Here is a 72,089-nt window from a genome sequence, read left to right on the forward strand (position 1 = left end):
CATATTCCACATGATGTGCCAGATCTTTACCCACATACTATTTTTCAAACTAGGGAAAGAATGGAGGAGTTGAGTGATTATTGTTATCCTTGCATTTGGAAGACAAGGAAATAGCCATGCCAATCATCTTTCTCAATTCATTTCCCTGAAGGGAAAGACCCATTAGTATGGTTATCTTCTTTGGAGTACGGTAATTTTACAGAAAGTATTAATGATTAATGTCATTTGTTTAAATGTGTACCACATATTATCCCAGAAGATTCCATAGTACTATTCATCATAAAACTATATAATTCTTGTTTAATAAGAAACTATAAAAGACACTATTTTCTTTCCCATTAGATCCCCTAACATTTTAAACATTAACTTTAAAATTTAACATCTAATCATAATCAGTGCACTAGAATTAAGCAGGAAAAAAAGATACTTTGTTGTGTTCTCTGTCAGGATAATTATGAAATGTTAAACATTTTTTATTAATGGTTAAAGAAAAAAAATCATACTTAATAGAACCCAAAAGAAGTATTCATAAAACTGATAATTTTCATGATATAAATATACATTTTTACATGTATTAAAATTATATCAGTATGCATCACATGATTAATATACATTAAAGTGTATCTACTGATATCAATAACTATATCATCATTTAGTTAATAGACTAACTATATTCTTATTAGTTATATTGGAAGTGAGGAGGAAATTGAGTTCAACTGCTGGCTTCTTTAAAAAGACTGCATAGGTGATACTAGGAAGAAGCAGTCTCAACAGCTTAACCAAATTGACCCATATATGGTTATATTTATGCTATTTTCACAGCTAATTAATGAGAAGTTAATAATTGCCATTTGGTCACCATACGGCCAAACTAATTTCATCATTTCAAATGGCCAAAATAATGTTAATTTGTTAAAACCGGATGTATACATTTGATCAATAAAGCAATCAGCTGGATCTTACACTTCAAATTCAAGCAGGCAGTAGTGCTCATGTCTTGTAAGAAAAATACAATATTAAATCTAAATGATGTAAATGTTCTGCTAATTCTATCTGAGAGCACAGCATGGCTACGATCCATACTTGAGTGCGAAATTTGTTGTCTGGCTGCTCTGGGTAAATTAAGGTACATCCAAATAGAAGCATATGCTCAAAATATATAGAAGTCTACAAATATTCAAAATGCAATTTTCTGTAGTTTTAAAAATGAATGGGATTATCCATAAAGAGAACTACAAAGTAGCAGGAGATTTTGAACATCTATATATAGCCACCAAGTGAAGAGACATTTTTACCATGCTCCTCTCTTTAATCATGATTGTGTAAATCAGCACTGAAAACCATGTGGGCGATTAAGCTTAGAATCACACCCAAAACTTTCACAATCAATGCACATATATGGTATTTTGGCTACTTATATTTCTGAACATCCGTCAAAATCGCAAAGGGCCCAATTCAAAGTTGCCAGACCTAGCAAGTGGGCGTCAGATGGTCATGGGTTTCAAGGGAAGTTTTAAATAATAAATAATACTGATCATTTAAGGATTTCTGGCATTCAATAATAAGGTAAATAGTATTATATTTCTTTTTGTTCCAAATGGAATAGTATCTAAACAATATATTTCCTAGCAAGCGAAGTAAATAAATGGGCATATCTTGAAACAATGATTAAAAATATTACTTCCAGGGTGCCTGTGTGGCTCAGTGGGTTGGGCTGCTGCCTTCAGCTCAGGTCATGATCTCAGGGTCCTGGGATCGAGTCCTGCATCGGGCTCTCTGCTCAGCTGGGAGCCTGCTTCTCTCTCACTCTCTCTCTGCCTGCCTCCCTGTCTACCTGTGATCTCTTTCTCTCAAATAAATAAATAAAATCTTTTTTAAAAAATATTACTTCCAGATTTTTGCTTAATCACTGCTTCTTTTAAATAGAGATTTAGTTTAAGTATTTTCTTGTTCAATAATGAACATGTGCTAAGTGGCTTGATGTGGACATAGGGTGGAATTTGCAAAGGAGACACTGATTTGGAAAAAGAATCCTATATGAAATAGAAAGTCCAGTAACCTGGAAACCAAGAACCCTGGATTCTTACTCCTCTTTGCCTTCTATTTATTTATTTATTTATTTATTTATTTATTTATTATTTAGTGACTTTCAGTACATCACTTAACAGCTCCAAGTCCCCATCTTTAAAATGAGGAACTTGAACTAAATAATTAACAAAAACCTTTTTAGTAATAATATTTTGTGATTCTAGAATGGATAAAATACTCTCCACTCTTCAATGTTCACATCAAAGATCTTCTCTCTGCATTTTTTTCTCAAAAACTCCTTCCCTTCTTGCTCAGTCAGGATTATTTCATCATTTGTGTTCCTATAGTAGTTTGTTTCTAAATCTACCAGAGTATTTAGTAAATTATAGTGTAAATTTATGCATGTTTAGGATCTCTCTCTGTTAAACATATGAGCTCCTCAAGAGAAGACACTAATGGGTTTTTCATCCTTATTACTTAATATGGTGCTTGGTGTAGAGTATCAACTGAATAGATATTTACTACAGTAAATATAGTGAATAAGTATGTGAAACATTAACACAATTGCAAATAACTTTAGAAAAATAAAATAAAACCATATGCACACACATTATACCCTTTTTTTTTACACAAATTTTTAATATCCTGGGATAAGTATATGCCTCTAATACACAGGGGAAAAATTCATCCTATGATAAAAAAATTTTTTTAAAGATTTTATTTATCTATTTGACAGACAGAAATCACAAGTAGGCAGAGAGGCAGGCAGAGAGAGAGAGGAGAAAGCAGGCTCCCCACTGAGCAGAGAGCCCGATGCGGGGCTCGATCCCAGGACCCTGGAATCACGACCTGAGCCGAAGGCAGAGGCTTTAACCCACTGAGCCACCCAGGCACCCCAATGATAAAAATTTTTTAAAGATTTTATTTATTTATTTGACAGAGAGAGAGAGATCACAAGTAGGCAGAGAGGCAGGCAGAGAGAGAGAGGGGAGAAGAAGGCTCCCTGCTGAGCAGAGAGCCCGATGCAGGGCTCGATCCCAGGACCCTGGGATCATGACCTGAGCCCAAGGCAGAGGCTTAATCCACTGAGCCACCCAGGCACCCCTTTCCACTGATAAAATTTACTGCTTTTTTATTTATGCATCAATAATACTTTAAAAGATTTGTCCCTGACATTTTAATTAGATGAGAATTATTAAATTATTTTAGAAGTTAAAACTCATTATTAATTTAGACACTTTCTCCACAACGAAGTTTCTATCCATCTGTCTTCTTTGTAGATTTCGTCAAAACCTGACTGAGTTCAATTTCAAGACAAACTTGCTACTTTCTCATCACTTGCTATCAACCCCATTCTCTCAACTATGCTGTTTGGTCAGGATCCTTGCATTTCCTTCCCATTTTCTGATGGCATCCAGACCAGATGGTTCCTAAGTCCTATCATGAGACCCAGCCTCAGCTGGCCCCGTCTTCCCTCATGCAGATCCTTATAGATTTACTCCTTTTAACCAATTTTACTCTAGTATGGTCTTAAAATGACAATAATTTCCAATACTCCATAATGTGATTAAAGGCAATCCATGGTAGAGCAGGGACTTGAACTTAGGTCATACCTTTCTGACTTTATAGACTTCTTTTTCTGGTTGTTCTCTCAGCTGACCCATTTGATCTGTTTACAGCTGTCTTACATTATTGGCAACAAGTTCCTGTGAATAGTATTGCATGAGTTTACTCATTTGGTAACTGGCGACCTTTGGTTCAATATGAGAAACAGGAATCTGATATCTCTAAGATCCATGTAGGTGTAGTATCAAAAGCACTATGTCACTCATATGGCATAGTTGAAGATGTGAGATCAAAGAACAGCATTACTTGTTGGGTAAGATAATAAAATTTGAATATTTCCAAAGGACTTACTTGATGAATACAATTAGCAAATGGAACTATGCTTTTATTTACTAAATAAATATTTCATAAAACAGTTGCACAAGCCTTTCTTTGCATTAAGTGCTACTGAATGTTGGTCAAACATGCTGAATATTCAGCAATCGTAAGGCCTGTGATACAAAATGTTAATTTTGCTTGAAGTCATGTTTCCTTTAAAGTCCGTTCTTATTGATAAATACATTTGCTTTACTCACAAACTAGCCTGGATTCGTTTAATTTTTACTTTTTTTGAATGGCACTGATTTAAAGAGAATTTTGTAGGCTAAATTATGAAGTTCACATTGTATGGCTTATCTTTCTAGTCTCAACAAAATTTTCTAAACAGACATAATCTATAACCATATAGAGTCTGTGGGATTTAAAAAAAAAAAAGAACAGAAAATATGAATCTAATTTGAGCTTGGCTCAACATCTGAAATGAAATGTGGGAACACCAGAAGTATGTCGTTTAAGTTAGGACCTGAACTTTAGCTGAAAAGTGTTTTGGTTTCTGAGAAGGAAATATCAAAACTGCAAGTAAGCAGATGTAATTTAATCTAAACGATTTTAAACAGATAGTTCTTTAAAGAAATTAAGAATAAAAAAATTTTAAATAAAAAGAGACAGAATAGAAAAGATTACTAAGTAATCTTTCCAGAAATTTTACTTCTTCTGGAAGGAAAACACCCTCCTTTGTCTTTATTTCCACGCAGTTAATCATGACATTGCACAACTATTTATTAAGAAAAAATATACCTCCTGGCCTATGGCATATAATTTTCTAGACAAAATGGAATGTGGGCTATAGACCAATGCATTCATTTATTTCCTAAAATAGTAACATCCTAAAATCTCTACAATGAACTTCAGGTCATTGCCAAACAAGGGCCATGTTCAGAATAATTTGGTAGAGAAACTGCTTCAGTTCTTCTATCAGAAAATATATTAGGGTGTTAAATGCTTGGCATACAAATATTTAAAATAAGCAAATGCATATCTAGACTTGACCTTTAAGTAAATATTAATTTTTATTATGCAAAGAAACTCACTTAGGGTGTCTTCTTTTAATAATAAAATGCAGAAGCAAATTACATATAAAGGTATTTGAGCGTCCCTAAAATGATAAAGAATTGTGCAGCTCAACAAAGCTTCCATTTAAACAGGTCCAACACATTTCACGAGCTTGTGGAGTGATGTTTAGGATTTGGCTGCGAATGTGTTTCTACAAAGCCCTAGCTCACTTTTCCCAGCTTTTGTTTGTTTGTTTTTGTCTTTTTGTTTTTGTTTAGTGCATTTTCAAAGAGAGTTAATCAACATGAATCTGATTAATTTATCGTCCTCTCATCAGAATGCTATTTTGTAAAAGTTGGATCCTTGATATCCAGTTACTTATTCTGGATCTTTTTCTTTATATGTGAAAATGCATATTTTTCTAAGAGCAAATAGAAGCCAAATAAGGATACATGGGTTCGGAATGAGATTTTGTGGGTTCCAAAGGCATATAAATAAAAGACAGTTGTGGTCTGAAAGTCATTACCATTCCCCATTTTCATTACATCATGCACGGAGTAGTCTTTCCTATAACATTAATTTTAATGATACTTAAGCCTTTACCATGGGCCAGATACTGCTCTAAACACTTCATGCTATCTTACTGAATTTTCCTACCAAATCTGTGATGGAGTTACCATTACATGACCCTTCCACAGATCAGGAGGTGTTAAGGTCTTGCTCATGGCACATAGATCTTCAGTAGTAGAGCCATCTCCTGGAGTTGTGCTTCTAGTCATTTTGCTATACCACTGCTGGCTCAAGTTTGTAGATTAGACAGTGATGACCACATTTGCTTCTGCAGTGAAGGGGCTACGATGGGACGCTCATGGATTTTACTTAGCAATGTGAAGATGCTTGTCTGCCCTACGCCATACTCAAGAGTGGATAGTAATTCCAGGGAAAACAAGTAGCTTGGATTCAATAAATTCGGGACTCATGAATCCCTCGAGAGTTACCTTTCCTTCCCACTGACATCTTGCTCTGTGGGTGCCTGTTCTTAGCACAGACTTTACATTGCTTTCCATACTTTTGGATGTGTAGCAAATGTCTCGAGTTACCCCAAATTTTGCTCTTCTTGGAATCCAGACAATTTCAGGACTGTCCATGGACAGCACGATATGCAATGTGCATAATATTTAAGACCAGTGAATGAGTATTTGCCACCTGGGTGGTTTTGGTCGAATCATTCAACTTTGCTAAGCCAAAGTTTCTCATCTGTAAAATGGAGATAATCTTCTGTGAGGTAATGTGTTACAGAGAGGGAAGGACAGGTTGTTTCCCTTATGGCTTTAGAACAGGAAGAGCATAGGAATCCCAGAACCTCTTGGGAATCTCAAAGCTGAGCAACCTGGGAAACACTGAGAGATCATGCCCTTGGAGGAGACACTGGATTTTCTCATGGGGGCAGAGGCTGATGGTCATGGGGAAACTCCACCCTACAGGGGCATTGAGGCGATGGCGAAATGTGGAGGAAGGGAGGGGAGGAATTCAAGGACTAGTAAGGGCAGTGCCAAGAACACAAGAAGACTCTCCTCTGACTTTCCTAAAAATATCAAGATGAAATCTCAAGGAGAGCAAGCTGAGAATTTTACATTTTTGCAAACAAATAGACAGTAACCCTATTAATAACTACTTGGAGGCTAGTAAACTCAGGGTGCTCTTAGAACTATCTCAATACTTAGAGAAACCTCACAGTGATCAAGTTATCATCTTAGGTTCTATGATTTAGAGCTTTCCCCCCCCCCCCTGTTTATTTTATGTACCTCTGATCAAGTGTTAGGGAGCAAAGGTTCTCTAGTTCCTCCTCAACCTCTCACTCTCAGCTTCCCAACACTTGCATTTCCATATCATTTAGGTAGAGTTCTTTTGCTCTGTCTTTTTGCAACCTTATGGAGGTTTTTCCTCCATGGTAGAACATGTGTTCCAACATAAGCTTCTCTGACTCTATGCAAAATATCCCTGAAGGCAGTAAACATCTGCAAAGAAAAAAGGAATTAAAAAAAAATACATGGTGAGGTGAGGGTTGTATGGATGAATTCTATCTTATTTTTAGTAAGCTGAAATAGTTGAGATAAAATCTCGAGTGGGAGATACACAGAGGAGTGCTTATGTAATTTATATTTTTGGGTTTTCATACGTGAAAAAATAAAACAATAGAAAAAACTTTTGCAATGCATTAAACTTACACTGGGGGTGGGTGGGAACAGGACACAATTAGAAACAATTATCTCCTAAGGCTTTTTCTCTAAACTTTGAATAACATCATCGTATTATCAATTTTGATGATAATAAATTTCATAAGAAGAATAAAATTTTGGAAGAAGAGGAGAAGAAAGAAAAAGAATTGGAGGTTCCAATATAAGAAAGCTCTTTAGACAGTTGCATATTTTCCTCATTTTTTGAATGTTGTGGGAATTGTTTTCTAGGGTCTCTTATCAGTGAAGGAATTCAAATTTTGCCTTTTCTTTTTGGGATTTTATATTAGATCAGTGTGTATTTTCACTTTCCTTGCCGGGATTTTCAGACAGTGGAAAAAATGCCAACACCCTTTTCTTAACAGGAATTGCTCATGCCTAATCCATTTTTCCCCCATTCTTCTTGCATTTCTAACTGGGACACACCAGACCAGAATATGGTCCCCAACACATCAAGGAAATATAGTGGGAATGTCGGCTGGCCTGTATCATTTATTACTTCCTCTGCCTTAGTTTTCAGTTGTGCCTGCTCCTTTTCCCCTTTGTTGGCAAATAGATCAATTTGAGGTGTCTGCTTTCTTTCTCACGAGCATATGTAAGCATTTATTTATGGGTTTTCTCTTAATGCATTCCATATTAGAAAAGGCCAAGAGTACAACATTTCTTAAAAAATTCAAATTTCTTGAGAAACAAGGAGGTGGTGAAGAGGAGGGAGTGTTAACTTGGCAGACTGTGTTTAAAATATTTTGCACAAGGAGCCCCCTGAGGAGCTGTCCATTAAACTCCCACCATTTTGCTGTGAGAAGTGAATGTTTTTTCTGGCTCTAAATTTATGTGATTCCTAAATGTTCTCACAGGTTGAAATAAAAAATAAATAACCATTTGTATACTTGCCTATCCATGACTGAATTGTCTCTCAATTATAAAAAGAATTTGGTTTTTGCTTGAACTTCATCCTACTTTTTAAATTTTTCCTTATAGAAAGCATACTATATGGGTGAATTTTATCAAAATTCTAAGAACACTAAGAACCTCAGGCTTATGCCACAGTTTTTTTTTTTCCCCCCTTGTTTGCATTTTGCCTGATTTGGGAGTGCTATTCACAGTCTCTGTAAAGCAGTTTCGTCTTTGAAAAGCACAAAATAAATTCTGTTCACTGAGTGGGTAATTGTTCAAGGTCATCCATTCGTTGTCTTTGTCTTGATTGTTTGAATTAGTAGCTAATAATGGTACTGAAATGTGAATGAATTATTAGCAATGGGGCATATTTTGGGGAGTGTCAGGAAATATTACAGGGCAATTAATGTTACCCAATAGCAAAGCTGTGTTCCCAGCAGATGTCCTATAATTACTGTGTTTAAAGAGTGTAAGGCTTAAACTAAGATTATAGCTTTTATATTGTCTGCCTTTAGAAGTCATATTTGGAACTTTCTCAGTTTATTCTCCTGCCCTTTCTCTTTTGTTCTGATTCTGTCACTTACATTTTGATTTAAATATAGTCTTTTTATGAATTAAAATAAGTCTCAGCAGATGGTATGCAGTATAGATGTTTATAAATAGGAAATTGTTGCAGAAATATTTAAAATGTCTATTGATAAATAATTTATATTGATATTTACTTGTTACTCATTTCTTAATTTCTGTAATTCAAATGTTTTTACTTCTCAAATAGTTTCCAATCTGGTATATATGAAAGTGTTGCCCTAATTTACCCATCCACAGCAGAGTAGTAAAAAATCATTTCAAGAAATGTCGAGTTACATATAATCTGTGATGCTCCTAATTTTTAAAAGCAGCACTTACGGCACGTTTGATTTCTCTTTTCAGCACTGACCTGTCAAAGTTGGCTTGGTTTCCTTCAGTTTTCCGGAGAAGATTTTAAGATGAGGGGAGAGGAAAAATAAGATAAGTGGAGGGGGTGCCTGGGTGGCTCAGTGGGTTAAGCCTCTGCCTTTGGCTCAGGTCATGATCCCAGAGTCCTGGGATCAAGCCCCACATCTGGCTCTCTACTCAGCGGGGAGTCTGCTTCCTGCCCACCCCCCTTCTGCCTGCCTCTCCGCCTACTTGTGATTTCTGTCAAATAAATAAATAAAATCTTAAAAAAAAATAAGTGAAGAGAAAATTTTCTCTTCCCCTGTAATAACCATTTTTGATTTGCACATAGAACTTCTGGAAATAGCATGGCATGCGTTGGTCTTCTGTGTTATGACTGTACTTGACACAGCTAAGGTAGGGAAATGCTTTAAAAGCTTATTGCAACAGACGTTCAGTTTTCTCTTATTGACATGTGTTACATTAAAAGGCCAAGTGAACGATTTTGAAAAATATTCTTATTCAAACCTCAAAGTTGATTTATTTAGCTAACTGGTAAATTCAAATTGGAGAACAAAGACAATGAGTGGATAAGACAAAAAAAAAAAGTGACAAAATGTCACTATCCTTCCTGAACTATATATAGAAAGTTCAGCAGAGTTAAAAAGACAAAATAATAATAATTATAATAATAAAGTTAAGGTCAAAAAAATTAAACTTTAAAATCAAAAGATCTCCATTTTACAATTAGAAAGATCACTCACTCTTGTATCCCTCACTAGATCAAGAAAATTATCTCACCAATAAAAAGGCTGCTAGCAATATTGCCAATGAGACCTTACATTTTTATAATGTACTTAATTTTTCATTCTGATAAATTTTGGAAATTCTGTTTAGTGATAATTACTCAAATATAAATCTTATTAGAACTTTTGGAATAGTTTTACCAATAGTTTGAAGCCTTAAACAATTAATTGCTGCATCTTGACTTCTAACAAATGAAGAAGCACAAGAAAACTTTTATAGTTAGACCGCTGTGTACCTTTGAAAGATTCTTCACGAGTATTAACAGTGAATGGGCAGGTGCATTTTTGCACCTTTTCAAACTTCTGTGTATAGCCCGACAATTGTGGGGTACCTGCTCTGCTCGTGCACTGTGATAAACATTCACAGGAGGGCAAACTCTGAAAAAGACACAGCTTCTCCCCTCCAGGAAGGACGTGCTTCCTTGTAGATCAGTTTGGCATACGGTAGGTCAAAACAGAATGTTGCAAGTGCTGTCATGGAGGTTTAGTGCGTAGTGGCACGTGGAAGGAAAAAACAGGACTGTGTCTATTCCGCTGACTGGAGATTTCCCGAGGCTGCGGGATTTTCATGTCTAGGAAAATGGGAAATACGTAGACGGAAGAGGGAGAGTGCAAGGCGGGCACGTCAGGTCTGGAAATCAATATAGAAATTGATGGAAATGGGAAAGGACGGTCTAATCTAGAGTTGAGAAAATAATCATTCATAACTAGCATGGAGATTTAATACATCGATTGGTAAGAAATAAACGTGGGCAGTTTGGCTGGACTTAAGCTGGTTCTGGACTTACGGCGTGTCACACAGTGGAGTTTAATGTGGTCAGTCAGGAGTTGCTCTGGGCTCTTGAAGCAAAGGAGTGAATGACCAGATCTGTGATTAGGAGATAATTTTGGAAGTTCTGTGAAAGATGGGATTAAAGGGAAAGATGTTGAGAAATCAGCAGAAACCGTACTCAAACAGTTCGGTTGAGTGATGGAGTTGCAGAAACCAGCAATTGTGCACTTCAGCATTTCTTTGTATCTGTTCATGTTATCTTCTCAGATAGAAACCTTCTCCTTTTAGCCCCATTGCTTTCATTAAAAATTAAACAATAAGGACAACAAAAACCCTTTTCCAATTCTAAAAAAAAAAAAAAACTAGTATGTGTTTGAGTTTTAAAAAATCAATAACTCAGATTGTAACAAAAAGCTGTAGGCTTCAGAGGTTAAAATAAAAGGAAACACTGAAGTGTGATTTAAATAAAAATTGTGGTATAATTTTACTGAGGGGAGGGAGAGAGGAGAGGTGGGCATTTGGTTTCACCATGTGAAAGGCTGTTATATTCTAGCTCCCGCTATATGTGATCCGGCTTATCTCCCTTTAAGTTTTTTATTGTCTCCTTTTTATATTCAATATCCTCAAATTTCACAATAATGTACTTAAGTATTTTTAAATCTATTATGTTGGCTTTTCAGCACATATTTTCATTTGTTTATTCAAAGACTATTCATTGAGTCCTCTCAGCATGCTATGTACTATCTTAGATACGGGGAAAATTAGAGACCTGTATTCTTAAATTCTTGGAAAATCCACCCAATTATTTTCTGTGCTATTTTGCTTAAGATCTATGCCTGGGGTGGGGGGGCGGGGGCGGATAAAGAAATCCCCAGAGAGTGAATATAGAGTGGGATAAAGAAGAGTCTGAGGGCAATGCCAAGAGAAGGAAAGAGCATCTAACAGAGGCTAATAAGAAATGTCATATGGGTCAGATGAGACCCATTCATTCCCTCATTTAGTCACTCAACAAACCTCATTCTTCAGCACAGGGATTTTCCTATACCTGAATCCCCTAGTGAATGGAAGCCAGCAGTTTCCCCTTGTTCCTCCCTGAGCTGAGCACGGTGCTTGTGGTCATGGTATGTTCCCTTGTCCCGGCTCTATCTCAGACCCAGGGGTACTGGTTATCCCCTGTATCTGTTATTCCTATATTCTTTAGAACTCTTTTATTGCCTATTAACAAATCTCTCATTACTCCAATCCTCTGTTACAATTAAAATCTATTTATTTTAAACATTTCCTGTTTAAATCACTGCATGATTTCCCTCTCTTGATTAGATCCAATAAAAATCAAATTATAAACATGAATAAAATTATCCCCCCCAATTATATTAATGTGAGTTGCCTCAGGACATATTGTCATTATTTTGCTTATCTGCACATTCTAAGTTCTTATAATGAAAGTGAATTATGCTTGGGGTGAGAAAAATATTCAACATACTTTTCTTCATCCTAAAATAAAATGTTTTTACCCACCTATAGGCAGTCAATAATAATTTGCAATTACCTCCAATTTATTCAGTATGATTTAATGTAAGCTCTTTGTACCAGGTTCAAGTACTGCATGATACATTTAAAGATAAATAATCACCAGAAAATGTAGAGACTGGGTCCTGTTTTCAATACAGACTCATGATCCCAAAGTAATGTATTGATATATTAATGTTCAAGGGACACTGTAACAAATTATCTTCAGAATTAAAATAGACACAGAATTAGAAATGTTTGGGTTTCAGCTTTTCCATTATGTGGAATAAAACTAAAACTTTCTGGTCTAAAACTTCACTGGACTCCATGTCTAACATATTCCTAGGGAGGCAGCAGGGGAGTCTTAAGCCTTTGACCTCTACATTTGAACATTAGTAGGCATGTTATGAAAATCTAAAGTTGCACTCATCAGAAATAATCTAATTTTGGAAAGGACCCTTGTTTAAAAATTGATGATATTTATTTTTGTACCAGATCATAAGAACTCTGAACTGACAAAGTTCTTAATTCAACAGATTGCTTCAGAAGATAAGGTAGTTGGACTTCATGCTAGTTTAAGAGTGAGGGGACATACTGGGAAGCTAAATAGGTTCTTTTAAAGGTTGGTGCAGACCATAAAGTAGTTTTAAAAAATGGCCACTTTCTTCCTCTCAGAAAACACATTACTTTCACCTTTGACTTGACTCTAAATTAACTTGCCTTTGTAGCTTCCACATTAGTAAAATCCAGTATTGTTATGGTCTTTAAAGCCCCATCTGTTGGAAAAACTTAATGGATGCTATATTCTATATTTTCCATTGTGATTAAACTGAAAATTGGCTTATTTGCATTTGCATAGGCCACTATTTCTTAAAGGTAATTGTATCCCAATTATTAAAGGTGCCTCCCTAGTATTAGCAGTTAATCTGAACCTTGCCTGATTTAGCCTGGAATTTTTACCCTGGGAAGGAAAATTGGCAGATTTTCATCTCTGCCCTTCATGGCAGCTTTATGAATACAGCAAGAATGTGTTCTAGGGAATAAAGAGCAACGCTATCTTTTAAGAATTGAAAATTTCAGGCAAAATTTTTAAAACATGAAGAGAGCAAATGAATGCCCAAATCAATTTTGATACCATGTCACCGTGTCGTCTGGCCTATGACTTACGTAACCATGAAATGGGCAGCCAGGTAGACAACTCAATTTTTATATCACAAAGTGTCTCAGACATCCGTTGTTCTGGACAATACTGAAACTCAGATCTGAGGCACCATCGTAGAGAATTGGAAGGAATAGTTTTCTTTTTCTCCCTTGAATTTGATGAGTATTTTCAAATGTATGCCTTACTACAGAAATCACTAAGAATTTTCATGAGGACAGTTCTGAATTCTGGACTATCAACACGTTTGTTTTCTCTTTCGACCTTAATTTAATCATACTTTGTTGTCGGTCTGGTTTTCCTAAATGCAGGATCACAACATCTTGTCCTATCTGTTGTCATGATGGAAAAGATCATTTTACATAGGATTTTAGTTAGCTTCTAGTTTGCTTTGTCAAATTTAGAACCACTTGAACATTGTGGTTTCTAAATTTAGTCAAACCCTTTGAGCTTTAAGTTCCGTTTGGCACTGGCTGAAATTGAACTGCTGCTTTGAAAAAAATTCCCTTGGTGCTATCAGGATCTAGATGTGTGCGCAGCACAGACCTCCTCTTATTTAAAAAAAATACATTCACTTTTATTTGAAAGTTGGGAGCTCCAAGGGGATAAATAATAAAATATGAAACTTAAAAATGGGCCATATTTTAAAACAGTTCTCAAGAAGAATTGGGCCCTTGGGTCTAAGGCGTGGTATTCTTAAAAAAAAAAAAAAAAAAAAAAGGCACATTTTAGTTATTTTAAAATGTACTTTCTTTAACTTGGTTCCATGAGTGAAAGCAAAATCTGTCTACTAGGTCACCATTTGTTTGGTTTTACTAAAAAGAACTATGTTGAACTATTTTTTCTTGAACAATGAACTCCTCTCCATAGTATGAGATAATCAGGGTGTACATGTCTCAGTCAGATGGGTTTATTTTTCTCTTGTCATATTTTTGTTACAACTATGTGTAATGTTAATAAAAAAAAAATAACACTCACTTACATAGGAGGTATATCAGGCAAAGTCCCAAGCTGTTTACACACATTAATTCATTTAATATAACTTTTTTTTTTTTTTTTTTTAGAGAGAGAACATGTACATGAGCTGCGGGCTGGCAGAGAGGGGCAATGGGAGACAGAGAATCTTAAGCAGGCTCCATGCTCAGTGTGGAGCCAGATGCAGGGCTCGATCTCACGACCCTGAGATGATGATCTGCACTGAAATCAAGGGTCTAACGTTTAAACAAATGAGCCACCTAGGCACCCCTAATATAACCATCTTTCAAGATATACCCTTTTACCTGGAATTCACAAATCACAAGGCTGAGGCTGAGTGGTGAATTACTTTTCTAAATGCCATATAGCTAATAAGAGGTAGAACCAGAATCGGAACCAGAGCCATTTGTTTCCAAAGTCCATCCTACCAACCCCTGCTGTGCAATTAATGCATGTATCTCAGAGAGCGGGACTCAGTTTAAAAACCACAGTCCTGGGGGGATTTAAGACACGCCCCCCCACCCCCCGCAGTGTGTCCTCATCAAACAAATGAGTCTGTATTTACACAGCAAGGTTTGTTTTCCCAACTTGTGCACTCATTCTTAAGGCTCACTTGCTTATGTAAATCCCACCACACCTGACATTCTAACTGTAATTTAAAGAGTTGGCAAAACCCCTGCAAGTTCTCAAAGCAGACCTTGCTTGTCTCAGAAACTTTGCATGTTCTGTTCACCTGCTTGGTACTTCCCCGGGAACACGCACACACACACTTCACATGATTCCTTGCATTTTCTTTCTTCTTTTAAAATTCATGATTTTTCTTTAAAAAAAAAAAGATTTTATTTATTTTTTTGAAAGAAAGAGAGTGTGAGAGGCGAGCAGAAGGAGAAGACTCCCCGCTGAGCAGGGAGGCCGTGGGGCTCCGTTCCAGAACCCTGAGATCATGACCTGAGCCCAAGGCAGATGCTCAACCGAACCACCCAGGTGCCCCAATTTCTTTCATTTTCGGTCTCAGTATCCCTTCCCTTTCCTTGCTGGCTCAAGTTTGGACCGGGCATTTGAAATTTATGTCTCAGTCCTAACATTCTCTAGTGTATTTCCCTATATATAACTTGTTGTCGACTCCCAAAGGCTTCATACACAGTACATTTCAATAAACACTAGGGTTGCATAAATGAGTGAATAGAGGGAGGAATTGCTGGAGCAGAGAGAGTCACATTTCACTGTCCCTGAGATCCTAGTCTTTAAACACAAGCAGGGGTGAGAGGCTATTTTGTGGGCATACTCCTGAAGACAGATTAACTCCTCCTTAGGCTGAGAATAGCCAACAACTTGAGAAGTGGGATGGAGTAAGTTTTCTTTTTTTTTTTTTTTTTCCCTCTGTGTCTTCTGCCTATCTTACAAAAAAAAAAAAAAAAAAAAAAAAAGAAAGAAAGAAAGAAAGAAAGAAAAGAAAAGAAAAAAAAAAAAGTTCAGAGTGGTCCCCTGGAAAAAATAAGAGCATCAAACTGAAATGTCACTAAGATCCCTTCTGGAAACACTTTGAGATAAAAATCCCCACCACTTATGAGCATTTCATCAGCAGCAAATGAGACAGAACACTTAGCTATGTTTACGATTTCATGGCAGTATGAACCTTATATATAAAATTTCCTAAATCACATTTTTGTTTGTTACTTTAGCCTTAGTTTTTTAGTCTTATTTTTCTTTCATAAGGATGAGGGAGAGAAAAGAGATTTGCTAGCCCTTTGTCAAGACAACAGCCAGCCCTGCCTGGCAAGAGGTCGTCTCTTTAGCCTTTTTGATTTAATCTCCCTCTTGGCGTACTTACCAGAACTTTTTGAAGTGTAAGCCATAATGCTGGGTACTCAGTAAATGTTTGTTGAGCTGAGATGCGTGGACTATTTAAGCACTTAACTTTGATGACCTCGGAACATTGTTCTTGTAGTAACAACCTGAGTGAGAAGTGCATGAATTGTCCCCATTTTACACTGGATTATACATGACTTTCTAGGAAGTTAAAAAAAAAAAAATGGAGAAAATTGCAGGAGCAGTAATTTTTTGAGTATTAGAGATAAGAAGTATCAACAAAATGATGAACTCCTAGTTCATCCACTATTTAACTCTAAGTAGATGGGTTCTATCCTGTATCTTTAAGTTATTGTCACTGCCGTGTCATAAATTATAGTGACATACACTTTCTTTCTTATATTCCTCTGTAGCAGAGTAAGCAAAATCGCCCGTGTCACATTCTCTGTACGGTTTCCAATAGGCGGGACTTTGAAAAACGTAATAGCGATTTGAATGGGAAAAATAAACAAATCTGTAAAACTCTATCATCTTACATCTTTTTTTTTATATGCTCCAATACACAAATCCCTTTTACCCACAAAGATAGCTGACAGATAGAGTCACAACCCCAATTTAAGTGAAGAATGAAACTAAGAAGTTAGTGTAGGACTGCAGCCAGAAGGAAATCCAGAAAGTTGCCTACCTACCCTTCCAATGAGCTGAAATTTCCTTTCCCCTCCTCTTCCTTTTCCCTTTCTGAATCCTAATTTTCCTTTTTTAACCTGGAACATACTGATTTCACAATAGTGTTTATTATCAGGTCCTCTCTACCGGTTTTGTTTGTTCCTAAAAAATTAGGCTTTCACGGAAATTTGCTTTGATAAATAAACAGCAATTAGAATATCATCTCCCTAGGGGTGCCTGGGTGGCTCAGTCAGTTAAGCATCTGACTCTTAATTCTGGCCCAGGTCATGATCTCAGGGTCATGATCTTAGAGTTGTGAGATCAAGCCCCCGGTCCAGTCTGGTTCTGTGCTCAGTGGGGAGCCAGCTTTGAATTCTTTCTCTCTCCCTCTGCCCCTCCCCGCCTGTGCTCTCTCTAAAAATAAAAATCTCAAAAAATTTTTAAAAAGAACATCTTCTTCCTCAAGGTAGGTACTCAAAATTTGATGGGATAAATTAATGTGTTTTGCATCATGTAAATTAACCTTTTGGTTATACAGCTTGGAGTAAGAAGATTTTCAGAAGAGATTGTAAAGAGAGGGACCAAATTGGCAATCCATCCCAGCTCCAATCTCCTTCTCTGCCATCCTTTCTGGGTCATCTTTGTCTAAAATGTCAGAATTAGTCTCTGAATATGGCAAGAAGCAGCCCTAATCTCTACTTAGCAAAGATGAAAAAATGTAATGTCAGGATGTGATAAAACTATCCAAATTATATTAAATCTGAAAAGCAATGAGCAGAATAGACACAGAACTACTGAGTGTTTACCCAGGGAGAAGTGCAAAAGGGAATGCCTGGGGAAAATTTAGTTTCTTCCACTAAATTATCAATTTTACAGGGCTAGAGTCCTATCTGTTTGTTTGCCCCTATACCTAACTTCTAGTAAACACATAGTCTGACACATGGTACAGGCTCAAGAAACACTGACTGACTGAATGATATTTTATTCATTTTTCACTAGAGCTAAGAGCAAATATTACTTTTCTAGTCATAAAAATAAACAATAAAGATTGAAAAAACAACTATGCCACATGTCAGATTGTAGGGCCTCCATAAATCTTTGTTGAATGACTGAACCCAGGGACAGAGCATGAAATCATCCACACAAACTGGGAATCATGAATCACTGCTCTTCAGCAGTATGAAAACCACACATTTCATCAGAATAAAATTGAAAAGCTAACTTGGGCATGCACAGGTAATCTGTGATCCTGCCCTTCCCGTTATTTTATGGACTTACCCTGGTACTTAAGAGACCAGAGCTTTCCAGTATGATTTTATTTAGTACATGTCTGCTCCCCTTCAAATGTATCTTTATTCCCATGTATTCTTTCCTCTTTCCCTCCAGAGTTAGAGAAAGTGCTATTTTCTGTCTCCAAAGCTAACCTCTCCACCCATGACCCTGATTCCATCCTCTAAATTCTTATTTCAGGGCCCAATGGTTATCAAGCATCCCTTTTGGAATGCAGCTCGTTCCCTATGGTTGCTTTCATTCAGTCCATAACCATGCACAACTCATGTCTCCTAAAAACAAAGACCCAAACTCCCAGCACCCAAAGAGTTGATCAAACTATTGCCCATGTAGCAACTCCCCTTCATCTTCCAAAGGTGAGTCATTCCCTGATAATCTGGATGTACTTCAAGCCTCTCCAGAGACTGGCAAGGTGGGATGAAGAGCAAATTTTGAAGTAGGCTACAAACCAGCAAGGCTGGACTTCTAGGTTTGGCTGGACTTCCACTCCCTTGGTACTACTGCCAATTCAGTATCTGAATTCCCAATTCCCAATTCTGATTATTGTAGTTGCCTCATGCAGCTCTTAATCATCTTTAATTGGAACACTTGGTAATTAGCCTTGTTTTATTTTCTTGTTGTCCATGCCCAGCTATGACCTTCTCTGTCTGCCTTCACAACTACCTGAGATAGTTTTCCCCAGTTTTAGGTTGCCAATGAAATAGGACAAGGGTTTTGTTTCCTGATCACCCACTTTCTCCTTAAATTTTATACTTTGGATTCTATCTTCATCACTTAAATATCTTTAAAGACCACTTCTTTGCAAAATCAAGGGTATTCTTCAATTTAATCATAATTCTCCCTGGGGTGCCTGGGTGGTTCAGTCAGTTAAGCATCTGCCTTTGGCTCAGGTCATGATCCCAGGGTCTTGGAATCGAGCACCACATCAGGCTCTCTGCTAAGCGGGAGCCTCCTTCTCCCTCTCCCTGCTGCTCTCCCTGCTTATACTCTCTCTGTCATATAAATACATAAATTCTTTAAAATAACAAAAATAATAATAATTCTCCTCTATGAATCATTTTTTAAAAAATTCTGGACCAGAGATCACACACTGGCATATGCAGACCAAATTAAGATTACAAGTGTGTTTTTCCACATGGACATTGTTTTAAAAAAATATTTATCTTTTTTTTTCCCTTAAAGATTTATTTCCATTTATTTGACAGAGAGATTACAAGTAGGCAGAAAGGCAGGCAGAGAGAGAGGGGAAGCAGCCTTCCTGCTGAGCAGAGAGCCCAATGCAGGGCTCGATCCTAGGACCCCGAAATCATGACGTGAGCCGAAGGCAGAGGCTTAACCCACTGAGCTACACAGGTGCCCCTAAAAAAATCTATTTCTTTTAAAATCAATTACTTTAAGGGGCACCTGGCTGGCTTAGTTGGTAGACATGAAACTCTTGATCTCAGGGTTGTGAGTTCAAGCACCACACTGGGTGTGCAGCCTACTTAAAATTAAAATAATAATTATAAATTTAATATGGGGCACACACCTTTTATTTATCTGTCCCACCCCTTCTTATTACTTCATATTTGGCTTGCTCCAGTGATATCTGCCTGACTTTCAAGGGAATGAAATAAGCAACTCCTATTTGGAATAGGCTCTCCTTTGAGATATATATCCAATTTGGACACTACCCTTGTTTTCGTTTGTTTGCTGTTTGTTGGTTGAATTACTTTTATGACCACTCTCTCTGTTCCTGCTCCCTCAAGTTCTTCCAATTCTGCTTCCTCATTCCATCTTTGAAATATTCACACTTTATAAGATAAGCTCTTGGGTCTTCTCTCACCATACCTGCTCCCTTGGCACGCTCACCCAATCTTACACATTCATTGACACCCTTACTTAGTGACTATGAAGAGTCTACACACTCAGCCCTGGCTAACCCATGAGTTCTAGTGTGTTCTCAAAGAGTGCACTATACAGCTTCACTAACAGTTCTGGAAATCCTTTAAATTCAGTATGTACAAATTAATTTTTTTCTCTTGTCCTTAATACTTGGTGCCTTACCCTCATTCCTTATCCTTGTAGTTACCACTAATCTCCTAATCACCTGGATTCAAAATACCTATTATTTTTATCTTTCTGTGACATCTCTTTATTGTCAAGCTCTGTTTCCTCTGTCACTCTTGCTGATCTTATCTTCATGTCTCTCGTATGATGCTTATGAATAATCAGCCTTTTCTGAATTGATAGTGTTATTCTTTAAAATCTCCAGAAAATTATGCATACTTAATATTTTCTTAGACAAACTATTGTTGATCTTTTTAAATGTACACCCTTTTGAAGATACTAACTTGCATGCACCAAGTTCAGCTTCCCTTTCCTTCTAGAGTATCAGGAGGACTGGTCTTCCATACCAGAGTATCTCATAGCCCCACCTTTCTTCTTGCAGACGTAGTCCCAAAAAGCATCTTACACTGTATTCACAGATAAAAGGAAGTCTGTCATTTTCATCTGTTAAGGAACTGTCAAGGGACTGGTCACCATTACTTGTTGTAATGCAGTTTGACGGACAAGAGTTTTGTTTTAAATTCTGAATCTGATCATTTTTCCTACAACAATACTCATCATTATTTAATTCATTCTTTCAACAAGTTAATAAATTATTCACTTTTCCCCTAAACCAATTATTTTCCACCCCTACCCATTTTAGAAGCCATTTCTAGATTAAACTTTCTGAAGCCTAGCTCCATTGATTTTCCTCCTTTGTTCAAAAGTATTACAACAGTCTCCTTTTGTACATAAAAAAATGTCTAGTTCCAGAGTAGGGAATTCAATTCCATCCATGATCTGAATCCGAGCTTCTTCCCCAAGCCGATTGGATTGATTGCCATGTGTCAAACGTCACAGCAAAATCAAAACTTTCACCTTTCTACCCTGTGGTGGACAGACTCTAGAGTGGCTTCCCATGATCCCCATCACCTGGTGTTCATGGTCTTGCGCAGTACTGTCCCATGAGCAGGGGCATGACCTGTGATCTACTTCTAACACAATACAGCAAATGGGACAAGAGGTCTGTAATTATATGTCTGTGATTGCACATAGAAGATTGTGTGACCATCTTGGTCAAGTCTATTTTTCCCTAACTGGGTTTAAAGAACTATACTTCCATGTTGTGGGTTTCATGCTTGATAGCCTTGATAGCCAGGAACAGAGGTAGCCTCTGTAAGCTGAATACCAAAAACAAACTGAACTACCCTGTTCTTCACCTTCAGAAAGCTGAGTTCTGCCAACTGAAATGGATCCTCAGACAAGTCTCAAATGAGACTGCATTCCTTAACAAACACAGGGATATAGTCTTCTGAGACCCTAAGCAGAGGACTCAGCTAAGCTATTCCAGGATTTCAGACCTATAGATCTGTGAGATAATATGTATTGTTTAGGTGGCAAATTAGTGGTAATTTCTAACACAGCAACAAAAAAACTAATACATATACTTTACTTTACCTCATGCCTGAAAAGGTCTTCTACATGACCAAGAATGTTAATTATACCATAACTTATATCTCAATGCCACTTATCTTGAGAAATTCCCTCAAGTCTTAGAAAGCAATCCTTCCCATCTCTCTACTCCAACAGCTTACCAAACCTACTCTAAGGAACTTTTTTTTTTTTTCCCCAATTTTTATTGTAGATGTATATCTGTTAGACTATAACCTCTTTTTGTTATTGTTGTTATTTTTTATTAACATATAATGTAGTATTTGTTTCAAGGGTAGAGTCTGTGAATCATCAGTCTTACATAATTCACAGCACTCACCATAGCACATGCCCTCCCCAGTGCTCATCACCCAGTCACACTATCTGCCCCTCCTCCGCCCACCACCAGCAACCCTCAGTTTCTTTCCTGAGATTAAGATTCTCTTATGGTTTGTCTCCTCCCCAGTCCTATCTTGTTTCATTTTCCCCTCCCTACCCCCCATGCACCCCCGCCCTGCCTCTCAAATTCCTCCTATCAGAGAGATCATATGATGATTGTCTTTCTCTAACTGACTTATTTCACTTAGCATAATACCTTCTAGTTCCATCCACACCACTGCAAATGGCAAGACCATAACCTCTTAAAAGGCAGAATTTGTGTTTGATTCATCTTTAATATCAAGGGACCTAGCACATTGCCTTGCATGTTTTAATAGCTCAATAAATATTTTTAAGAAATTGACAAAACTTTACAAAATATTTGAGCCTAAATATTTAGATACTGGGAAAATTAAAATATGTGCTTAATATTTTTGTTTCAAAAAAAGTGACAAAGCTTAGTGGGCATCTGATTAGACTAGAAAATATTGCAGAGAAATAGACTCAAATTTCCAATTATTTTTTTCTAGATCGGCTCTAACTGCACTGTGAAACATAAGCAGCTTTTAAAAGAATGATAGAAATGTACAGCATTAGAGAAAACATATGAGACTATTTAGAAATTACCTTTTACATAAATGGTGACAGTTTTCCTAAAAGTGTCATAAGGTCCTAAATATTAAAATAAAAGTAAGGAAGCTTAACTTCATTTCCTCATGGTCCATGATTTTTCAGTTTTCTAATGATAATGAACTTTCTATCTGCTTTAATCAAAACTATTGTCTGTATTGGTAGGGTGACTGATTAGCAAAGACAGGTACATAGATTGATAATTTAACCTTTTTCAATTATGTAAAACAAAATATGTAAAAGTAGAAGCTAATATGAAAGGAATAATCTATTTAACATGAAGACAATCTAGGACAGTGTGTGTGCTTTGTAAAACTGCTACATCATATGTGAAAGGGATTTATGCTTTTATAAGAATTGCTAAACATTAAAGAAAATTGTAATAATGTTTAATATTACATATGGTAATGCTATTATAATAAAAGGGAATTCAGAAATGTATTCTGCTGGGAATGTAACTTCATGTGCTAGCTTATTGAGAATTCATGATTATAATATCTATATTCTATACAAATTGGCTAATTCTCTAATAGTAGCAAGTGCCAGAATATTCAGAGATACTAAATTGTTCTAAAAACTGTTTAAATGTAATTTAGATTCAGGACACTTTTCTAAATATTCACTGATTTAAAAATCATTCAATTGTAGAACTGTGGTTTAACAAAAGAACATTTTTAGATCTCCACTGTATGAACCAGAAAGGACTAGTATCACGGAAAATTTGTTTTATATACAACCCTAAATTGCTAACAATAGAATGGAAATGGTATTTTATAATCAGAGATTTAAAAGTGGTACTCTGTATCTCTAAAATAAATAAAATGAATAAAAACCTCCCAACAAACTGATGCCCTAGTCTTTAATATGTTTTTTTCTAGCATGAAAAATACGGTTAGCATTCAGTAACTGCTATCAAATCAGTCTACATCAAAAGCATGTTCACTTGCTAGAATTTGTGTTGTCATTTTGGAAAATTACTTTAAAGCATGCATCCTATAGCATGTGAAATACTATTGTCAAAAAAGTCATAACATGTTATTTAAAAGAACACATTAAATCCTACATTATTGTAAATATGCTTTTCATAATGCTGCTTGCTAAAATACTTATAAAATATCTTCATTTTATTTTTCAACAGTTTTTCATTGAGGTTTTTATAGTATATACTCTTAATTTGTGCTTTTCTGCAAGGCAATAATTTGAAGATTATCATTATAACAAATACATTCTTTAAAATATAAACGTCTTAAAGTCAATATGCTTATCATTGTTTGTGAACCTACACACACAAATATATATCCATACCTAATCCTTATGAATATATATTTTATCTGCTTTCCCCTTCTACAATCCATTTTCCTAAAGAAGAGATGGAGGATTCCATTTAAAATGAAACCCAGATTATCCCATTCTTCTACTTAAAATATTTCAGTATCTTCCAAAACACTGAGGATAGATCCAAATGTCTTGGTTGCTTAACAACACCCTGTATTATTGGTCCCTCACTGGTCCTCACTCACCATTCTTCCCCAGTTCAGAGAGCAACAGTCACAGTAGTCTATGTTCTGGTCCTTGAATACCCCAAGATTTACCTCTACATTATGGTCACAGCTGCTTCCCCTTTATTTTCTTATGCTTATTTCCTCCTTGGCATGCAAATCTCAGTTTAAATGTCACCTCCTCAGAAAATTCTTGTGGGTCACCAATCTTAAAGTAGCCACCATCACCCAGCCCAGAATATCATCCTGTTTAATTTGCATCTTAGCTGTGCCCATTTGTATGTGTGGGTGTATATGTATTTATTGTTAGTCACAGCCAACCAGAAATTAGCAACATAGACATAGTACCTGGCATAGAGCAGGTGTTTTGAAGGAAGGAAGGAAGCATTGGGATAAATAGGGCTCACTATAGAGTCATACCTGACTTTAAAAAGTTTGGCTTTCTCTGTCATTTGCTAAGTAACCTTAGACAAGTACTCAAATTCTCTAAGCCATTTCTCACTAGCAGAAATGAAATCATATCTATTTCATAAGGATTTGGGGGAAATAAATAACATATTCAATATTTAACACACAGAAAGAAGTAAAATAATGGTAAATATTTATTATAGACAATATATGCATAGATATATGGGGATTATATACAGACAGAGAGAGCCAGAAAGAGAGACTCGTCCTCAAGATAATAAACTGTCATCTAAAGTTGGTTTTGTATGTTATTTATGATTTTTTTAAAAAGATGAGTTAAGATTTATAAAATAACATAAAAACAAAGTTTTGATTGATAGAAGAAACATTAAAAGCTGTACTTGAAGTTAAATGTAATTTTGGCAATATATTTTTCTCCTTAAATTTTGTATATATTTTACTATAAATGTAAAAAAAAATCAAATTATACAGAACTACATAAAGTACACTTTGAAAATTACCTTATTACCAGCTCAATTATATAATTATTAGTTTCATCTTATATGGTCCTTATTTTTATGACAGTGTCCTGAATCAAACACTCTATTGTATTTATTATCGCACACGGTATTGATAACCCATTTTAAAGATGAAGTGACTAGTGGCAGACAATAAATGTTATTTTATAAAAGAAAATTTTTTAAATGTTTTAAGATATGACTGAAGTGAGAATTTATATTTTGATAAAATATGTTTCGCTTTCATTTCCCAGAAAATGTATTTATTTCAAATTTAGAATTTGCTATGCTTGTATAAGACTCTTCAGGTTTGTAATATTATTGAAAGTGTATTCTCTTTAAACCTTCACTTAAAATGTTGATTTTAGGGGCACCTGGGTGGCTCAGTGGTTTAACACCTCTGCCTTCGGCTCAGGTCATGATCCCAGGATCCTGGGATCGAGCCCCCCATTGGGCTCTCTGCTCCATGGGGAGCCTGCTTCCTCCTCTCTCTGCCTGCCTCTCTGCCTACTTGTGGTCACAGTCCGTCAAATAAATAAATAAAATCTTTTTAAAAAATGTTGATTTTAGGGGCACCTGCTGGCTCAGTTGGTGGAGCATGCAACTCTTGATCCTTGAGGTTGCTAAGTTTGAGCCCCATGTTGGGTAGAGAGATTACTTAAAAATAAAATCTCTTTAAAAATTAAAATTTTTTTTTAAATAAGAAAATAAAATGCTAATTTTAAAACTGCAAAATCTAAAAGAAAGTGTGGGGCTTTTATAAAGACCTGGAATTGTCGAGAGAAGAAAATTTATAAGAATAAAAAAAAAAAAAAGAATAAACAAATTTATAATATTATGAGACAGGAAATGACAGGCTGCCTCATCAAGACCTGAATTGTGCTGATCTGTTTGGGTCAGTGTCCAAATGTTGACCTAGGAGATATAGCATGAAAGCAAGTGTCTTACAAACTAACCAGTCACATGGCAGTCTGAACTTCTAGAAGAAGATGAGTGGGGATTATGGGTATTTTTTGAAAATCAAAGACATCACACTTCTAAATTATATATGGCTTTAGTATAAATGAAGAGTGACAGAGAGTGATGTCATGAAGACGGCAGCATAGGTTGTGTCTGACTTAACTCCCCCTCACAAGAAGAACAAGTCACCACTGTGAGGGCCATAGGGTGAGGCTCACCTTGGCAACAAAGACAGATTGCGCTAGAAGAGTAAGAGAAGCAGCTACCCTGTGCTCACTGTATTGCCCCTTTCCAGAACAACACAGCACCACTTGGAGAAGTTCCCCCTGAGCCTCTGGTTCTTCAGTGGAAAAAGAAAACCCAGGGAGGGAAAGCAGCCTTCCCCAGCATAGTGGGTCACATTGTGGGAGCCCCTACCAGGATCTCACACCATGGGGATTAAAGGGGAATCTTTAGGGCCTGTCCACTGAGAATCTGACTGTGATAGAGTCACTGCTGGGAGTTGCTTACAACAACTGCACATGGATCTTGGTAGACAAAATTAACACCTGCAAGTAGTTCTTGCAACTAGCGGCCTTGTTCATCTGTAGAAGAAAGTCAGGAGCACAGTTTAATGAGGGAATTCAGCAGGGTGAAGATCTGCTCGATTTGAATCCTCAAATGAGGGTTTTGCCAGCCCTATGCTTTAAAGCTCTAGTCACAAAAAACAATATGGTACTGGAATGAAAACACATAAGGCCAAAGGAACAGAATTGAGAGCCCAGAAATAAACCCAAGCATGTATGTTCAACTAATATTTGGCAAGGGAGCTAAGAATATACAATAGGAAAAAGATAGTCTCTTCAGTAAATGGTGTTGGGATAACTGAATATTCACATTTAGAAGAATGAAACTGGACTCATATCTTATCACTCAAAAATTAACTCAAAATGGATGAAAGACTTAAGTGTAAGGACAGAAACTATGAACTCCTGGAAGAAAGAGTAAGAACAAAGTTCCTTGACATAGGCCTTGGTAATGATTTTTTGCATATGACACCTAAAGCACAAGCAACAAAATAATAAATTAGCTAGTGGAGCCACACCAAACTAAAAAGCTTCTGCACAACAACAACAACAAAACCAGCAACAAAGTGAAAAGATAACCGATGGAATGGGAAAATATATTTATAAACCATATATCTAAAAAATTATCACATAAAGAGTCATACAACTCAATAACACAATTAAACTATGGGCAAAGGACCTGAATGGACGTTTCTGCAAAGAAGATCTACCTCTGTACATCTATGTAGATGTACCTATCTACCTATGTAGAAGATCATGTACCTATGGGCACATGAAAAGATGTTCAACATCATTAGTTATTAGGGAAAGGCAAATTAAAACACAATAAGGTATCATCCCATACTATTAGACTAGCCATCACCAAAAGACAAGAACTAACAAATGCCGGTGTGAATGCGGAGAAAAGGGAACCCTTGTGCAGTGTTGGTGAGATTCTAAATTGCTACTGCCACTATGGAAAACAATGTAGAAGATTCTCAAAAATTTAAAAATAGAACTATCATTATGACCCAGAAATTCTACTTCTGTAAATATATCCAAAGATGAAAGCATTAACTTGAAAACATATCTTCACCTCTGTGTCCATAGCAGCGTTATTTACAATACTCAAGACATGGAAACAATGCCTCAGTGTGCACTGATGGAGGAATGGATAAAGCATTGTGATGTATATATGATGTATACAATATGTATGCAATGAAATATTATTCAGCCATAAAAAAACAAGGAATTCCTATCATTTGTGACAACATGGATGGACTCTGAAAGCAAACGCTAAGTGAAATAAGTCAGACAGAGAAAGACAAATACCAAATGATCTCACTTACATGTGGAGTATAAAAAAACAGCCACCAAATTCTCAGAAAAGTAGGTTAGAATTGCAGTTATCAGAGGTGAGGGATGGAGAGAGGGGAGACAGTAGGAAAGTGGTTAAAAGGTAGAAACTTCCAGTCATAAGATAAGTATACGGATATAATGTACAGCAGGATGACTGTAGTTAACACTGCTGTATGAGACATAAAAAGTTAAGACAACAAATCTTAAGAGTTCTTATCACAAGGAGAAATATTTTTTCCTTTCCTTTTCTTTTAAAATTGTATCTATAGGAGAAGATGGATATTAGCTTAACCACTTGTTGCAATCATCTCCCAATACATGTTAATCAAATCGTTATGCCGTATGCCTTCATCTTATATAGTGATGTAAGTCAAGTATTTCTCAATAAAACTGGGAAAAATATAGAGTGACAACTATAAAAAGAAAGACTGATACCAATTAACTGACTCTTTTATACTACTCAGAAAAAAGCTCTTAGTTACATTTGTTATTTTAGAAAAGTATATGTTAGACTGAAGGGGTAACCACATGGGTTTTGGCATTCTTCTCTCCTCCCCCACCAAATGAAACATGAAAGGTTGTATCGAAAAGAAGATCAAAATGAAGAACAAATCCAATTTGTTGTAATTTTTGTCAATGATCTCTAATAATTCTGTTTCTCTTCACAAAGTTTAAAGAAGAGTGTTCTGTTCATAACATTTGGATCACAGTGAGATATTTCAGACGTATCAAGTTAAATGAGTGTAGCATAACTAAGTTGTACAATATAGAGTTTTTTCACATTCAAACTTGCATTCCATCAATGTTATTTTAAAATATTAACTTAACAATAAATATGTAGAATATTCTCTATATTTGCTTATTTGCATATTCAAGAAGGGAATGTGTTGCTTATCAGTAATAAAATGATGGAAATAGGCTTTCAGCCTATTTTGGAAACAACTTTGAATTGTAAGTATGAGAAATATTTTGGAGAGTTTTTCTTTTAAATGACAGGCTATTGTTCCATTATGGACATGGCAAGACTAAAGAAGTTCCGTATGGCTGGAGTAGTAGTAACACCACCGATAATTAAAGACTGTACAATGTCTCTACTTAGCTATGGTACTGTAACCATAATTATTTTAGGACTAAAAAGAACTATAGTTTTTCCCCAGTCCAACCCTATTATTTAACAGTTGAAGAAACTGAGGCTCAATTAGATGAATTTGTTTGCCCAAGGCCACTTGGCAAGTTGGAAGCAGAAGAGGGAATGAAATCCACATGTCCTGCCCTCAACTGCTTGACCTCTCCTTATAGTGAAATGGCATGGGTTTTTTTTTTGTTGTTTGTTTGTGGTTTGTTTTTTTTGTGTGTGTGTGTTTTTTTTTTTGGTATTCAATAAATACTTGTTGAGGGGCATGTGGAGGAGGGGCAGGATGGTGAGGGCAAGGGCAAAGGAGGTATGTAGGCTGCCCACCGTCCCCATGGCCCAGCCTCCTGCTCACGTGGTGAGTCGTGGGGGGCTGCTGGGCCACCCTGAGCAGGGAGGCCAGGCCTAGGCTTCAGAGGAAGGGTGGTCCAGTGGTGCAGGGAGTGGGCAGCAGGGGTCATATCAGTGGGCAGCAGCATGATGGAATCAAAAGTTATTAACATTCACTTTTTCCTTCTTTTCTTCAGGACAATAGCTTTGAACAACTGTAATGAAGGGAGCCATGATGCTAATTTTTGCTTTCAATTACACGTAGCTCTGACTGTAAGAATTCATTCCCCCCCCGAAAATCCACTACAATTTTTTGCTTTCATGTAAATGTTATAGCAGATAGTAAACAGGTATCTCAGAGACACAGTTACAAAGTGGCACTGTTGCCATGTTGCATTTTGGGGACACTTCAATATTTTTTAAATAAAACTCACAATTAAAATCATGTGAATAATACAGCAAGAACTACTTTCTTTCCATCTCTCCCCTCAGGTACTTGGCCACTGGGTATACTTTAAATATGATTTTTAACAACTGCATAAAGTTAAATATATCCATTTTACATTAACCCACTATCTCATAAGTTACTCGTAATAGAAGATGTTCTATTATCTCTCCATCCATTCTCTCTTTCTTTCTCTCTCTCCCCCACCTCCCAACCCACCAGTCAGTTGTTATGTTCCAAATAAATCATTTTGGTTTTCTTTTCCATTTTTAATCCTCATGGTTTTCTTCCTTAAGAACAAAACTAATTAGTAAATTATCACTTATATCAAACAATTAACTGAATGATGAAGATGGTTTTGTTTTAGAGAGCTTAACTCCAAAGAAGAAAAGAGAATTGATGTTTCCTCTTCAGTTCAAATAGGTTGGCTCTATGTGCAGGTAAAAAGTCAATTGCAATTATATTATATTATCTAATTACTCATAAGAATTAGGATAAATTAGCACTATAAACTATGACTTCCTTAATCAGATTAGTGCCCATTCTTCCTGAGGTTTCTAATAAATGGAATGAAGACAAGGTTATTTTCAGAATGGCATTCAGAAAGCTCTGGGCCGATCTTTAGAGGTGGTGGTTACTGGACATCAGTGTGGGGGGTAGAAGTACTGAACTAGAGGAGGCAGAAGTGACAGGAAAAAAAAAAATCACCAGCTCTACTATTTTGCCCAAGGCTGGCCCTTAACATGAGTGAATGGTCTTTCTTCTTAGATTTTTATGACCCATTTTCTTCGGGCATGCTTCAACCAGACATGTGTAAATAGGATTTTTCTAAGACATGTTTTTATTCCATGGTTGTGTGCAGCCAGTGAGCAGACTAGTTAAAGTAACTTACTTTGCTGCCTTGAACATTTCATGCAGTCAGCTGGAGCTTCTCTTCCATTAAGACAGGGAGTTTGCTCTGCTTATAACCAAGACCTGCTCTTGGCTTCATATCATGTCAGCTATTACTTCTGTGTTCACGCCATTCCAGAATCTGGTGCCCACTGCTTTGATCACCATTGAAACTTTTTAGCATATAGTAGCTTTTATATAATTTCCCTTCTTGAATCACATCCTTCTTTCAGTCTAAGTTAATTTTCCAATATTAACATTGAGTCACTGACTTTCTTTAGTTTGCATTTATTTTTTTTTTTTTACTCTTTTACTATACTAAGCTTACTGTATCAATTATATTAAAGGTATCCTTTATAAACATTATGTACTCTGGTATTATATTTTTACACAATGTGGTAATTTGCACTTAGTGGACAAATTCATTCTGTCCACATTTAGAGAAAATATCAATGAATTTCATGTTTATTACTTAAAGTATTCTTTCCTCTTTTTTAAAAATTTTGCCTAATTCCTATTTATTTCATTTTTCCTTTTGTTAGTTTATATTTAAATCTTATTTTTTATTTTCTTCATGTTCATTCATTTTTTTTCCTGTTCTTCTATTTAGATATCAATGACCCTACTATTATTTGAAAAAGACAGCCAGCTATTATTCTCCGGGTTAAGATGCATTGCCTTATCAATACAACAACCAGTTTTCTCTGAACTCTCCTGCATGCTTCACAATAACAAAAATATTAAAACTTAGAAGACTTATACTAGGTCTTACTACTTCCTGCAGATATGTAATTTTAATTTCAACAGTTCTTATTACCATTGAATCACACACTCCTAGACTGTTATCTACCGAGATACAAAGATATATTGATAAAGAGATACATGAGCAGATTGATGGATCAGTGGATAGGTGTGGAGATTACTACCTCCTTCTTTCCTCTTCATTTTCCTATTGAATTGTCTTTTGACTGGTTAGAATCTTTTCTTCAAGTATCTTCTTTATACAGGTATTCGGGTAATGCGTTTTTTAAATTCTTGTGTATTTCTAAGTAAATAACATCACAGCTAATTATAAGATTCTTGAGTTCTACTACTTTTTCTTTCTTTTCTAGCTTCTTCAACTATTACTAGTAAATATGATGCAAAACATAATGCCCCTTTCTTTGTAGGCAACTTTCATTTTGTTTGGAGGACAGTGTATATTTTCAGACCATGTTAGATGTGTTTCTTTATTCATCAGTTTGGTTTAGAACCATGACAGATCTTTTATTCTACAGACTTGATTCTTCCTGTCAAAAGAATTCTCTAATATAAATTATTTAATTGCTGCCTTTCCTCTTTCTGTTGTTTCTCTCCCTCTGGAAATTCTATTATTTATATCATATCTTCAGAATCTAGCCATAAATTCTTTATCTTTTCCCTCATGATTGCCATCTCTCTATATATTTTTGCTTTGTTATTTGAAATTTTAATTGTACTTGATCTCGTAGACCACTTAGTCTGAGTTCTATATTGGCCATCCTATTTTTCAGTTCATCTAATATATTGTTTACTCTGAAATTATTTTTATTTTATTTTTCTTTTGTTGTTGTTTAGCAATAAAACTCTTTAATATCAGGTGCTCTGAATAGTATTTTATTATTTCAAATTTTCATCTGTTCCCATCAGCAGTTCTAATTTGCTATAAATATATCTTGATTATTCTGCTTAATCATCTTCTCTCTAGTTGTTGAGAAATGTTAGATAAGTTATTTGTTTCTTGCCATGTCATGGATCTCAGGATTGAAGGGTGGGGTTTCCCAAGTGGTTAGAATCCCATTAAGAAAAGCAGAAGAGTTTTGGCACCCAGTCTAGAGGTACAAGTTATCAGTTCTTTGACAAAGGACATGGAAGAAGCTGCTTCACTCCTTAGTTTCACAAAACTGTCTTGGCCTCTAGGAACAGGAGGACTTATTCATTTCCATCTCAGTCTTCAGTGGCTCTGGGACACCTTACATATTCATCTGGAATGATGTCAACGACCACCATCATCATCATCATCATCATCTTCTTCTTCTTTAAAGATTTTATCTATCTATCCATCTATCTATCTATCTATTTAAGAGAGAGAATGAGAGAGAGAGTATGAGAAGGGAGAGGATCAGAGGGAGAAGGACTTCCCACTGAGCAGGGAGCCTGATGCAGGACTCAATCCTGGGACTCCAGGATCATGACCTGAGCTGAAAATGGTTGCTTAACCAACTGAGCCACCCAAGCATCCAATGTCAACCTTCTTCTTATGGATTCCAAATATATAAAAAATACCAATCTTGAGGAAAAAAAATTAATGAATCTTAGGATAAGTCTGGAAGTTACAAGGTTGTCAACCTTCTTCCTGTGGGTCCACAGATATCTGAAAGCTAGGGTCATCCTAGGACCTACTTCTTATGCTCCTTTCCCCTAGGCAATAATCATTTTCTCTAGTAACTCACTCTGCCCCAGTTTTTCCTACTGTTATCCTAACAGATGCCAGATACCAGTTATGTCAGTTGCCCATGGGTTCCAATATCTTTTTGATAAAAGAGTCAAATAGCTTGGAAGGAGAGTTGATAGAAAAGAGCAGGTAGACTTTCTGCCAGAATCCCTGCTCATGGCACCCATTTTCTATAACACATAAAGTGAGTTGGTCAAATACCATGTTAACTCATTCAGGAAACTTTTTGACTATCTGCTGTGATACCAGGAAACCATACCACTGAATTTTTTTCCCTCAACTATCGTGTATGTTCAGGGAAGATGGGTATAAGAGTCTAAATTTTGATCACAGCGTAAGTGGTACTTTTGTAAATGTTGAGTGGTAGAGTAGCAAATAGTTGAACTGCCCCATGATTGTTATAAAGGCATTTGTCTCATGTGCAGAGATTTACCGTGAAGCCAGTGAGTTGGATATTCTACACATCTACACTAATTTAAGAGAAAACAATTGTAACACAGTCCAGAACAATAAGAATGTGTTTCTATGGTGCAGTCATTTGTAGGTAAAGCAGAACTAACTTGTTCCAGTGTTTCTGAACATTTTTAACCTACACATCATAAAAATTAACATTTTATATTCAACTTCATAAAAGCTTTCAGTACACTACCCACTGAAAATTTATCACGGCAATTTTTTTTTTTCTTGAGGTTGAAGTTTGTTTTTAGTTTTTTTTCAAAATATAAAATTTTGATATGGAATATATCTTTCAAATTCAAGTTCTGTCCCTTATCCACCATAATATGTTAAGAGTCAGTAAATTGTACTGTGACAATTTCTTTTAACTTGTTAGTAACCTGCTATGTCACTAATAAATACAGAGCTGTTGTGACCCAGTTTTATGTTCTCTATTCTACCAAAGTTAGAGCATTCAAACACTTTATGATTTCAAGTTATTATGGGGTTGGAAAGACATCTTTGATAACACACAATGAGATCACAAACACAATATATAATTTTTTTCAGCTCTGTTCAGTTCAATTTTTTCAACAGTGGTTTAATATATGATTCATAAGGCTACTTTTAGGTGTAGCTTTGAGGCAAAAATCTTTGTGGAGTTGGGCGTGCTGGTGGAAATTAGTTTGGAGATACAGAAATTCAAAATGAAGCAATTATGTCACTGGCCATTGGACAAGCAAGACAACAAAGTACCCGAATTTGTTGTTAGGCTTCAAGGTAAAGGCAAATATGTACACTGAGATATGATGACTTTTCTCACAGTTAAAGAAGCATATCCTCAGGTTTTCCAACTAAAATCCAAGTCAAATGAGAAATGCTTGCCAGACCTGGCATGATTAAGCCATTTCAATCAAACAGCTCATGTGGAGTCTGTCAAACAGAGGAGAAATCAGATTTACTCAGCGTCCTAGGAAGGCAAGAACCAGTCAGTAGGTTTAACCATAGAAACAATCCAAAACTTGCATGGGATATCCTCAGAAGATAGTGAATTTCTTGTCACTCAAAGTGTTCTAGTCAGTAACTGAATGATATAATTTGTGTTCTCTGTGTGGTCTGGGTTTCTGATTACAGAGGGAATTTAAGCACCAGAAATACTGTTAAAGTATCTTAAATTTACTCTCAATGTTGGAAGTTTGTAATCATTTGAGTACATGCTTTTAAATCTTCATCTTCTATCCTTGTCAAATATTTACATATAGTTTTGTTGGGTATTATGAAATTATTGAAATTTGACTATTTTCATCTACAAAAAACTCACATGACTTAACCAAACATTATTTCCTAACAAATAGAAGTAGAAATTACATAATTGATTTTGTGGTTGCTATTAAGCCTACCCTAGAGTCTACCTTTTTTTTCCTACCATTTTTTGACATCAACAAATTCCACCTTATTTCCAAAAAGAGTAGAATATGGGTCTCTTCTCCATTAACCATTCCTTCCTCATCTATTACACCTACCCCCCTTCCTTCTCCTCACTACATTAACATTGTGTCATGCGTGAATTTAAATTTCACACTGAAGTTATCCTAGATAGTATTTCATAAAAGAAACCCTAAAATGTAGGCCATGCCTCAGTCCACTTCACATTCTCCCTTGCCTTTACTTAGTTTTACAAATTCCTTAAAGATATTTTGAAAAGAAAGAAAAAAAAATATTTCGGAAATTATCATCTTGTACCAGAATACAGCATCCCATAGGAACGTGTGGTCCAAACTTCAGTAATTTTGAAATTTATAACCCAAGAAAAGTCTAGTCTAGAAAGCAGTTAAAAGAGTAACCAAAGTAGAATTGCTACTGATCCTACCCACTTAAGCCCCCATGTTGCATCACAAGATGGGATTGGGAGGGAGACAAACCATAAGTGACTCTTAATCTCACAAAACAAACTGAGGGTTGCTGGGGGGAGGGTGTTTGGGAGAAGGGGGTGGGATTATGGACATTGGGGAGGGTATGTGCTTTGGTGAGTGCTGTGAAGTGTGTAAACCTGGTGATTCACAGACCTGTACCCCTGGGGATAAAAATATATGTTTATAAAAAATAAAAAATTAAAAAAAAAGAATTACTACTGATCAACTCAGAATGATATCTCGGGGCCACAGTTCTGAAAGCTTTCAGTTGAGATATAATATTTAAAGGTATATGTATTCTGCATCTAGACCTAAAGATCCCAGACTTCAAATTCACCACTTGTTCCAAGAGGGTGAAAGACTTAAGAATGATCATTTAGTACTTTTTAAGGTAGGAATTCTGGTTGTGTTTCAGAAGTCTGTAATAGATTTAATTAAAAAGTAAAAGGATTATTACACAATGGATAGTCTTCCTAAGATAAAAAAACAGAGCACAAACACCATTAATAAAGAATTTTAATAATGCTAAACATATGCTAAATAATTCTAAATATAAAAAAAGACTTAAGAGGCTTTTAAGAGTTATTTTTTAAATCAAGTTAATTATATTCCCATTCAGTTCAACAAACTACAGTCAATTATGGAAACATTATTGTGCTGAGTTACTTGAGAGATAAAGATGTGAGTAAGATAAAATTCTTGTCCTCAAGAGACTTGAAATCTGCTGATGAAGTCTAAGAAAATACTGGATAAAATAACTGCAGAAATTAAAGAAGTCAATTATTTGGCTGATGTCTCAGATGCATGTTTAGTCTGCTGTTCCAACTTTTCATCAGGCCATCAGCTTCTGAGTGGTGCAGCGTACTATAGGAACAGTGAATTTCATGGCATGCACTTTTTGGTAGACCCCCTTTTCTATAATGTAGTGTTATATGGGATCTTGGGCTGATGAATCAGTCTATAAGCCCTTAGTAGTGCTGGCTGAGGCCCTGCAGGCAGGAAAGGCAACCCATACCCAGAATATGTATCAGTTCCAGCCAAGAAAATATGCTGTCCCTTCCAGGGTGGAAGAGGTCCAAGGAAATCCATCTGCTACCAAGTAACTGGTTTCCTTTAAGGGTGATATCATATTAGAGCTATTGGTTCTGCTGCCGCCAGGCTGAACACTGGGCAGCAGCAGTTGCTAGGTCATCCTTAGTGAGTGAGAGTCAATGTTGTTGGGCCAATGAATAGCCTTAACTGTCAACGCAGCTACTCTATTTACAAGCCTATGCGTTAGTACCAACATGGCCGATGACAAAGGCTGGCTAAAGTCAAGGGGCTGAGTCATTCTATTTTATTTTTTAGTGACTCTGCTCCCAAGTGTACCACTTCTATCTTAAGATATACTGCGCAGTGGGATTTGCCAGATTTTATGAATTTGTAGATCTCTCAGAAACCAGTTCATGGTGGGCATCTCTGCCATGGTCATTTGAGGTTCTACGTTCAGGTACATGCCTAGAGCTATCTCTCAAAATGTAGTGTGGGTTTTTTCTTGTTGTTGTTATTGTTTGTTTATTTTGCTTGTTTGCTTGTTTGTTTTCTATAGAACTGTAGGAATTTTCAATGTGATTCCGCAGTTAGGGATTGCCATAATTCCTCCACGGTATATTTTTATAGAGCAGTTTCCTCCAAAATAATAAGGTCTACCAGGCCTAATCGTTCTAGTAGCAGAGTCGATTGCACTGTAGACTGGATCTACTATAAGTCATTTACTCTGAGCCCTACTCAAAGGCTTTAGTGTCATTCAGAGTTGTACAGATTAAGTAACACTTTCAAGCGTGGAATATGCTTCCTTCTTAGTAGTTGGGTGGAAGGTGCTACCTGCAATATTCTTCCTTTATCTTTGAAAAAATGTCCTGAGATGCTTTAGGCTATTGGATCCCTAAAAAGTTCACCGATATGGAAGCCTCCTTCATCTTTGTAGGTTTTATCTCCACCTTCTGAGTATCATGTATATATCTGAGAAATTCGTCCAGCATATCTGCTCCTTCATGTACATCTTGTCACATTAACATGATGCCATTAACACGGTGGATCAACATAATGTTCTGAAGATTATAAAGATGACTCAGGTTCTGAGATTTAACTTTGGACTATGCTATGACAGTGGGGCAGAGCAATTGGTATAGCTCTGAGTCAAGATAAATGTACACTGTGGTCTCTCCCGGTGAATGCAAACTGTAGAGAAGCAAAATATTGCACTTGTCAAATCAATGATGATCAATGCATATGCTATGTGCATGAGGACTTGCTCACCTGCTTTAGCAAAGAGCACGTTGTGTTCTTGGCATGTTGTCTGCAGGTGAATCATAACCTCACTAAGTTGTAGTGGTTCGTTGTCATGCTCAAAAATCCACCTGGATCTTTGGAGGTTGGCAAAAAAATGAAGATAGTATGGAACTATCTTTTACATGTTCTTAGGTCTTTAGTAGTGGCAATACTTGTTGTCACTTCATAGGATGGAGTATTATTTTGAATATACCATCTTAACTGGAGGGAAGTGGGACTTCTCTAAGGTTTTCATTTTGTCTTCCTTTTATGATATTTATTATATAGGCCAAAGAACCAATGTGGAATTTCTTCCAATCACAAAGTGTGTCTACTCTAATATATTTGAGACCAAGGTAAAGTCACAAGGTGAGTCCATGGGCCTAGTACACACTGTGAGCTGAGACCTGTACTTAAACCTGCATTTAGTACTCAGTCCTTATGGGCCTCCCACTCTAACAGAAGTTAGAAGCAACTGATAATGCTTTCAGTTTCTTCTATTTATTTATGTCAACTCAGGTCCTATGTCCACCAGTCCTTGAGATATTTGGATGTTCCCTTTTTCCCACTGAACAATTACTTGAGGGAATGGTCACAGACTTTTTAGAGAAGGACTGGGGAATCATTACCTACCCACTTGCCATGGTAATGCAGAGTATTTCCTTCAGAGGACCTGGCTTCTCATTTAGTTGGCAAATTCCAGGCTTGAAAACTGCCTCAAATCTTGAGGAGGCAAGAGATTGGGACTCTTCCCTGAGACAGGTGCTCTTGTGTTCCTGATCATTCCTCCCTGAATTTTGTTGTTTGTACAGATTGAGTTAGACTATATATCAGGTGAATATCATAGGTAAGATTTTAAAATTTGGAAATATGTGACCTCATCAGTATCTTTATCTGTTGAGTGGTTAAGATTTAGCTAGCGGTCCTGTGTCTGAGGCATCAAAATTCACCTTTCCCACTTGGAAGTAAGAACCTCAGAAGTCTAGCACTAGTTGTAACTAGTTGTAGCACTAGTTGTCTCTTCTTACCTACTAGAGACTTGCTCTGGCATTGGCCTGGGAGTCTCTCTTCTCTTAGATTGTTCTCTAAGGTGGCATGTTGCTACTTTGTTGGGTTCTGCTCAGTTTCAGATTCCACTGTGTAAGACACCACACCACTTGCTTTCAATTATTTCATCTTTCCACAAACTGGCTCATTGATACAGGTTGTGACCACACCAGAAGTAAGGATAATGTGTATGCATGTACACCGTGATTGTTATGGGTGTGTGTGTTTTGGGTGCACTAGGAGAGGTGATGGTGGAAAAATCTCTCCCAAATGGCTTTTTTTCCCTTCTTTATAGCACTTTCTAGCTCCCTAGTTCATTATAAATCTAGGCCTGAGACAAATAAAACATAACTCTCTGGGCTTCCTTCAAGGTTAACTTTCAGAAATCTGATACTGCACAGTAAACTGAGCTATCAGAATATATATTGATTTCACAAAGGCATTTAATAGGTTTCTCATTATATTCTTGCAGATAAAATGAGTGAATGTTGGATGAATAATAATAAACTTAACATAGTGGTTTTCAGTAACCATTCCCAAAGTTTATTGAGCTCTGAATCACTGTCAGCCTAGAGTTCGGTCTCTTGTGACATGCATTGGGTGCTGTCTTCTTCAATATTTTAATCAATGACTTGGATAAAAATAAAGGGACACTTATCAAAGCAGAGACAGAATAAAAATATTAAGTTTTAAAAATAGATTTAAATTATTGTACAAAGTGAACAAGATGGAATTTGGAGACATACACTATGTTAGAATTACAATGAAGCTAGAAGACCACGCAGTTCAAACTGCTGATTTTTTTGGATAAGGAAACTGACACCTAGAGTGGGGAAGTGATTTACCCAGAGTTACTCAGCTTGCTTGTCAGAGAGTCAGGCTTGAATTCTGAATTGTTTTCCTAGTGCTATCTGCACTTAATAATATTTTTTTTTATTTTTCTCACTTACTAATATTCTTAGATATCCTTAAAATTATCCTCAGAAAATGATTTCCAAATTGCTGAATTCCAAATAGATATCAGAAACTATGTTTATCAGTGTGAAACCCTATATTTTGTCCAAAAAAAACAAAAATTGCTTACATTAGTATACGAGAGACAAAGCAGATGTGAAAAAGACAAGATTTTCTTTTTCTTTATCACAGTAAGTCTCTAAATTGTGATTTAACTTCATAAAAAGCTATCTCAGTTCTAGACTCCATCAGTAGACATGAAGCATTCAGACCAAGAGTGGCTTTTTCTTGCATTCTGTTCTACCATGATCAGATCACTTCCGAAACACTCTACCCAGCGTTAGGCTGTACTTTCACAAGATAGAGAACATTTATCAGAGAGGATCTGGAAATCATGACAGAAACTGAATATTTGTTAAAACAGACAATGACACATTTCCCCTAGGGGAAATGGGTATTTTAGTTATGCATGTGCTTGTTTGTTTTCTTGGTATAAGAAAACATTTAGGGGCACCTGGGTGGCTCAGTTGGTTAAGCACCTGCCTTCGGCTCAGGTTGTGGTCCCAGGTTCCTGGGATGGAGTCCCTCATTGGGCTCCTTGCTCAGCAAGGAGCCTGCTTCTTCCTCTGCCTGCTGCTTTCCCTGCTTGTGCTTTCCTTCTCTCTCTCTCTCTCTCTGACAAATAAATGAATAAAATCTTAAAAAAAAAGAAAAGAAAAGACATTTAGAAATAGCCACAAAATGACTGAGTGATTTCTTTTACTCATGTTCAGTTCTGTCCAAAATGATCCAAATTTTCTGTAGTAAAGAGACTTTGGTAAGGCTGAATTTTCTGATTAAAAATACTATTAATCCTTTTTGCTTTTATTAATCTAAAATGATCCAAAGCCTTTTTTCTTCTTCTTTCTTTCTTTCTTTCTTTTTTTTTTTTTTTTTTGAGAAACCACAAAGAGTTACATTTTTTTGTTTAGTACCTGAATATGTTACCCACTGAGCCAAAAGATATAAACCCTAGAGCACTTTTATTCCTTTGGTTATTAGGCTGTATAAGCAATCTGCAGAAGAAATTTTATTTGAATATCTCTCAGTTAACCCAGGCTGAAAGTCTATAGACTTATGAGTTGCCCCATTGTAGTCACAGGCTTGTTTTAAATCTGTGAAAGGATTTTATTTCAAAGCACAATTTATTTAATTGATAAGTAATATCTTATTTCCAAATGGTGTTAGGAGGTAGCTCAAAAGGACATTGAAAATAAAACGTGAACTTTCTCTTTATTCTCTTGAAATATCCCATTTTAGAAAAATATGAGTTGAAAATATTTTATTCATTAAAACATTCAGAGACTATATGATTTGCTAATAAAGAAAACTTTGATCAACCTTTCCATAAGAGGGAAATTAGATGTATTTTTAGGAACCATCTAGAAAGCAAATTTCTCTGATACAACTAAGACTGGAATAAAAAATATAACTCATACTGATTTTGGTCAGTGAAATAAGAGAAGATAGTTAAAAGAATTAATTTTAAAAGAGAAAACGCAGCATAAACACTGATGGCCTTTGACTCTGCTATCTGAACTTTAATAACTATAATACTATGTGTGGGAACTGTGTCCTAGTGCTTTACATTTGCAACATGGACAATATATTCAATGAAGAATTTAGGTATAAAAAATGTAAATTTCTTGGGACACCTGGGTGGTTCAGTGGGTTAAATGTCTGCCTTCAGCTCAGGTCAGGGTCCCAGGGTCCTGGGATCAAGCCCCGCATCAGGATCTCTGCTCAATGGGGAGCCTGCTTCTCCCTCTGCCTGCTGCTCCTCCTGCTTGTGCGTGCTCGCTCTCTCTCTCTCTCTCTCTCTCTCCCTCTCTGACAAATAAATAAATAAAATCTTAAAAAAAAAAGAAAAAAGTAAATTTCCTTATATTTATACAATTCAACCAAACTGCTGTTCGAAGACCCTATTTTATATCAGAAAATGTAGTAAACTGTCGATTTTTAGGAAATTTAGTAAAGTTCAAACCCAGTCATTTCAGGTTTTCCTTAAACCGTCCTTCTCTCTTGGATGCAACTAATTTAGGGGGATTGAGATCTAAGACCTTAGGGTTATTGTTGAGAAATGAGTAAGAGAAATTGGGTCCTGCTTGAGTCACCAGTCATTGGCTGGTATCCGTGGGATTGGTGTGTTCTTGGCTGGTCCTCAGTCCCCCTTCCCTTCCTGCATCTACTGAGTTAGCCAATCTACTATCCCACACACATTCTCTCTCCTCCTCGGTTTAATTTCTTTGTCTCTGCCCTTTCTTATTCTTCTCAGAGGCAGAGGAAATTTGCGGTGCTCTCCCTCAGCACTCTGCAAAACCAAAGTCCGGGGAGCTGGAAAGATCCTATCTAACTAGGTTCAGCATGCTGACATTTCAGATCAACTGTGGCTACGGTTCTGTCTAGAACTTTTCCCACATACCTGGTCCCATCTAGAAAATGTCAAAGTCTTTCTGTCAAGTCTTTCACATATCTAAAATGTGACTGCTGTGTTGGGAGAATGGAGATTAAATGGAACTGTAAGCCATATCCTGGAGGACACTGGTTTACTGAAAATGGGTCTGTAAGCTGGTGCTGTAGCTCAGTGAAGAGATCCTCACCAGAGTCTAACTCTCTTGCTTCCCCCTCCCATTCTTCATTTCCTCAAGTGTTCAAAGATTTAAAAATTTTACTTTAATCTCTTCTCCATTTGAAGCAAAAGAAATGCCTAAGTATTTTTCCAGTTCTTTCTCTCCCAAACCTTGACCTTTTTTTTTTTTTTTTTTCATAAAGCCTAAGTCTGCTGCCACTGCTATTTTCCGGTTCTATTATAAAACCTCTCTTTTGAGAATGGGAGTGTCAAGTCCCATCACAGGACAGAGGGGAGAGGCATCACTGCACTGAAAGAAAATGAGTGTGTAAAGGGGGAGGATGGATAGGTCGCATTATACTTCATAATACTGTTTGTTATACGTTCACTATAGTGCTTACTGATTTATAAAAGAAAACCAGGTGCCTATGTGGAGAGAAACCCTGACATTTCTCACAAGAATGTAGTTCCATAAGGGCAGGCACTTAGTTTTCTTTACTTGTATAGCTCTAGAAAAGTGCTGGGTATACAGCAGGTGCTCAATAAATCCTACTTGGGTGTTTGGAGGAATGTGTATCCTGTATCTAGACCGAAAGTGTCCTTAGGTTCAGCACTGTGGTTCATAGTGGGCCTGGAAGTAAAGCAGATTACAACTCTGTCTTCAAACAGGACTAAAGCTTTCATAATTTCAAAATGAGAAATGGGTTCATTTTTACATTGAATCTTTGAAATGTTAGCTTGAGTCATTTTATGGTTGAATTCTACAAATATCTAAAATGTGACTGCTGTGTTGGGAGAATGGAGATTAAATGGAACTATAAGCCATATCCTGGAGGACACTGGTTTACCGCAAATAGGTCTGTAAGTGCCAGGCCTCCGCCCCTTCGTGCTGAGGGTGGCAGGGGCCCCTTGGCTAGCACCTTCACTAAAGAACAGCCCTTCCTTTTGTCCAATTTGTCATGCAACTTCACAGAGAGGAAGGGGGTGGGTCTAATATAAAAAGTCTGACCTTTATTCAAGTTAACTAACTACTTTGATTCTGTTTCCTCTAAATGCTAAACTACCAAGTATTTAAAACAATGCATCCAGCATAGGAGATTACCAAGTATGTAAAACAATTAAAATACGTGTTATATTATATTATATTACATGTATAACATATTCATGGTTGACTGCCACACAGGTGCTATTCGGTAATATTGTTTGTTATTACCTTGTATGTAGAGAGGCGGATTATGAACAAAGCTGTGTACATTTTATATATACTGGATATAAAGCACATGTTCATTTAAGTAGCAAAGAATCCCTCCCTGTTTTAAAATATTAATTATGCAACAAATGTATCATTTTCTTAAGGCCACTTTCTAAAAGCTGAAAACGAATGGTGTTAGTGTATAGGCAAATTCATATTCTTTAGTCCATTTTATCTAATCTAATTGGTATATCAAGTAAATTAGAAGAAAAAAGTAAGCTCAGGGTAGAATATTAATTTATACTATTTAAATTGAAGTGTGTTCATTCTGACTTGTTCTTATTCACTCTGATTTTGGCAGTATGTTGTGACATCTGACTTGAAGAAATATTAATGACCTGGAGCCTCAAATTAAAAGAGTAGCTTAAGCCAAAGGCAGATCCTAACTATGGAATTACATATTAGTGAGAGATGAATAAAGACTTTCAAACAACATATACATTCATTGCTTATTCCTTTCCTTAGATTTCAATAGTTTGTTTCTACAAAAAAATATTATCCATTTCTCTCATAAGGTGCTAGATTAAGAATCCTGGGCAGCAATTTATTTCGAAAGCTAAAAGACAGTATTTGAGGGATAGCAAAAGAAAGCTATCATATGGATTTCCATTTTGAAAATGGAATAGGTAAGAGTTCTTTCTGAGAGGTTATCTAAAATTTTAATTAAGTAAATAAATTGGCATAAAAAGAGAAGGTCATTCAATGAAAGCATCTAAATCATTTTGGCAGCTAGAGGACTTTTATCAGTGTTACTTTTAAGGGATTAGTTGTGTATAACAGGATCACCCCCCACAACAAAAACAAACAAACAAAACACCCTTATATTCCATAATGTGGATTTTTCCCAGGATCTACATGGAATAAGTTGTTCAGTAATCAATAGATTTATGCTCCATAATTTTTCTTACAGAAGCCTAATGGTATTTATAAATTTTGCAGTTATCACTACCCCTAATGGTTGAAAGAAACACCACTTTTGAAACCCATTGTTGTCTTTTATCCCAAAATTATTTGCATTTTCTAAATTTTGAAATTACTGCTTAAAATTTTTTTTAAATGAAATTAATGCTTATTCATTTTTTTAAAATTAAAATTCCATTTGAGATTTTAACTCACTCATTTTATCACTATTCTTCTTCCTGGCTCTCCTTATAAAACATCGAGATTAAATGACATTTAATTAGCCAAAAATGGAATAGTCAAGCTTGCTTGTCACCCTTCTGTAATCTGTTAAACCTATAATAGACAGAGAGGCAATATTTCTCTTTACACTGTTTGGACAGAGTGCTATATATATATATATATATATATATTTGTGTGTATGTATAAATATATATTTATATATATATACATATATATATTTTTTAATTAGAGCCTACCTTAACCATTCATTCCAGATTTTACCTTTTAATTGTTTTAATGCCGGAATTACTCAGGGCAGTAATAGTGAAAGACAGAACAGGTTTAAAAACAAAGAAATCACTAATAATCCATCCTAAAACATTTGCCTCAAGACAAGGCATAAGTAAGAAAGGACTGATTTTAAACAATAACACAGACCCCTTCATTAGAAAAATGAAGTAAATTCTCCTTAGGTTTCTCATAGGTTGCCATTTACCATTATCTAGTTTTGATAATGAGCTTGACCAGGTATTTTTCTCTTTGATTCAAACTGTTCTCCCTAGAGAAATAGCCCATAGGGAAGTAATCTTCTCAATCCAAATTTCCTATGCCAGGAACATTGACAATCCTGGCATCCGAAACCACTAAAATCATTAAGTCAGATAATGGCTATTTATGTAAAGTTCAGAAGGTTGTTAAATTGATTCCAGATGTCTAAATAATCTGTATTCACATTAGCAGGAGGTATACCAAATATATATGTATGCTGTATATACATTAACCTACCACCTGTCAATTATATCAGGAGAGTAGAACAGTATCAGAGGTAATAAAATCTTAATAACTGTAATCTATAGCTCTGAAGCCAACCTTCTAATATGAGCCAAAATCCATATAGCTAACTCACCTTTACTTTTGTCAAAATTGCTTTGAACTAAGGAAAGAAGGAAAAACCTTGGACATGAACACATTAATTCCATTAAAATCATGTCCATTATTAACCTAAGGTAAAGTCTGAGAGGTATGTTAAAAAGTGAGTCTTGCTTTCCATTATTCATTCCAACAGAGGATTTTAACTGTTGGGAACCTAGTGTAATGCATTTCCCAAAGGTTTCTCAAGAATAATTTGGGGATGTTCCTGGTATATCTAGGTCTCTACTTTTCTTTTGGATACAATATAGATCGTTTTGAAGAGCTGGTCCACACCATAAAGTATGTTTTGGAAATCTTGATTTATGTTTATGGATTCCCTCTACCACTCTAATGACTAAATGATCTTAGAGATAAATTAGTGTAGACTAGTTTACTTCCCATAGTTTGCTTGAATTAACACTATCATGGGGAGCATTTTAAATCAGAGTCATATTGGGGTGCCTGGGCGGCTCAGTCAGTTAAGCATTTGACTCTTGGCTTCATCTCAGGTCATGATCTCAGGGTCCTGGGATCCCCCCAACTCAGGCTCCCCAGTCAGCAAGGAGTCTGCTTGAGGTTCTCGGATTCTCTTTCTCCCTCTTCCTCTGTCCACTCCCCCGACCCCAACTGTGCTCTCTCTTTCTCTCTCTCTCAAATAATAAATAAATCTTTTTTTAAAAATCACAGTGCTATGTAATGGTCATAAATAGAGATTTCTAGATGTAAAATATTCAAGAGGTCTCTCAGAAGTTGTCTTGAAGATTAAGGTACATACAGGGCTATGAAGATTTAGCACTAATGTAAGAAAAAAAAAAGGAATATGTACTCCTTTAGGGCATAGGACTTTCCCCCTATTTTCCATTAAAAATTTTAAGAAAATTATTCTATTAAAAATTTTAATCTTAATATTTTAAGAAAATCTAAGAAAAATTTTAAGAAATATAAAGATATATAAAATATTTGAAGACATACACTCTGAAATTGGGCATATCGCAACAGAATATAAAAGGTTAAAATGATATAAGCTGCTCTGCTGAAGAAAATACATGAGCAGCATAATCTCTGGAAGAGATATCTCTTCCAGAGATTATGCTGAGTGAAATAAGTCAAGCAGAGAGAGTCAATTATCATATGGTTTCACTTATTTGTGGAGCATAACAAATAGCATGGAGGACATGGGGACTTAGAGTGGAGAAGGGAGTTGGGGGAAATTGGAAGGGGAGGTGAACCATGAGAGACTATGGACTCTGAAAAACAATCTGAGGGTTTTGAAGGGACGGGGGGTGGGAGGTTGGGGTACCAGGTGGTGGGTATTATAGAGGGCACGGATTGCATGGAGCACGGGGTGTGGTGCAAAAATAATGAATACTGTTATGCTGGAAATAAAAAAAAAAAAAAAAAGAAAATACATGAGCATGTTAGGATTCTTCCCCTAAAACAGTGATTCTGAATTTTTGATGTTGTGGTCACTGAGGATTTCATCATAGTAATGAGCTTCACCCTTCACCCATTTCACACATATTTGACGACTGCCTGAAGTCAGTCTATGAGCTTATGAGCAAAACCCTCTCCTCAATGCTGCAGTCCTCATCCTAACACACAAACGTGACATGTGCTTCAAAAGGTTTGCAAGGAACTTTTAACACTGTTTATGTGAGGGGACGGTTATATATTGACAGAAGGATCTGAGAGTTTCATGCTGGAGATTTTATTTACATTAGAGCCAGAGAATATACTGGATTTGAGAAGAAACAGACTAGTTGAGCCGTATTCCAGACAGGGGAGCTAATGTGAGGACAAGAGCAGAGAAAATGAGTCTCCGGCATGTTTGGTGATTGGCTCAATTCCTCAAACAGATTGGCTGGGAAATAGTGGTTTGGAAGAATGTTGGGAAGTGGATTAGGATTGGATTGCATATCAGATTACACTTAAAAACACTTTACGGTGGGCAAAGGAAGCCCATGGCAAATATTTAAAAAAAAAAAAAAAGCGACTTTATTTAGGGGAGCACCCGAAAGATGAATATGAGGAAAAATGAGAGGTGAGAAGAGAAAAGTAAAAGTCCACATTAGGGTTGTAACATTAAGAAAGGAAAGGAAAGGGGCAAATTATAAAAGAAAAACCCAACTTGAGGTTGTTTAAATGCATGCAAATATAAATATAAGCAGACCCTTAATTCACAATTTGTTGCAGTTGCTTTACATTTCCATAGAATACAAAGCAAGCTTCATAGTTTTAGGAGTTTCAAGGGGCCTGAACTACATGGTGCTCTGGAATGTTCATAGTGCTAACAATTAAAGGCCACCAGAAGCTCCACTTAACTTTATTTCAGGGATTATGTGTGAAGCCTCGATTAATATTCTAAAAACTAAGTATTCCTTAGTACACACTTTCTAATTCTTATAGCAGTTATGAATACGACTTGCAATTCTGACTTTTGCTGTGACAAAGCCATATTTGCTTATCATTTACACTATCTGTGTACATATTTTTTTTTATCATTTACACTGTTTATCTGTGTACATATTGGGAAGAGGAGGTAATTTTCAGCCGTACAGATTTCTGAATCATCAAATATTTTGAAATAGAAGATTTTCTACTCCAGCTTCATTGTGCAAATCATCTATTTGAAAAATATCTCGGAAACTCAGAGTGAAAACCATAAGAGGAAAGACTATCAAACAAAAAACAACTTTATACAAGGAACAAAACTTATAATTGCTAGATGCATGAAAAATAATTCAAATAAATATAGCATTTTAAAAATCAGCAGGAGCAAGTAAAATAATTATGGATCATAAGCACTGTATTAAAACACTTTTTATAAAGAACATGAATATGATGTTATTTTTTTTCATTTAATAATTAATATGGGGGTAATTTTAGTTATAGATGAAAATTTGGCGGCATGTTAAAAATGCTTTGAGAAAACTTATTTAACCAGAATAAAAGTACTAGAATTTTCTCATTTTTTATAAAACATATAAATCTATGTTTTCATGTCTGTCATGAATCATGTCTAATTCTATTTTCTTAGTTCTATAGTTGCTACTAAAAGAATGAATGATTTAGAATCTAATTGTACTGACATTTTACAAAAGCTAACAGATAAGTAATGAAAGGTCTTCATTTTGATTTTTTGAAAAACGGAGACTTATATTTTCTAAAACAGAGAAACAAATAACTATCACGTTATGACTCTGAAACAGAAAAGAATTTGTTGTCATTTTTGGAATTATCTGCTGATGTTTGACAGTTGCTTTTCTTTTTTTTTCCAGATGAGAGTTGTGCATCAAAGTTCAAGTCCCAAGAGATGTTATCAGTCTGAACAGCCCAGTGAACAAATATTTGTGAACCTCTCCTTCCAAATGAAATGTTCTATAGAAAGGTGGAAGTGGTAAGAAACCGTTGAAACAGTGGTTTAGAAGGTAGGTCTTTGTGGGTACTGATGGGAAATAGTCGTTAGGGGAAAGCTGCTTCACCACACAGGAAACAGAAAAACTCTTGAAAGCATCTTGTCCAGCTGTGGCAGAAGAATTTACATAGATAACATTTTAAAGCCAGAGAGCTTTTACGTACTCAACTGGGGACCAAGAAAGGGGGTGGTGAGGGCCTGCATGCGGGGGAGTGGAATGAAAATATTTCAAAGTTGCAAGACCTATTCACTGTGCATTTTACGAATCACATAACTACATATCTTCCCAGAAAAGATGTTCAAAGATGTTCACGTCTTCATATTGAAAAAAAAAAAAAATTAGATGAGTTTCAACAAAGGTTAAGACAAACAAAAAGTTTATAAAGCAAAAACTCAAATAATCATTTTATACTTCAATAATACCATTCTTACATGCCTTGAAATTGGAATATTTATATTTTCTGTTTATAGATGTTGAATACACAAATAAACATATATTTCTAATAAGTATTTAAAATACAAGAACAGCAAAGGTTGCCATTATTTGCTTACTGCTTCGGAATTGCTTGTCGTGATTTTACTGAATAGTTCTGAAAAGTATATGAGCTTGGAACTACTCTCCGCATATTATAGATGAGTAAATTGAGACCCGGAGTAGTTGAGGCTCTTGACCAAGATCACAGGACACAGAGTTTGAACATCAGTGTGTTGAACTCCATAGCTTGTAGCTTGTAGCTTGTTAACACATGCTGTGCTACCTCCACCAGACTATTTTGAACCATAATCAAAATAATTACTTTCCATTTTTGTTTAGTGCTCTCTTCTACTTTCAGTTATTTTTTTCTCTCCCAGCATTTCATATATCTCCACATATATCCGCATATTTTATCCTTAGAGAAACCTTTAAAAATGTTTTCTTGGAAAGGTTTCCTTTATGGCTGCTGCTTTTGTTCATTATTCTGTTTTGTTTTTTTTTTAATTATTCTTCTTTCCCAAGAATTTGACATTTCACCAGAGATATTTCAAACACTTTGAAATATGCTTCAACAATAATATTGTGGCTATAACTCAAATTATCACTCACATGTAAATAATTATGAAATATAGATGGAGAAAAGAAGCATAAAGCAGAAAATGATCTAGAAATTAAACTCTTTAACAACTTGATACCATTGTCTTTCATAATGTTCTATTCATCTGGTGAATTTATTATAGTTCGTATATGTTGGTGATTTGTTTAAGCAACTCCAGTACTATTATTGGGGGTAAATCTCAAGGACAAACACCCTGATATAGTGATCTCTAATTTGAGACCATCGCACATACAAAGACTGCAGTGCATATTCTGTCTTCTTGACTATTTTGTGAATCTCCTTTTCATAGGTGCTCTAGTCTAGTAAGAAAGCTACCTCCGGTTGCCTTTTCACTTTGAATTTAAGATCTAAGCAAAAATAGTGCACACTATCCTCTTTCTTCCTTTCCCTGATTTAAGGTGCTTCAGGAAGGTGAGATTTGATCTTTACAACTGTTTTTGTTTTATCCATGAATCCATGTTTCACGTACCTAGTTCATCCCATTTCTAAGTACTCTTTCAATTTCCACTCCTCTTCTGATTACTCCTTGTACATATGAAAAGTTAATCTCTCTGTCCTTAATTAAAGTATGTAGAAGACTTCTTTAGTACTTTTTCTCAATGTCACTATATATTTCTGTATCATACTCTAATTGAACTTACGTCGACCTAAAATATAATTATAAGACTATTTCACTGATTTTCTATTTTGCTTAATGACTAGTTTCTCATGACACATATTTGTGTGTTTTATAAGTGTTTGTTACTCACTGGTGATGCTTAGCTAGGCTTCTTCAGGGCTACCTTGAGAATAAAGACAGGCCAAAGAATGATTGATTATAAATTGCCCTATGAGACACAACCTTTTATGCTGGAAAATGACTACACTTGTAGGCATTCAAGACTTGTCTAAACCTCTTTACAGGGTCCACAGTCACATTACCATTAGTTTTTTTTTAATGCATCTCTTTTGGATTTTAGAAATACAATAGATTCTGAAATTGCAGCATTTGAATGAGGGGAACTATCTGTAGTAATCTAATCCAATTCTCTCATTTTACAGTTGAGGAAAGTGAGATTCAGCCTTTTGTGTTTATTGAAGATTGGAGCAGAGATCCAGTTCTGTCTGATTCCCAATGCTGTGTACTTAGTTTAGTATAATTATTATCAATTGGTTTCAGCCCATAAGGCACTGACCAAGGGCTCTGGCCAGATTAAAAATAAGTGTTCAAAATAGTCTGGATGCCTTTTCAATGCCCAAACATTCCTATTTTAGAGGGAAAAAATGAGATGTAACATTTGGATGTCCTCAAGGCAACTGATTCACACACTTTCAGATTTTGAAGGTGCAAGTCTTGAATAGCATTTGGTAATCATACTCTTTTGGTCCAAGTGTACCCTTAAAGCAATTTCTTTTAGAGTGAACCACATGAAATTACTAAAACAGAATCAGGTTACTAGGACTGCTCACACACAGTTGTGAATGAGTAAGTGCAAACTCTAGGATTAGTGACTCGGAGGACTTATACTTGACTTCTGTAACAGCATTTATCAGAAACATTTCTCATGTCTCACCTGAAAATGCAGTTCTTTGGTCTAGAAGAAGAGCTGACAAAAAATCTTTCATTGTATATTTCAGATTTTTAAAGCATCTTTAATCTTCTTCTCTGTATTAAATTCCTTCAACAAGGGGCGCCTGGGTGGTTCAGTAGGTTAAAGCCTCTGCCTTCAGCTCAGGTCATGATCTCAGGGTCCTGGGATTGAGCCCCTCCCATCGAGCCCTGCATGGGGCTCTCTGCTCAGCAGAGAGCCTGCTCCCCTTCCTCTCTCTCTGCCTCTCTGCCTACTTGCGATCTCTGTCTGTCAAATAAATAAATTTAAATATCTTTTAAAAAATATTTAAATTCCTTCAACCAAATGTCTTCGCTTCATTCAAAAGGTAATAATAGCCCAGAGTCTTTGAGTCTTCCAAGAGTCTGCTCTCTAGCTCTTGCCCTGCAGTTGTTTCTATGCCTTTCTTTCAGCAGGATGAAACCCAAAACTCATAAGCAGAGAGATCTGAGTTGTATTTGTAAAGACAATTCATTTTGATACTTTTTGATACCTATATTTGCATGTTCTTTCTCTACATTACGCATCACAGGTAGATGTTTTGCTTTTCAGTGTGCATGTTATTTATCTTGATTCAGTCTGAACAAATAACTGGCCTCCTCCTGGCAATTTGAATTAAGTCCTTGTGAAATTAAAATGGGACACACTCAAACACACACATGTGCACACAAATTTATGGTTGTTGATTGTATTTGAAACTCCTTCATATGCACAAATTATAATCTCTGTACTATACCTTTTCAGGCATACATTCTTGGAGTCTATATGAATTGTGGAAAGCTATCCTCAATATGTTATTGTTCACTGGTTTTATAGGTACCACTGCTGAGACAAGGGACATTGGAGCATAAAAGCTAAAATGTGATGGAATGAGTTTGATCAGTAGACATGTGGACAGAGTAGGTTCAATTAGCACAGGACAAAGAGAAAGAACTTGGGACACCTAGGTGGCTCAGTCAGTTAAGCCACTGCCTTCAGTTCAGGTCATGATCCTAGGGTTCTGGGATTGAGTCCCGCATTGGGCTCCTTGTGCAGTGGGGAGCCTGCTTCTCTCTCTGCCTCTGCCTGCTGCTCTGCCTGCTTGTGTTCTCTCTCTCTTTCATAAATAAATAAATAAATAAATAAATCTTTAAAAAAAGAGAGAGACAGAAAGAACTTTACTGAAATTTTTAAATAAAATTTTAGAATTTGAGAAAGAATTTGAAATGTGTTAAAAATTGAGAAGTAAGTTGAGAAAGGACAAAATACAAGTACGAAGAAAATGAAAATATAAATAAGTATAAATCTGTGGGCAAAATGGAAAAATACTGGGAAAAGGATAAGTTAAGTAGAGTTAACTACTCTGGCAGTACAAAATAAATTATCTCTATGTATATCCCAATACCTATGATGAAAGAGAAAGCATACCACAAGTCTGAAATATTATTGTACAAAAAAATGAGAAATAATCATCATTGCTATTGCTATTTCTTTTACTTTTGGTAATATTATTTATTAACATTTATTTAATTTTACACTTTACGTATTATAATTTAACATTACAATGATTTATTAACACAAATCATTTCTTATAAACCGAATATGGTATTACTGTATCAATCAAAATAATTCATATTGAATTTTACATCTTTTCCTCACTTTCACTTTTATAAAACATTTACATTACATTTTTGTTGTAACTTACTGCATGATGTCATTCATTAATCTCAATCATGTGAACATTTCAGACATCTTTAAAAGTACAGAATTCTTTTTTTAACGATTTTATTTATTTATTTGACAAACAGAGATCACAAGTAGGCAGAGAGGCAGGCAGAGAGAGAGGAGGGGAAGCAGGTTCCCTGCTGAGCAGAGAGCCTGATGTGGGGCTCAATCCCAGGACCCTGAGATCATGACCTGAGCCGAAGACAGAGGCTTTAACCTACTGAGCTGCCCAGGCACCCCAAAAGTGCAGAATTTTTTACTCTTTTGTAATATATGTTAGGATTAAATAAAGATTACTCAAAAAATACCTAGAATACTCATCAAAAAATACCTAGAATATTTATCAAAGGAAACACATCAAATTGTTTTTTAAATCCCAGCTTTGCCTCACAAACACCTTCTCTGTGAATGGAAGAGAATTTTTAGCATTTAGTTTAATACTTCAGATGTTTAAACTATCTAAATTAATTTTTAGTTTCCATTTCTTTGGCCAGCTGGCTCCTTTTTCATAATCTCAGTGATGATGATGATGATGATGATGATGATGATGATGTTGATGGGGAAAGAAAGGCAGGTGGGAGACAAGAGGAGATTTTCTACAGCAGTCACCTTACTTCATAATGGACCTCATTTCTAAAATAAGGAAGTTACTAAATAACCTCTAAACTCATCCACTTGTCTAAAATTGTGAAATTTGTTATGCCTAGGTTTTAATTACTGATTTTTTACTTAATATAATCTAATTTCACAAGTTAATTTACAGATAGGCTATCAAGGGTAAACAGCTCAACAAGACCCGCTCACATTCAAAAAAGAAATTTTGATCTGTGCTTTTTTTCCCTCTATGGTTATCTTTAAAGTATTTAAGTTGAGTTTTTTTTTTTAAACCCTACATTAAATCATGTCCAATTTTAAGTTATACAGCAGATTATGGTTAGTAGAAAAAGCATCTACCTACTCATCAGAACACTGTAGTTGATATCCATATTCAGCCATTTATTATCTCTCAGAATTAGAGGCAGTTTATGAACACCACTGAGCACCTGCCTATTAGTGTTGAAAGGGAAGTTATAATACCAACTTTGAAGTATTTTGGCCAACTAAATAAGATTGTATATGCAAGTCATCTAGCAATCACAAAAGATAAATAACAGCTACTCAAGTAAACACCTCATTTTGTTTTTCTGTTCCCACAGAAATATCCCAACAGCAATGTTGAAATTACTAAAATTTCTTAAAAACTGCTGTATTTTGAAATGTTATGTTCTGGGGTGCCTGGGTGGCTCAGTGGGTTAAAGCCTCTGCCTTCGGCTCAGGTCATGATCTCAGGGTCCTGGGATCGAGCCCCGCATCAGGCTCTCTGCTCAGCAGGGAACCTGCTTCCCTTCCTCTCTCTCTGCCTGCCTCTCTGCCTACTTGTGATCTCTGTCTGTCAAATAAATAAATAAAATCTTTTAAAAAAGATGTTATGTTCTTAAAATGCTGGTCTCCCTTTTACATTTATTTTGGGTTTGTATGCTACTTATGGGATGGGGTTACATTTCAAATAGTGCCAAGTATTCATATGACTTTATTATATCAATTATATAAACTTTTAATATTTCTTTTTAAAAAGATATGTTGAATAAAAATACCATTTTCAAAAAGATTCTTTTTATTTCAAAAGATAGATTACTATTTGTTCACATTTCTAATTATTATGAACAACCAATCAGTTCTCACTGAGATATGAATGAATTTTCACCTACTGGTAGAGAGAGGAAATGTGAATGTGCCTTTGAAAGGAAGTATACCATGTGGTTTGAGATTATAGTAACTGCTTTTGAATCTATTACATCCCAGAATATACAAATGAATACACTGTAAGTAGATCTCTATCAAGAAATCAATTGACAGGACTCTGACATAGGTCCAATACAAAATATGACTGAATCTAATTGTGTATTTTTGGGTAAATTGTGGTTATGCTATTGTTATTGTTTTTGATGATGATCTTGATTCCAGGTTTTTAAATTATATGGCCAAGAAGAAATACATGATTAATTTTTTTTTTAAAGAGATGGCTCTGCTGAACTCAATTTTCATTTGTCAGCCAAAGCACTTGAAATAAAAAAATTTGGTTAACAACAGGATAAGGGTACTGAACTAGATGGAAGAAATTCTACACTTCACAACACTTGCCATAGAAATGAGTGCCATTACATATACATCATTAGAAAACAGAATTGATGGATCATCCACATGGTTGAGGTGGACACTAATGGAAAGTCCTATGAATCTGCTGAGTTCATTTGAATATGCCACTGTAGAGAGAAGCACTGAAACAGTATAGGTGAGCCAAATCATTCCAGGATTTCTGGTTTGGAAAGTGTGATGAATGGTTTTCTGGTGAGGGAGAGAGAAAGAGAGAAGAATTTGAAGAGTAAATTTTGTTCATCACCAAAATATTTAAAGATAAATTACACAAAAACTGGAACCTAATTTTCGGAAACCTAACTTTCAGAAGGCACGGGGCATTTCCTGAACCCTCAATTCGACACTTGATCATAGCATTAGAAAAGTTTTTTTTTTTTGTTTTTTTTTTTGTTTTTTTATTTATTTATTTATTTATTTTTTTAAAATTATTTTATTATTTTTTTTATTTCCAGCATAACAGTATTCATTATTTTTGAGCATTAGAAAAGTTTACATCACGTCTGGGATAATAGCAGGATTCACTAGAGAAACATGTGAATGACAGACTACGCTCTAGTTCATCATTTGGCCAACTGCTGATTCACCACCTGTCACTCCAACCAGTTCTCGTGGAGGCTGATGAGTGTGCCTCGAGTTATCACAACAGGAACAGCATGAGTAGGCAACAAAAGAAACCGAGTCTCTCACAACGGCATCCGCCATGAAAATCATTTGATCTTTTAGGATAATAAAGATTGAAATAATTTGGGTAACACTCATATATTTAGCCATTCATTATTTTCAATGACATTTTAATCAATGTTCAAAGAGGAAAGCAGCATAGAAAGAGACTGAACTCGCCACACTTAAATTATTCAGTTCAGTATCTGGTGAAGAGTCCATCTTTTTCAGTTAATTTTCTTACAGAGCTGCCCCCAGAAAGCCTATTCATGTCTAAAAGGTTCTTGAAGGTTACTTTTAATTTCTACTGTTGATGAAACTACTTTTGGCAATCAAAGACTTCTTACAGTTAAAGACCTAAAGGCACTCTTAAATATACAAAAATGCTTCATGACAGTAACTATAAATATGGTTGAGCATTTGTGTACTTGAGGAGGCATGAGATAATGTGAGAAAGCTACGTTGGCCTTTGTGTTTATATTCCTAAAATAATATTTACCATAGTCATCTTTACCCATACAAAAAAAATTATTACATAGTATTTATTTGTTATATGGTAGGATGTGTTTCAAATATTTGGGGATATTGAAAAGATATATACAAATAAGTAAATTATAAATTCTATATTTTGTATTACTTCACATTCAGTTTTCATACTGTGGCTTTTCTGTGGTATTTACATCAGTAAATATGCATATCTATGTCAAAAGAGCATGTCCAAATATATATCTTAATAAATATTCTGAAGTTATATTGTGGAAAATGTTTATCCAGAGAATCATTTCTATTTTTAGAAGATAAAAAGTAGGAATTGAAATTAGCCTGTAAAAAAGTGCGGTAGCAGTTTCTTATTACTGAGCTTTGCTCAGAACACCTTCTGTCCCCTTCTCAAAAGCTTGGTAATTGTTGCCTCTTAAGTCATTTAAATACAATGAAACATTGTTTAAATGTCTTATCATCTGAAAATAGAAATGAAGTCTGAGAATTTTAGTCTCCTATGATTGCTAAAAAACACATTTTGTAAAAATAAAATTAAAAATTAGAATCTAATAAATTCATAATTTTTAGAGCTTTTTAGAAATACTTCTTTCAAACCCAGAAGAGTTTGTAGGAATTCTCTGTGTTAATATCAGAATGATAAAAGATTAATGGTTTCGATGAACTGATTATTGATTTACAGTCAATCATATATACACATGTGAGTGTGTGTGTGTGTGTGTGTGTGTGTGTGTGTGTATCTTAAGTGCTAAGCAGAAATGGAAGGACCAGTTCAATTAATGTATTGGCTGGTTGTTTGTCACTCTTATCATTCAATCAACAGAAAATGTCTCACATGGGAAAGCATCTACACAGTAACAGAATCATTAAATCCACCCAGAGCACTGTTTATAGAAGACCTTTCTGTGTTTCTTATGCTTGGGTGCCCTTTCTATGCCAAGGGGAATGGGGAGCACTGCCCTCTGTTTCCCATATCATAATGAATTGATTTTCTGTAAATTTGTGTGTTTCATACCACCAAATTATTTGTTGAGTGCCTACTGTCTAAACAATACCATGTCAGATGCTGGAGCCTATATCCCATTTTGCTACTTCATACCTAGTTCCTAGCACATAGAACTCAGAAAAATAATGTTTATTGAAAAAGATATAAACAGATAAGACATGAAACAAGAAAGTAGACAGAAGGAACAGATATGTTGTCTGAATTCTGAGTCACCTAATTACATGTCCTGGTTTGTAGATTTGGACAATGATTGCTGCTAAACTGTTAGTAATAAATGACTTTGGACTTTAAGAGAACTTGTGCATAGCTGCATGTACGTCTCATCCCACATCTGGATGACATGGAGAGAGAGGCGGTGCTTTGTATACAAGTCTCTATTCTTCATTTAGAAGAATTTTCTATTTGGGGGGCCAGGAGCACCTGGGTGGCTTTGTCAGTTAAGCGCTGGACTGTTGGTTTCAGCTCAGGTCATAATCTCAGGGTTGTGAGATTCAAGCCCTACACCAGGCTCTGTGCTCAGCGTAGAGTCTGCTTGAGATTCTCTGCCTCTCCCTCTACCCTTCCTTCTATTTTGCACACGTTCTCTCTCTCAAATAAATAAATAAATAAAATCTAAAAAAAAAAAAAAAAAGGATTTTCTTCTTCTGAGTTGTGACAGAAACCATGCTGCAAGGACCATAACAAGCATCTGTTCTTTCTGAATTTAAGTACCACTTAGGAATCCTAGTTTAACACAACAAAGATTTATTTCTTGATCCTCTCATGGTCCAATGCAGGTCTTTGGGGTGGAAGTCTCTCTGCATACTGCTATTCTGGATCCAGACTTCTACATATTTCTCTAAAGCTTTTGATGTTCTTACCAGAACCCTTTCTACTTTGCTCGGTAACAAGCCAAGAGAACAAACATGGGACAGAGTATGAAAGTGTTGAGGGGTCAGGTCTGGAAATGGAGTACATCAGCTTCACTTACTCCATTGGGCAGTAGGCCCCACATATCTGCAAAGGCTCTTGAGATATGTCTTGTAGTGTGCCCAGGAAGACAAGGAAAAACATGGCTACTCATGAGTACTAACATTCTCTGCTACTATTGGCAATATTTTAATGCTGACCTGTACATATAGGATACATGCTATACCTTTAGGAGTTTATTTTAATAATATCTGTCACTACTGGAGCACCTGAGTGGCTCAGTTGGTTAAGCATCTGCCTTTGGCTTAGGTCGTGATCCCATGGTCCTGGGATTGAGCCCCACGTTGGGCTCCCTGCTGGACGGGAGTTTGTATCTCCCTCTGCCCCTCTCCCCATCTTGTGCTCACTCTCTCTCTCAAATAAATAAAATCTTTAAAAAGAATTTGTCACTACTAAGCATAAAAAAGAAAGGGGAGGAAAAAGTAAGAAGAAAAATGATATTGGCCAATCATAGTTCCTTTTTCTCTTCTCCAACAGAATAAACAATGGTCTTATGTCTTTGGGAAAAAGATAGAAATTAGACTGCCTCAAGAAAGTTGTCCATAGGTTTATAGCTATAGGAAAATGACCTAAATTAATTTTCAATATGTAAGTATTTGTAATTATTCATATATATATATGTTATATGTGTTTATCTATATATTTATACATCAATCTCTATATGAATCCACACACATCCATACACTTCCTCCCAGGAGTTGCATACTTCCTGTCTTAAGAAATAAAAGTTCAATGGGTATTTTCTAGATTAAGAATCAGCAGTTAGAGTGAGAGCATTGACTCTCCATTCAAAAACATCCTTTATTCCTTTCCGTCGTGGTGCAAACTCTCCCCCAAAGTCAAACATTTCTCTTTGAATTATTTTCCCTTTTTATGATGGAAGGAAAAAAATATGTCCCCTGGAGGCATTTCACAGGGTTAAAGTAACAGCCAGAATTTCTCAGATTGCCTTCTATAGGACTTTGAAATCTCAAAGGCAAGCAAAGTCAATAGGGAGGTTTTGCTGCTTATGTATGGTTCAGTGATCTCATCCTTGCTTTGGGCAGGCCATGGTGATAGGAAGAGTTTAAGAAATGCAGGTTATAGTAAAAGTTTCCTGGGCATCTGGACAGCTAAGACAAAATTAGGTAGCATGTCATCTGCAAATAAAACCACTCAATATTTGTCTGATACATATATACATATCTTTATAAAGGTCCTCATATGTATTGCATATTTTTATTCTAAAATTTTACAGTTCACTTGAGAAAACGTCACCTTATAATTTATTTTTAACTTTTATTTTTCCCCTATAGATTTCTGGATTTATCATTTTGAGATTTATTATAATTTAACTTGTGAACAATAAGGTATTTAATATCAAAAATTATTCAAATAACCTTTTTAATAAGTTTGCAGTATGTTTGCTTTCTTTTTCTTCTTTCCATTATACCAAATTTTAATGATTAATTCTAGCAAAATTCAATGTAGAATAAAAGGACTATGCTAAAAAGTGTTTATTTATTAGGTCTGTTTTCATATGGTTGAAGTCAAGAAAAGCTATTAATACTACATACTCTAGTAAAAACCTAAACATCTCTTAGTTCAAAGCTTTTCATTATTAACCTATTGATTTGAAATTATCTTACTATAAAAGTTAATGCAAAATACATACTTTAAGTATATCATAAATACTGAAAACATTTACAAATATAGTCAATAAAATGGAAGTAGCCTCCTATTATATGATCTAATAAAAACTAAATTTATAGTTTATGTAATATAGAATAATTATAGGTTAGTTATTAAATTCCCTATAGGAACGACTTTCTCGCCTTTTATTTTTATAGTTTGGATGACCTATTTACATAATATTAAATATAAAAACTATTAAAATAACTATTATAAGACTATCACATTTATTTATTCATCAAATATAACCTTGATAGCCTATTATGTTCTAAGTATTATACAGTGATAATTTAGAATATGATATGTTGATAATTACCATGTAGCATAGTTGTATTTTATAGGATTCTGAGAATTTTCATGTATGGTATCTTATTTGACTCTAAGAAAAAAACAACTGACTACCTTTAAAAGAATTTCTGGTACCCAAATCTATGATTCTTTTCTCTAGCACATAATGCTATGTTTTCTATGGAATGTTTTCTATTAAAAACACAAAAATTTCTAGAACATTTCATACATGTAATCTTCTAGCTAGACAGTGTTATTTAGGTCATATTTTCTTCTTTCACTTGCCCAAACAATAAGAAGTTTAATGGATTTGAGAAAGGGTAGAGATAAATAATACCACCCCTAGGAGTTGGGTTTTAGCTAATTGCAAACTCCATCTTCTACTGTATTCTACATGATATTATAAAAGTTTCAGTAAGTAAAAAAAAAAAAAGATGAGAAAAACAGTTTTAGAATTCATTTACTGTTCCAATATCCATAGCACCACTAGTGGAAAGAATAATAAGCTTAAAATCAGGTGGTCTAAGTTTAGTTCTCCTATCCTTATCAGTTATTGGTACTGAGCAAGTCATTTAACCAGTTTCCATGATCTGTGAAACTCTGTGAAAAGGTTTTTGCTGTTGATGATAATGATGATGATGGTGATGGTGACAGCTAATAATTATTGAGAGCTTACTCTCTGAATTCCTTCACCTAGATGCTTAAAATGTATTCTGTATTAATAAAACTTACTTCATAGTGATGTTGTGAGGATATCTATCATATACAAATGTAAGTGTATTTTCACATACATAGATCCAATGTCACTACATTCAAAGGTGTGGTTAAAAAAAATGGAGTATCGGTTTCTAAAATTTACGTGGAAAGGCAAAAAATCCTCAATAGCAAACACAATATTAAAGGAGAATAGCAGGGACGCCTGGGTGGCTCAGTCGGTTAAGTGTCTTCCTTCAGCTCAGGTCATGATCCCGGGGTCCTGGGATCAAGTCCCATATGGGGCTCCCTGCTCATCAGCATCAGAGAGCATGCTTCTCCCTCTCCCTCTGCTACTCTCCCTGCTTGTTCTTTCGCTCTCTCTCTCTCTCTCTCTGTCAAATAAATAAATAAAATCTTTAAAAGAAAAAATAAAGGAGAATAGCAAAGCTGGAAGATTAACACCCAACTTCAAGACTTATTTTAGGGGTGCCTGGGTGGCTCCATCATCAAGCATCTACCTTCATCTCAGGTCATGATCCTGGGGTCCTTGGATCAAGCCCTGCATCAGGCTCCCTGCTCAGTGAGGAGTCCACGTGTTCTCCCTCTCCCACTCTCCCCGCTGGTGGTATCTCTCTTGCTGTATCTCTATGTCAAATTAGTAAATAAAATCTTGAAAAACAAAACCAAACAAACACTTATTTTAAAGCCATAGTCATCAGGATGGTGAGGGACTGGTGAAAGAATAGGTAAGTAAACCAACGGAAAAGAATAGAGAGACACAGATCCACATAAACATAGTCAACTGATCTTCAACAAAGGAGCACAGTAATACAATGGAGCAAAAACAGTCTTTTCAATAAATGGTTTTGGAACAATTGGACATGCATATGCAAAAAAAAATGAGTGTAGAAATGGAGATTATACCCTTCACAAAAATTGACTCAAGATGAATCATATATCTAAATGTAAAAATCTTCAAGTATAAAACTCCTAGAAGATAACATAAGAGAAAACCTAGATGACCCAGGATGTGATAAATACTTTTTAGATACAACACAAAAGGCATGATCTATGAAAGAAATAATTGGTAAGCCAGACTTCATTAAAAATTAAAACTTCTGTTCTGGAAAAGACACTGTCAAGAGAATGAGAAGACAAGTCCCAAAGAGTGAGAAAATATTTGCAAGGACATAGTCAAAAGAAATACTGATTTTCTCTCCCTAATAAAGTACTCTTATTCAATATATACAAATAATATATATAAATTCAATATATATAAATAATATTTATAACTCAACAATGAGAAAATGAACATCTTAAATGGGGAAAAGATCTAAACAGACATCTCATGAAAAAAGAAACACAGATGGCAAATACTTATATTAAAAGATACTGTACATCGTATGTCAGTAATAATGAGATATTAAAACAATGAGATAATACTACACACCTCTCAGAATGGCCAAAATCTGGATTATTGATAATGCCAAATGCTGGTAAGGATGTGAAGCAAGAGAGACTCTGATTCATTGGTGGTGGGAATGCAAAATGGTGTAGCCAATTTGGAAGACAGTTTGATTGTTTCTTATAAAACTATGCATACTTTTACCATAAAACCTGGCAATTATACTCCTTGATGTTTACTCAAAAGAGCTGAAAATTTAGGTCCACACTAAAACCTGCTCAGGAATTTTATACAAGTTTTATTTATAATTGCCCAACTTGGAAGCAACCACGATGTCTTTCAGTAGGTGAGTGGATAAATAAACTGGACCTCCTGGCAATGGGGTATTATTCAACACCAAAAAAATAAAAAAATTAAAAAAAGATTTATGAAGCCATGAAAAGACATGAGGAACTTCAATGCCCATTACTAAGTGAAAGAAGCCAATGTGAAAAGACTACATACAGTATGATTCCGAATATATGATTTTTTGGAAAGGCAGAACGACAGAGACAGTAAAAGATCAATAAATGCCAGAGGTATGGAAGGTGTTGTGGGGAGCAATGAGTAGGTTAGAACACAGAGGATTTTTAGAACAGTGAAAATACTCTGCATGATCCTGTATGTCATTACACGTTTGTCCAAACCCATAGTATTTACAATACCAAGAATGAACCCTAATGTAAAGTATGCACTTTGGGTGATTATAATGTGTCAGTGTAGGTTCATAAATTATAACCGGTATACCACTCTGGTGGGGGATATTGATTATGGGGGAGGTTATGCATGTGTGAGGAGAGGGGGTTTATGGGAAATCTCTATACCTTTCAGTCTGTTTTGCTATGAAACTAACCGTGCTCTGAAAAATAAAGTCTTTAAAAAAGTTCATGCTGGGGGCGCCTGGGTGGCTCAGAGGTTTAAACCTCTGCCTTTGGCTCAGGTCATGGTCTCAGGGTCCTCGGATCTAGCCCCGCATAGGGCTCTCTGCTCAGTGGGGAGCCTGCTTCCCTCTCTTTCTGCCTGCTGCTCTGCCTACTTGTGATCTCTGTCTGTCAAATAAATAAATAAAATCTTAAAAAAAAAAAAGTTCATGCTGGCTGCTGTGTGTAAAATGAGAACAAGGGTATACCAGAGAACAATGAAGAAGCTACTGTGCTGGTCAAAAGGAAAACTAATCAAGGCTTGGACTAACTAACAACGAGACAGTGGAAATAATGAATTTATTTTAAAAATCTGTTGAAAGCAGAGTGAAGAGGCCTTTTTGCAGATTACAGGAAAGGGAAATATCAAATATAAACTTAAGTAATTGTTAAGTAGGCAGTAGGATGTAAGTCTGGCTCGGGCACAGGAGTGTCAGCGTATAGATCCATGGTTCACAGCAAGCATTATACTGCCATCCTAGATTGTTTGGGAAATTTTAAGGGAGCATGTCTGGGATGTCACAATGATTGGGAGGTATATTCTACTCATATTTGTTTGGCAAAGGCTGGGAATGCTAGATGATCTGCAATGGGTCTGACACTTTGGCAAAACAAATTATTATCCCATGTCCTGCATAACTTTTCAATGTTCCCCTCTACTAAACACCCTAAAAAGATACACTGGTAGTAATTAAGCACATGATAATCCTATTTTTTTTTTTTACAAGAAGTTACATAAAAGGCCCAGTAATTTATGAAAAGCTTGTTAGAGAGGGGAAAATTTAAATAAACCCAGTATTTGAAAATCACAAAATAAGTTTATTCACTCTGTTTGTCTACTCAATGCATTATTTAATTTTCAGGCATCCATCTGATGGTAAAGGGTTTCAGTGCAGCAGTGCAGCAATTTAAAATCATTGAGACAAATTTCATCTATGTAACAGATGACTGGAAATTATTTGAGTGCAGCTGTGTTAAAGTATTTAGTTAATAAAAGATTTTTTTAAAGATAATTCATATCACTGCCAGGATAAGAAATCTCCTATAGCAAAAATTACACATGGAAGTGTTATATTTGTTTCTGGTTGTCTATTGTTTTCCAGCTTCGCTGTGATTCTGTCCCCAGAGGTCTAACATACAAGTTCTCTATTTCCTCTTATATTACTGCTTCTTTTTTCCAATCTTTCCTCTAGTCCCTGTTGTCTATTGAAGTAGAGCTCGGGTGTTTTTTTGTTGTTGTTTTGGATTTTTTTTCAGTGCTAGAGACAAAAATGTATGCCTCTATTTGTGGTGGAAATTCAAGATAGAAAATATATTTGAGATCTTGAAATACTTTATCACTACCTCACTTCATGCAATAACATAGGAATTATTTTGATACTATACTTAGAAAAAAGGCACAGCTCCTTTATAGAATATCAGACTATCCTATTGCTCTCACTTCTACAGTCTGAAATTTATCTTGGCCAGTTCTCTTTCTTCCACTGGGTTCATTTCCCTCTTCTTCTTATCATATACAAATGAATGGGTTTATTATAACTTATTCTAAACTAGTTTTTACTCTCATGCCTATTTCTACCTCTCTGTACTTTTATTTTCTTCTCCTTCTTGTATGTCAAGGGTTCTGATTTTATCAGTCCTTCTAAATCCAAATATATTTATTATAAATAGGCATGAGCATCACTATGTTATATCTTCTAATAAAGACTTTTTCAAACATTTACTTGTTAAAGTGAATTATTTTATTTTAAATTGATTTCCTTTTATTTTTCCTGTATCTTTGAGTTAGTCAGTATATCGATTTTTAATTTTTCTAATCATGCCTGTGGGTCATTTATATTATCCATAAATTTTATAGGGGATAGTAGAGAAGGCAAGGTTATACAATACTTCCTCATATAGAAAGCATTAGGTCCAGTAGGAATGAGATCCACTGATATAAATGTTATGTTTGTCATATTACTAGATAAGACCATCCAGGAAATGGCATAGCCAGAAAGAGAAGAGAGACTGGGACACTGCTCTGAGACAAGCTAACGCATAGATTTTAGGTAGAAGAGGACCAGCAAAAGTGATGGGAAGGAGTAGCCAGGGAGATAAGGAAAAACACAGGAGATTTTGGTGTCATGGAAGACAAGAGAAGTGCCTCAAAAAGGAAATGGGGTTTGCTTTGTTAAAGGTTGCTGTGAAGCCAAGATGGAAAAGTGTTCTTAGAATTTGGCAAGATGGTGGTTGTTTACCTTAAGAGCAGTTTCAAAGGAAATGTGGGAAAGCCAGATCAGAGTCATTTGAACAGGTAACTGAGGTAGATGCAGAGAAAAACTCTTTTTTCTTACAATGAAAATAAAAATTATATCTAGTGAGAATTTCAAAACAAGGGTAAAATCTTTCAGGATAAGAGATAATAGACCAAGATGAAAACATGATTAAATTTGAGCAGCTCAGTCTTCTGATTCTTTTGATTATACATGTAGCTTATAGAGGACAATATATTTGTTACATATGCTCAGTGAAATTTTTAAGATATACAATTTTATATTCTGATAAAATAGGCATAAATATTAAAATGGAAAACTTGAAATAAGAAAAAAAATCCTTGATACATAGAAGGCATTCAGAATATATTTTTAAATGAATACATAGATCATTTGCAAATGATTAATGTTCCTGGAAAGGAAATAAATCCTAGAGCTTGCTGTTGGGGATGCATTTATCCTTCCTATTTAAAAGAAAGAAAAGAAAGTCTCCCGACCTCTTCTTTTTTCAAAGAACAAGTAGGTACTTGGTGCATATTTGGCCATCTATGTAAACATCACAGCTTAAATATTAAAATTACATAGAAAGTCATCCATATAAAACTGGAAGTTAAAAAAATAGCCAGTGACATTTCTTGTGTTTTGAAGCACTTACACTAACATTTTGTGCAAAACATTTTAAGTTCTCATTATAACAGTATAAACTACATAATTCCAGTAGAATTTTTGCCCAATGCAATTTTCCCTTAACAGAGTAACTCAAAATACAATGATAAAAACTGTCTTTCCTGGCAAAGTAATTTCTGTTGATCATGATAATGCAGCTTAAGGGAGAATGGCTTTTTTAGACACATGTGTGCTTGAAGTTATTTTATTATGTAAAGCCAGGTCGGCCTAGAAATGAAAGTTAACCTAAAAATTGATCAGAGGAGAGGAGCTTCTCCAAATGCTTTTGTAATATTTTGGAGATAGTAATTCAAAAGCTAACTTAGTAAGGAGATATCTAAGTAGTTAAATAGGTAAATCTGTGGGAATAGAAGGGGTTTCCCCTGAAGCCTAATTATTGGAACATACATATCACAAGTCACTTATCCCTAGTACAAAGTAGCTTATCAATAGAAAGACTTTAGTTAGGTCACATGAAACACTCGTGCCTGATTTCAAATTGTTTGTATCACTTACCTTGGCTTCATTGTATTTACCACTGGCTAGGGCCGGTGGGGGTCGGTGGGGTGGTGGTGAAAACTGAGCTGGATTCATGGTTCTAATGAAATTGTGAATATTGAATTCTTATGAGACAATCTTTAATATGAATTACACTAAAGGTCTTTCAATCAAAATCATAGAATCAGTTTACTATTTGTTACACACTCCCCAGGAATTCTCCAGATGGAAATGACCAATTTATTTCTAAGAGAAATTTGACTGCAGTTGTGTTTGTGTTAGCCCAATGAACTTGTTAAACATATAATTACTTTTGTGGAGAAGATTATGAACTCAAACAGAGAGGGGTGGGAAATTTCAATGACTAAATTGAATAACTAATAAAAAATAGTTAAATTTTGTAATGGTAATTATCACCCTATTATGGGTAGATCCTACAGTAATTCAATTTCATTTTTGCTAAATTTGTCACACTTATAAAAACACACTTTTTAAAACGTGCATTATCTCTCCTAATACTGACATTTCATATATCTCTTTTCCCATCCCTGAGATCACAGAGATATCTTCTACCATTAGACATTCTTTGATCTCTGTCTGTTTCTCTCTAAGGGCTACTATATACTGGCACATAATGTAAAGCCCTTAATTTCAAGATCTCACATAATTTAAAATAAACTTGTTCCTTTCTTTAGCAATTTCTAAATTTTAATTTTCTGCAGTTTAAGTTTTCTAATAATGAGTAATAGCTATATTTATGAACATTTGAGAATATAATCCATTCTATTTAGAATGCTACATTATAAATTTATTCTAAACAATGTATTGGTTTCTTTTCTGTAAATAATCAATTGTTCTGGGATAGAAGCATATTACCCTCTGTTCCCTACGCTAGTGTTTGCAGTTTATAAAGTTTAGATATTCAAATTCAGTCCTCGCGGATTATTTTTTGATATTCCATATTTGAAAAAGGGATGATTTTTTTTTTCTATCAGTAAAAATGAAATTTAACCATCATTTAGTTTGTAATTTTTCCTAGGAACCTCTACTGTTTTTACAAAATATGATAGGCACTTTGTGAATCCAGGTCTATATAGTACTTGGGAAAAACATAGATCCCCTGCTCACTCTTTTCACTTGATGGATAAGAAAACTAGGGTTCTGGCAAGTGAGATTATTTCTTCAAGATCATAAAATTGGTTAACAAGAGAATGGTTCAAAATTAATTCCCAAAAAAGATGTTTCACCACCTGAAAAATAATTCCTGAAAATTTGTTGAGTGAAACAAAAACATTTTAAACAAAAGTCATTTCATTGTAGATACTATAAGCTATTTAAAAAGTAAAATTATCATTATTTCAAACACACACATACACACATATACAAACATATATATAAGCTTGAAATTTTTTAAAAAAATATTTATTTGAGAGACAGAGAGCAGGGGAAGGGGCAGAAGGAAAGACTTGCCGTTGAGTGTGGCGCTGGACTCAGAATTCTATCTCACAACCCCAAGATCATGACCTGAGCTGAAACCAAGAGTCAGATGCTAACTGACTGAGCTATCCAGGTGCCCCAATATGCTTGAAATTTTCATTGCAGTTATTAGTTCCAATTTCCATTCTTTTCATTCTAAAATCTTACAGGAGCGGTAGGCTATTTGTGTTCTTAGATATGCCTTTGGCTATTTCTGCAGCAGAATCATTATGTAATTATCCCATTCCAACTGTGATCAGATGAATGATCTTTGTACACTTGTACTGCACTTGGAAAATATGTTTATACTAAGTTGCTATGTTGCAGGACATTGATGACAAGTCTAGATGAAACTCAGAATAGCACTTTAATGGATTTGCTGCTGGCAATGAAAAAGTAGCCTTGAATTAAATCAAACTACTACTACTGATCTACTGTGAATCAACAAAAAAATTGTCATATGGGTGCCCATAGCCTAATTTGGTCTAAAAAAGAATAAATCTCTAGGCACTGTCTGTTTTATAAATTCCCACTGTTACCTCTTTATTTCCATGCAACATATAAATCATTTTGTTCTATGAAATAAATACTTCAGTATATGAATATTTTAAGTCTTGCTAGGGTATGTCTAGCATACTCTAGCTAGACAATGCTCTTAAATGTAGAATTTCATAGACCACTAACAAAGCTGTGATTTAGTCTTTAGTAATGGTGTAACATAGATTGAATTCATCTGGTTGCTGGGAGACTCGGAGCATGCTTATATAGCTTTAGTATTTGGTGAGTAGCTACATGAATTTTATTAAGCAAATGATTTCTGGAATACAGAGTGGTCTCCACTATGGAAGTAACATAAATCTGATAGCTACATGGTCTAAGCACAGAATCAGCAAATAAATATATGTATCAATCCCTAAATCACTTTTCAAAATAAAAGGGGGTTTTCACATTTATTCATGACTGGGAAATTTTAATGTATTAAGTTCAGTGGACAAAGTGTGAATGGAGTGATAACAAGTTAGATTACAGATGCATTCTGAACAATCAACGGTTTGAAAGAAAAACAGGAAACTCAAATGCTGGTCTGCTGCTGGTGTACTTTTTTTTTTTTTCTTTTCTACAAACAGGAAAGATTGTAGTCAGTTTATTTGACCTGTCTTTTATGTTTTATGTCAGACCACACCTCCTACCTGCCTTTGAGCTTTACTCAAAGATTTTGTGTTGTCCTACCCAACTTTTCCACATGCACCATATCATTTTGATGGCCTGATTTATTTTATTTCCACAACTCCCGATCACTTTTGTTATCTAGACCTTAAGCATAAACATCATTATCATTTTAATTATGAATTTATTGCTTAGATACTGGAAACATATATTTAAAGCCATGCAAAAACTACATTATTTAATGGTACCTGATAATCCTTAGGTGGATATATAGACTACATCTTACCACACTAATCTTTTTGCACAAATCTGAAAAATAAACTTTAAAACTTTCCTGCCATTTTCTTCAACTGCAGTTGGACATTTATTAAAATCACAAACCAATCTGTATTTTTTAACAGCAACTTTGATAAAGTAGATAATGTGAATACCAATGTTTATCAAATATGCTTTCTTCTTATCTTGGTTTGGTTTATCTATAGTACACTTCCCTTGGAGACCATTACCAGAAGTGGTTACTGAATGTACTTTATTTTTTTGTAACTTGTGATACTGTGTAACTAAATGTGAGATTAAGTCATTATATTATACTATCTTCACATCAGTAATATCTGGTAAGAATTAATATTTTATATAAATAGTTTAAAATTTTTATCTTTTCCATGTAATTTTCATTCAAAATTTGTTAGGCTTTCCCATATATCAAATGGGAAATGTAATGACTAATTTAAGCTTGTGTAGCTTAATTTCTTTTTTTTTTTTAAGATTTTATTTATTTATTTAGCACTAGTGGAAGGAGGGGCAGAGAGAGAATCTCAAGCAGACTCCATGCTGAGCAAGGAACCTGACATGGGTTCCATCTCATGACTCTGAGATCATGACTGGAATTGAAAACAAGAGTCAGACCCTTACCTGACTGAGCCACCCAGGTTCCCCTAGTTTAGTTTCTAATCACAGATATGTAAAAATATATGGAAAATATATGGAAAAATAAACACATTTATAATTAGCAATATTAACTATAGGGGGAAATTGCAACACATTTTTTTTAATATTTTTGCTTCATTGATTTGTTAACACATCACTTTGAATAGACATTCTCAAATGCAGATAAATTAACTTTACAAAATCAATCACTCATGCTGCATTACTAATTTTGTCAACGTGGTCATTTGTTCCAAATATGACTATAATGTTATGAGCTTAACCAATAGCTCCTTGGAGAGTTCGAAAGGACTCCAGTCATCAGCCTCCCTCCTAATTCAGAATATCTTGTCCTGTAAAGATTATCTGCTTTCTCTGTACATATGCTGAATACATTTATCTCAGCTTTCACATAAGAAGTTTGGGAATTGGGCACCTGGGTGGCTCAGTGGGTTAAAGCCTCTGCCTTCGGCTCAGGTCATGATCCCAGGGTCCTAGGATCAAGCCCCACATTGGGCTCTCTGCTAGGCAGGGAGCCTGCTTCCCTTCCTCTCTCTCTGCCTACTTGTGATCTCTCTCTCTGTGTCAAATAAATAAATAAAATCTTTAAAAAAAAAAAAAAAGAAAGTTTGGGAATAATCAATAGTAGTTATTATACCCATCCCAAATATTTATCTAGGGTTGAACAATACTGATTATTTAAGACTTCCTCCATAACATTCTAGTCATCCTTCTCTAGATAAATGATAGTTCAAATTATAGTTTAAAATCCTGTAGAAGAGACCATAGTTCCCTGATGCCAAGTGACATTGAGTAGTTTAAGGGGCTGTTGGACATTTGTGTCTTCTTTGGGGATATGTCTGTTCATGTCTTCTGTCCATTTCTTGACTGTATTATTGAATGGATAAAGAAAATGTTGTACAAATATATAATGGAAAATTATTCAGCCATCAAAAAGGATGAGATCTTACCATTTGCAATGACATGGATGGAACTGGAGGGTATTACGCCAAGTGGAGTAAGTCAGTCAGAGAAAGACAATTATCATATGGTTTTACTCATATGTGGAATTTAAGAAACAAAACAGAGGATCATAGGGGAAGGTAGGGGGAAAATAAAATGAAATGATATCACAGAGGTAGACAAACCATAAGAGACTCTTAACTATAGGAAACAGACTAAGGGTTGCTAGAGAAGAAGTGTGTGTGGGGGATAGGGTAATCAGGTGATGAACATTAAGGAGGGCACATGATGCAATGAGCATTGGGTGTTATATGGAACAGATGAGTAACTGAACTCCACATCTGAAACTAATGATACATTATATCTTAACTAATTGAATTTAAATAAGTTCAAAAATAAAACAGTGCACT

At 35.4% G+C, this 72,089-nt stretch overlaps 1 long non-coding RNA gene across 1 annotated transcript; it reads right to left on the reverse strand.

Moving 5' to 3' along the window:
- Positions 1–15,612: 15,612 nt before the first annotated feature.
- Positions 15,613–24,041, reverse strand: LOC116576725. The gene is made up of 3 exons (XR_004280261.1): positions 23,988–24,041; positions 16,067–16,190; positions 15,613–15,628 (listed from the first exon to the last, which is right to left on the reverse strand). It is a non-coding gene; the product is annotated as an uncharacterized LOC116576725 (long non-coding RNA).
- Positions 24,042–72,089: the final 48,048 nt, after the last annotated feature.

The sequence above is a fragment of the Mustela erminea genome, chromosome 17, assembly GCF_009829155.1.
Source record: "Mustela erminea isolate mMusErm1 chromosome 17, mMusErm1.Pri, whole genome shotgun sequence".
Taxonomy (NCBI): Eukaryota; Metazoa; Chordata; class Mammalia; order Carnivora; family Mustelidae; genus Mustela; species Mustela erminea.